We start from the raw sequence: 69,659 nt of genomic DNA on the forward strand, positions 1-69,659 counted from the left end.
TTTTGGAATAGAGAGATAATACATACCAATAAATCTTTAGGGTTAAAATAGCACGGTTTAGCCAATTTTCGGACTGGTCATTCAAAAATAGTCAGTGTTTGCTAAGTCATTGAAAAATAGCCACTATTTTGCTGCAACAGAGACCGGTCCAGCATAATATACTGGAGTTCGGTGCACCTGTGTATGAACTTCCAGCATATTATGCTGGACCGATATACTTTGCTGGCTCCAGTATAATATACTGAGACTGGAGCACCGATGCTCCAAACTCCAGTTTATTATGCTGGACCGGTATATTATACTGGAACTCCAGTATATTATGCTGGAGTATTTTTCCGGATTTTGAGCAGTGATTTCGTTCAGATTTATCTTTACATGAAAAGTGGCTAAATTTCGATTACTTTTGAAACATGACTATTTTTGAATGACCACCTGTAAATCTGACTATTTTTGAATTTCTCTCATCTTTAGGTGACCACGTTAAGTCAAGTTTTAATTAACGGCAAAGGGTCTGCTATGTCCCTCTACTATTAACAATTGTTTAAAAATGTCCTTCGTTATACTATTTGGCTGTTTAAGTCCCTACCGTTATACTATCACACAAATATACTCCTAATTTTAACGGAGTGCCAGGTGGCAGCTCAGGAACAAAAGGATCTACCCTCTATTTTAATAGCCTGATCCAATTAAAACCCACCCCTAATTTTTTGCCCATTACCGACCCGACCCTTTTGCATCAAATTCAATCCACAGTTCATGGCAAATTGGCCTAATACCGCCATTTTCATCTTCTTCATACCAACTTTTACCATTAAGCTTCATGTTTCACCACTTGATCGAATGAACAATCAGGAAAAAGAAGTAATTCCATGTGGTAGAACATTTTTAGTTTCCTTGTTTTTCAAAGAAAAGGAAATTTCTTCAATTTATTTCTCACTCTAACCGAAATGAAAAAATAATATCTCATGGTTAGAAATTAGGTTTGTGAGATTCCACATTTTTTCAATCAAGGTTTTCGAAAAATGCCATAAAAAGAAGAAAGAAAGATTAGAAAGCATAACTACTCTCGGTTCTTCACAATTTTCGGGTATAATTGTAAAAAAAATTTGAAAACTCATTTGCTTTGGAATTATAAATTTGTTGACAGATTCAAATCTGATGGGGCAATATTTGTTGAGCTTAAAATTGAAGATATCTATTAAATTTGAAGAGCAAAAATTAAATACACCATTGAGCTCTTTTGGGTATTGAATCATTAAATCTGAAATTTTTATATGATTTATTTGTTGGAGTTTTGGTGTTGTTTGAGTCGTGAAGTTGCAAATCACTTAACGAACTGATTTCAATATATTGTTGCTACATGATAAATTTAGAAACCTAATCATTAAGGATATGTATGAAGATGTTCTTTTGAATTTTTTTAAAAGAAAAAAACCCAAAGTTGAGCAAATTGGGTCGGGTAATGCATGGATGAAAAATTAGGGGTTGGTTTTAATTGGATCTTGCTTTTAAAACAAAGGGTGGGTCCTTTTGTTCCTGAGCCGCCACGTGGCACTCCGTTAAAATTAGGGGTATATTTGTGTGATAGTATAACGGTAGGGACTTAAACGGGCAAATAGTAACGAAGGACATTTTTAAACAATTGTTAATAGTAAAGGGACATATTAGACCCTTTACCGTTTAATTAATTTAACTTTTGAAAGCACACTAGTCACAAACTGATAGAGTAATTCTTCTAATTTAACTTGACTATGAATTCTTATAAAATGAAATTTAACATCTTTATTCTAATGTTTAAATTTTTGTTACACGTGTAATGCATTTATTGGTTTAATCACGATTCAGGGTAAAGCTTTCTCCTAAGTCACAAGTACCATATTTGGATAAAATATTTCCAACTAGCATGATCTCTTTACTTTCTTTGTCTTTTTGGCCTGCTCTTACTCCACATTCAACAGGAAAAAATTGCTACTAGTAATTCATGTTTTTTTCCCCCTCAATAAATGAAAGTGCAAATCTCTTGTGATAAAACACATCAAATTTATTCAGCAAAGCTATCATTCATTTTCAGCATCATTTCTACAAAGAACCTTTCATTTTTCTTCACTTACCATCTTTGCCTTCCAAAATAGGGCCTACCGGCTAGTATCGACCTGGTGGTGCAAAGGCATTTTCCACCTATACACCCTTACTAAATGCTTTCAAGGACCCCAACCCAAGCCCTCAAAATGTTCTTAACAATGAGCTGCAAAAGCAATTGGGATAGATTAAGCTTCAGGATAGCTGCAAAGGGAGCATATTTTTAAACGCCGTCTGCTATGGCTTGATTTCTGGCAAAGATACTTCATATATCCTGCTGTTATCCGCGTCTAGAACAGAATCCTATCTTGGTAAATGTCCAATGCCTGTATAACCTTCTCTATCAGTAATTTCCTATGTAACCTATACCTGCCAAATGAGAGCAATATGTTAAGTTCGTTCTGCTTGCTTTGAGGCAAGATACAATGATTCTGCATGCAATGACAACTTATTTGATATATTACGTACTTTATTGCTGCTTCAAGTGTTCTCCTGCAGTCGGGCATAGAATCTGTTCACAGTAAACCAAGAAAATGAATAAAAATGTTGGACAACTTTATGACATGAATAGTGATAACTGTTACAAAGGCAACCAATGAAATTACGGCAACTGTGTTAAATCATGGCAAAAACCAAGAATTTTAGTGTTCATGTGAATAGTCAGTCAGTACTGGATCGATGAAAATCAAATCTATCAAAGTAAATCCACATTCAAATCATCATAACTACCCGGATTTTTTTGTCTACAAAATACAGGTGACCACCAAAGCCAAAATTATTCTACCAGAAATTTGGTAGAAACAGCAATGACGCATAAAAAATGGGCTTATCTTTCTTCTTAACATGCATCGTTCCATAGAAGTGCACAATATAAGTTTACCTAGGATTTTCTGGTCTTCGTCAGAAGTTGTGGGGAATTCTGCAAGCATCTGGTGGCATTCTTCTTGCAGTTCTTTTACTGCTTTCCTCTCTAAACTTGGAATTGGAAGGAGATCTCCATCTGACCAAGTAGGCAACGTTCTTGCTGCTGCTATGATTGCTCCATCGACAAAACTATCTCCATCATTCGATAGCCTACCTGCTACAAGTTTTAAACAAGAATTCTGGACATTAATTGCACAGCTAGATTGGATAAGAGGAGCTAGTATATAAAAAAGATTCTGTACGACCCATACTGTTATGGTAATATTCTCCAGGGAGGCCAGATATGTTAAAGACCGATAAGAAAGTGTCTAGATGAATTTTGGCATCTCCAGTGAAATGAATGACATCCCAAGGGTTCTGCAATATCAAAGATATATAGTCAGTGTCAAAAAAAAAGAAGAGCAGTCACATCTAAATTCATTTCCATGTCATGGAGATGGCCTTGAAAACTAATTAAATCATAAGCTCTGTCAAGGTAATTCTTACACGATGCAATACGGATGACTATCTTTTCTCTTTCTTCCTCTGATTCAGTACAAATATCTAAATTCTTTGAGCGTCATCGAGCAAAACTAATTAAATTAAAACTCAAGCCTACTCAAAATTCTATGTTTAAATGCCCAAATTAGTCTATTCTCCATTTATAACACGCACCTCAGAAGCTGGAGACAAGGACAATAACTGGGGGGGGGGGGGAATTCCTTCACTCTAACCCTTTTCTCTTTCACTTTTTAGTTTATCTCATCTTCATTTTACTTTCATCTTCACTTGTCAGGGCTTAATGAGCTATCCATAATCTCCAATATTTATGGATAGTAGATATTAACTGTCCGTTTACAGCGGTTTCTTGTCATTCATTTACTGTTGCATTCTTCTAAAACAGATTATGGCGATGAATATCACTACACAAAGTCAGTAGTACAAGGGGCTTCGAGTTGGAATTTTTCATACTTTCAGCAGAAAAAGCACAACACAGCTACTTTTTCTCGGGAAGAGTTACGAAAGACTACATTACCACAGGTGATGAAAAACCATATCTCTGCATGAAAAAATTATTCTTCTGTCCAGCCATGTAATCAACAGTCATCTGCAAGAATTCATAAAGGCCATTTTAGGTCATATTAGCAAGTTATGCAATAGAATGTGAGAAAGCATGGGAGAAAATATTATTATTCACATGTCTTAACAATGATACAATGAGCCCTATATATATATATATAATACATGTCTTACTCCTAATACATATGGGATTAAGGTTATTTAATACTATTTAACTACCAAACTAACACTCCCCCTCAAGCTGGTGCATATAAATCATATGTACCGAGCTTGTTACATATATAACTAATACGAGGACCAGTGAGGGACTTGGTGAAAATATCAGCAAGCTGATCATTCGACTTCACAAATTTTGTAGCAATATCTCCTGAGAGTATCTTTTCTCTGATGAAGTGAAAATCAATCTCAATATGTTTAGTCCTCTCATGGAACACCGGATTTGATGCAATATGAAGGGCAACTTGATTATCGCACACAAGTTCCATCTGGGGATGTCACCAAATTTCAACTTCTTGAGCAATTGTTTGATCCAAATTAGCTCACATGTTGCCATAGTCATTGCTCGATATTCTGCTTCTGCACTAGATCGAGCAACTACATTTTGTTTCTTGCTCTTCCAAAACACCAAATTGCCTCCTACTAAAACACAATATCCAGACGTAGAACGTCTGTCACGCGCTCGCCGGAACCCTAGCTTCTGACAGCGCGTGTGGAGGGTTCTGCAGGAGATGTTCACTGGGGTTTGGTCGCCGGACGATGACGGATCTTGTGGTAGTGTTGGATTTTGCACAACACTGACGGGGAGAGAGATAACGCAAACAACTTTGAAAAAGTCGCCGGAAAATTGAGGCATGACGACTTCTGCTTTGTATTCTAGTTCCCGGATGTGTCTCACCACTACGACTTTGATACCATGTGAGAAAGCACGGGAGAAAATATTATTATTCACATGTCTTAACAATGATACAATGAGCCCTATATATATATATATATATATAAAATACATGTCCTACTCCTAATACATATGGGATTAAGGTTATTTAATACTATTTAACTACCAAACTAACAAGTAATAAAGATAAGCAGGGCCGCATATAATTCAGGTGGTGACATCCATCACAAATACATTACCAACTATCTAGAAATGATAATCCTTCATTAAGTACACATTATCAAAAAACTAAATAAGGTCAAAATAGGACAAACAAGAATCTCATTAACAATTTTCCTTTCAATTCACCATCCAAAGAAGAAATAATTTTAAAATTTCCTTTCTCATTCGTTCCCCCATCATGGAAAATCTTAAAAAGCAACACCAAGAAATAAAGCTAGAAGGAGACAAACGAGAATGCTATTTAAGAAGATCATTCACAAAAGAAATACTAGCAACTAATGCATGTAGAAGAGAGAGGACACAATTTTCATAATGCTTCTATTCTCATTAAAAACAGAGCAGCACAGTGAATTTAACCTTATAATCTGACAAGCTGTCACATTAGAAGGAAGCATAACGTGTAACAAAGATCATAATACCGCTTTAGCATCATTGCTACTTATATCCCATGCCTGTCACGTGTCACCAATGCAAAACTACCTCTTTCAGTGATCAATTATACAAGTTTCCCATCTTTCCTGCGTAATATAGCTTTAGCATCATCGCTACTTATATCCCGTGCCTGTCACCTTGACCTATGCAAAACTACCTAATTCGGTGATCAATTATACAGTTTCCCATTTTTTTCTTTTCTTTTTTCCTTGCTGCAAAAGGCGAGGCTTCACATGCTGTTGAACAGGAAAGGAAGTCAGTGGCATCAAATAGGCCATCCTTAAATATGCAAGATTGTGATGTAAGAAACGCCTTTGGGGCGTAGAATAAGCAAGGCTCTGATGTAAGAAATGCATCCTTAAAAATAAGATAGCCCTGCATATCATATATTATGACCTATGATAAGCAAGAAAATGGAGTACAAATATTTTCTGCACCATTTAATGTAAGAAATGCCTTTTGGGCAGAACATAAGCATGTGAGTCATGCATTTTCTCCCACTCCCCACATACCATCTTCTCCAAATGAATTATCCAAAATAAGTAGACTCATTGACAAAGCTAGTTACTTTTTTTGATTAGGCAAGGTAAACATTTACAAGGCTAGTTATTTTCTCTATGCAATAAGCTGCGCCTACTAATACACACACATCACAATTCAAATGAAGCCCTCACTAGATCTAGACCGCTAAGAAGATTTACCTCATCTCCTTTTCTAATTCTTTGTCCTGCATTTATCATCACCTCCAGCATGCGGTCCTTGAAGCGCCAATGGAAAAAGCAGTTTGGCTGGAAAGAATGATTCATCATATCTGGAGAAGAGATGAGTAAAATATTAGAAGGATTTTCTCTCAAAACAAAGTTTGATCTAAAATGCTAAGATAATTGCAAGCAGATCTTCCTTGAAAATAAGAAGAATCCCTGACTAATAAGTTTTTAGTTTTTGAGTTGTCTCTTAAACACCAGCCACATTGGGATTGAGACACAGTAGTAGTTCCTGCTGACGTTCTTTTGTTGTTGTAAGCTGTAATATTAGTTCAACACCTTTCAGGTTCCTGAACATCTACAGATTTGACTGGCTTTAATAGATTAAAGCACACTTTTATTATATCTATTTCTTTTTGTGGAAGTTTCTAAAATATGTGAATTACAAAAGAAGCCATAATTCGCAGTTCGCACAGCTACATCGCCAATCAACATCAAACTTTAGGGCTAGAAAGTCAAAGACTCAACGAGATAACAGTTACTTATCTTTGCTTAGCAATTAATGGAGAGAGAAGAAAAATAGCAATACCATTAACAAGTCTTTCACGTCATATCAAGTCAAAGGTACTGGCACTGTTAATAGATCTTAGTCACCAATTTTCCTCTCATAATCACCATTTTTCTTCCAGCTATCAGTGTCCTTCAGTAGCTCACAATGTTCCTTCGCATTTTCAAGAAATTTTCCATAAAAACGGAAGGGGGAAAAGAAAAGAAAGCAAGCACAATTTCTCGTCCTCAAATCGAATTTAGATAGAGCATTTGACCAGGACTAGATTTTCAATCAACAAGTCCAGTACTAGAGATGTCTCATCTTGCCTCTTCTAGTATGAGACACACAGATAGACAAAAACACACACACCAAGGCTGAAACCAAGGGAGGATAGGGAAGAATCTGAGTTTTTGGGTAGAGAGGGAATTCAAAAGCTGATATAGTATTTTATTTTCGAGGGACATGTTCTCTTTGATAGAAAAATAGTAAATGGAAATTTTGGAAAACAGATTTTCCTCCTGTAAAGTACTCTCTCTGTCCCATATGGCCTGGTATGGTTTACAATGTTGACTACTTGATTAACTGCAGTCTAACATCGGAAATTGAATAATTAAAATTTTGAGAATAAACATTATACATGAGACTACATAAAACCCACTATGAACCATGTATTTCTTATAAAATGTGATCAAAGAAATATTAATTATCATTAGGGTGGAAGAAGAATGTTGTTTTCCCAGTAATGGTAAGTAGGTATGACAGAGAGGCAAAAGCTCACAAGGAGGACTGCTATTTCCAAAATTTTGGACAAAATCTTTCACATAGTACAGACTATTCTCATTTGCATGGTTTCAGGAAACTGAAAATGAAAGATATTTCTCACTGCTTAACTTGTTATTGCAGTTACATATCTGCTCTTTTGATCCAGTTCATGTAAAGATAAAAGTACACATGAGCATCACCCAAGACCAATCAAAACGAAAAATAAATAAATGATGTCATTCAGACTAACTTAAAAATATCTAAGTGAGTTCAGTCTGTCAAAATAGGGTGCTGCATTGTGTAAACAAACTTAAAGCCAACTATTTCACTATTGGAGTTTGGAGAAGGACAGAAATACAACTCTTCTCACCAGCATAAGGTACCAACAAATTTGCATCTTGAACCAGTGCACCAATTCTCATTTGCAAGTTGATGCTTCGAGATTGTGCTATACACATTGCCCAAATAAATCTCTCAGGATCCCGAGCAAGACGCTTTATTTTGAGGGGTACTGCAGAATGCTAAACAAATAAAGAAAGTCAAAAGACAGTGTTAATAGACAGGAATTTGGAGGAAAGAGATTGAACAAGATTGTCTATACCCAATTTTTCTCCCAAAACTCAAGTGCCCGTTGTTGCTGTTCTCTCATAGTTGAAGCAAGCTTCTCGTCTTGCAACTCCAAAAGGTCCTCCTACATCACACAAACCATTAAGAAGCAAGAGCGTGTGCGTGTCAGGCACAAACAGCAAGTGCTCATTTATAACTCTGGAATTGACATTCTAGAAATTACTCTACCAAGTACATGCCCAGCTGACTAATAGAAAATGCAAATCACAGAAGTGAAGAAGCTTCAACCAGATATTGCTTTTCAGTTAGATAACCAAAATGGTTCTTCCGAATTAGACTTTTTGTGCTGTTTGCAACAAATCTTTCTGACCAAAACCAGCCCAGCTGACTTACGGAAATGTAAAGCACAGAAGTGAAGAAGCTTCAACCACATATTGGTATTTCTGAATTAGACCTTTGTTGCAGAAGAGTGGTTCAACGGTCATGCAACAGAACAAGACTCAGTAGAAGAAACTTATCTTACAAATTAGAACATCTTATTCCTAAGGCACCCACGAAGGTGTGCTTTTTTGCATGGCTAGCGGCGAGAGGAGTGATTTTGATTGCTGAAAATCTGCGAAAGAGAGGAATTACACTTGTTTAGTTGGTGCTACATGTGTAAAAGCTCAGGGGAAGAAGTTGATCATCCTTTGTTGCATTGCGCTGTGTCTTCGGCTTTATGGAGGGCAATCCTGAATCTTTTTGGTATTCAATGGGTGATGCCAAGCACGGTAAAGGAAATGTTATATAGCTGGGCCAGTTTCCGTAAAGGCGTGGAAGTTCGCCCCGTTAGCTCTCGTGTGGATAGTTTGGGGGGAGAGAAATAGGAGAGCTTTTGATGGGATTAAGTCTCCTTTTTCACATCTTAAGAATAGTCTTTTATCTTTGATCGTTTTTTGGTGCACTCATATAGCCCCTACTTGTATAGAAGATTGGGCGTCTTTTGTAGAGAATAATGTTCTGATGTAAATTCTCTACTTTTTGGTATACTTCCTGTATACGGGAGTTCTCTCCCTTTTGATTAATACAATTTACCTTATCAAAAAAAATGTCCTAAGGTCACATAACAGTGTGAATATCACAAAAGCTTTTTTCTTTTCACACATTTCAAGTTACTCCAACTTGAACCTCGGCAGCACCATAACAAAATGAGGATTAGTTTTGTGAATGCATAGCATTTCTGTAGAATCTTCTTGAAAATATTACATTAATTATAAGCATCAAAATTTGGATGATACTCATATTCAAACCTCGGTGGCTAGAAGGAAGCTAGTGCATTCATCATCACTAGGTAAGAAGTCTCCATAAAGCTGCCAAAAGTTGTCCTTGCAATCAAAAGCATATAAAAGAAGGCATGCCAACCTCAGATCCGAATCTGTCTGCCATAAAAAGGTAAACTATTAAAAAATAACAAGAGATCTTGGAATACCAAAATAAAAATGACAAAATCAAAGAATAAACAACTAAAAATGCTGATAAATATTGTCCCATGTGAACCATCAGAAAAGATTTAATAGGAAAAAATGCGTCTTTTTACCTCAGGATTAGTTGAATTGATAATGTCGAATATTGGATGTCCCACAGGTATGATATCTGGAAAAAACATCCAAGGAAGCTTTTTGCTTATGGTTAACATCAGTTCTAGAGGAATTTCCATTATTACCTGCATGACAAACAAACCTCCTCATTCATTGACCTGTAAAGATTTTAGTGATAACGAAAAGGTGTGAAGATAATCAATGACAAAAGAGGAATCAAAAGTCAAGCTAATGCCAAGTGAATTAGACACAGTCTAAAACTAAAGGCGAAGATAGAATACACTACAGCAGGAGAAGAATTAGAAGTGCCAAGACACTGGCCCTATATAACTTATCGTTGTTTTAAAGTAAATGAGTGAAATAAACTAAGGATACTCATCCCAGAAAGAAGGGAGGGAGAGTAGATTAAAGGGTATTATAATTTTTGCATGTCCTTTTTTCCACTCAGTCCAATTTTCGGTGGTAGATGAAGTTCATCGTTAGGTACAGCTAAACATTGATGGATCACCGAATTCGACACTGCTTCCAATGGTAAAGCTATATATTCCTTCAGGAGAATGAAAACTTTCCACATATAAACATAGTGTAAGGTAGTGCTCACCCTAGCTCGACGGAGAGGCTCCACATCTCTGGAAGCAAACACTCCATACCCATCCGGTCCCTCCCTGAATTCAATTCCGTAGGCTCGAAAACTTCTAACATATCCTATTTTATAGAAATCAGGATCTGCCAGTTCCAGCTGTTCATGAAGAAATATTATATCACCATAATCAACAGTAAGAACAAAAGAAAATAAGGATAATTTGAAATAACCAAATAGAACATATAGGAAAAATATATATATTCAACGGCTTCTCAAAAGAAAATCAAAGGACAAAGACAAAGAAAAGAGAGGGAATTTAACCATTACAGTAACTATGTAATAACGGAGATGAAATATCTATACATGAAATGTGAGAGTGAACATCTAACTGAAAATGTTAAGGCATATAGGAAAAAGTATGCAGTGCCGAAACTCTTACAGCAGAAAAGAGCACTTGAACAATGAGCTTACTATTGTTATATATAATATATAATTTATATAATTATCATTAATAAGAGATTTCAATGTTTTTTCTTTTTCCTTTTTTTGAATTTAGTTGAGGTTGTCTGGTTTCTTCTCTCTCGTTATTTAGTGCATTCACCCCGCTTCAATTTTGGTCTTTCCTCCTCTATATACATTCATTCTTTTTGCTGTTTCTGAAGATTTCACTTTCCAATTTCAACTCAGTTTTCTTGAATTAGTTATTTCTCTTTATAGAGCAACAAGTAAGTCATTATATCTCATTAGTATATAAATTTTATAAAAATAAATTTAAGGTATCTTATTATTGTTTGTTTTTAGGCCCCCAATTCTATTGAGCTGGCCCTGATGATTAACTAACAGGAACTTCAAGAACATGAAAAAGAAGAAAACTTTTGGAAAGTAAAAGGTACCTGAGAAGCAGGAGTATCATGGGGTTGAGAAGGGGGTGTAAAAAGAGGAAATGCAGAAGGAGTTGGAGAAGAATCATAACCCTCTAGAGTGGAAGAAGTTGCAGCGCCATTAGCACTTGCAGTAACTCTCAAGGGTCTGCTTCTTCCCTTGTTACTACTACATATAATAATGGGTTGCTTTTGCAACGGTGCAGCACATCCTTGTCTCCACAACTGGTTCAATCAAATATATAATCAACAACCAGAAATAAAGAAAAAAAAACATTGTTGGGTGTTTTGGATTTGTTACCTGATGCTGAAACTCTGGCTGGTGGAACAAGTTTGTTGGTTGTTGAATTAGAATGGTTGAAGAAACCATTTTTACAGCGCTGTATTGGGAATGAGCTGAAAATTTTAGTGGAATTTCAGTAAAGAGAATTGTTTCATAGATGTATTTTAGGTTCTTGGAACGTTATCCACTCTACTGTCAGCATAACAAACCCACAAGGGGTTTTTCCGGGGTTTTATTTTCTTTTTTTAAAAATTCAATGCTAGCGTGGAGTAAATAAATTTTATAAATAAATTCCTTGGTAAAAGTCGCCTGTCCCATCTGGGATAAAGAATAATTAACCACGTGAGTTTTAAAACTGTGCTCAGTTTTGATTTCATTTTATAAAATTTGAGATTTGGCAAAAGAAAAACAAAAGTAGTACAATCTATGATGCTAAGTCACATCCTCTTGTAGTATATATTGATGTGATCCTAAAATGACAGTTTAGTGGCAGTGTAACAAAACAATGCCCACTCAAGAACACCTTCATTCATACATAAAATGGTTAACATATAAATCCAATCGCGTCCTTCAAAAACTACCACATTGTTTTCATGAAAGTTTTACCACAACATTTCTCTAATAACTGATATGAATTGATTCAATTAAGTAGACATGATCAAGACCTATAATTTACCATTCTGTAATTTCATCATGTTGGCAGAATATTTACTATAGAAATATGCTAATACTTATAACACTCAGCATAAACAACTCACTTATACATGAAATTATCTTGCAATATTCTCTCAAATTACTATCAAAATTTTTAGTTAAGGATGACAGGAAAGTTCACATTTTAGGTATTTACTTATTTCTGATAGTTATTTATCAGACTTGGAAACTCTGCTTATGTAATTGTGTAAAGCATAGTCCGCCCGCCTAATATTATGATAAATCATCAGAATACTCGAGAGATCTGAATGAATCAAAGGATTGATACATATCATTCCAACTAATTTAGGACCAAGACTTAGTCCATTAATAAATATATCAATGTTGGACAGGGTTCATCCATTAGCTGTGATGAGGCAAATGCAATGAACTTCCGCGCCATCTCCCACTATTTTGAATAAACAATCTGGAATTCATATAATATTTGCAGTGGCCTGACTGAAGAACCTTTACCATCTCCACCGCCATCGGCTGCTTGGTCATATCAACCATATTTTCATGGTATGATATACAAAAGCTTAACCATGACATATTTCTGAGTCTCCAAAATGAATGGACAGTTCAAGATTGTAAGATGAAGGGAGCAATCTGGCTCTACAAGATCATTACCCAATAGGAATTTCACTGGTCACTTGTTACATGATCTCCTATATCCCACCAACAGTTCCAAGGTACTGGAACGAAAAGTTAACAGCACCAAAATGAAAATCCACAAATAGCCGGTTGTCTTTTGCTTCGAGATAAAGATGAAGTAGAGGAACAATTGAGAATGAATTGCAACAATGAACCAAGATGCTAGAGAGGAATATCAATACTGCAAGAAAAAAATAATAGTGCATCAGATCTGAAGCCAGGGAGCCATGTCAAATATCAGGAAAAACATTTAGATGTTCTACAACAAAAGCATCTTCAAACTTTCAACTAATCTAACCAAAGAATACGACAACAATTAAAGCCCAACAACATCACTATGCATAGGAATCAATTTTTATTTCATATTACAACCAATTAGATCTCATCTCCAGCTATGCATACACTAGAAGATCTTCAATGTAAAAGCGACTGAGTTATGATGTTCATGTCCCCAAGCAGGGCTGATTTAATGATGCCTAGATTCTATTGTCGGCAGCACTACTTGAACCCCAGACAAAGACAAAACAAGATATCACAAATTTGTGTCACTCTGTATTAAAGAGGTGATCGATGTCATCCCCTTAGGTTTTAACACATGGAGCACCAGACAGTATACAAAATCTCTTCTTGAAATGATTGATGCTTTCTTATCACTGAACTAGAATAATACACCTGGAATAGTTTCACCATTACAACCCTACTGGAATTAGTAATTAATATAACTTTTCTTTTATCTTTTCATGTTTCTTGTTATTGGATATTGCAAATAAGTCCAATAGGTGAAGAAGAATCCCAAATATGCACTATCGAGTTGCCTAAGAAACGAAAATGAGATCTGTCTGTTTACCTACTACTCCATCGAGGGCCAAAACATAAAATGAAATATTAGGGATGGATCACCCACAAGAAGCAAGAGGTATGAAGTATTCTGCATCCACAAATTGAGCTGCCAGGAAAAAAAATAGACAGCATAGCCAATGGTAACTCTTTTCCCTTTTAAAAAAATCATTTACCAGCTTTTCTTTATGAAACTTTTCCAGAGAGCTTGATCATGGTAACCATTCTGTTAAGTAATACAAAATGCTGATAATGTTGTATAGGAAGTTATTTGTCAAAGCTCTTCCTTTTTTCTTGGAACACCGTCATGGTGCATTCTTGATATCTAGAATAAAGGGATAAGAAATAGTAGAGTTATTAACAGTTTAACACTGAGAAGCTTAAACAACACAATATGCAACCTTAAACCCACTCTCCATATTAAACACGAAGCCTTCTCTCCCTGTCTATCTTTTTTTTTTTTTTTTTTTTGGATGACAGTGGAGTTAGGTCAAGAAGCTAAATACAGCAGGAACTGAAGCCCTGAATTAGAAATGCGCTTCTGTCCAAAGGTTGAATTACGTTGAATGAAGCTTGTCCTTTCCATCTTTTGCTTAATGCGCAACTGTTTACGAACGCAAAGATGCACGGAAACTAAGAGAAGGCTATATAAAGAAGGCAAGTCCTATCAAGTTCCAACCTTCCTGTACAACAAGCAAGGAGTCATAAGAAGCATACTCTTCTACTGGTTTTCCTGTAAATATTTTCAGTCTAGCTATGCATATTTCTGTGTTTTCCTGCATCTTTATGTGTTGCCCATTATCCACCTTTATCCACAATTTTCAAACCACGTTTCATTATCTTGAAACTTATGATTAAATAAGTTATTACAACTTAAACAATTAGAGACAATATGAAGACTTTTGCAGCATATTTCTTCTGTCTTGCGCTGCTGCTTAAAACATTCAGCAGTACTTACACCCCAGCCACCAACCATCCATGGATGTGAGAGAGACAGGATCTTGCGAGACAAACTTATTTTTAACCTCACATGCAACTTATAAGTGCATCTAATTAACAATAGAAATAAAAACTAGAAGAGTGGTGTGGGGACGGGATACTGAAGGTATATAAGTTATAACATATTCCAAGCTTGATGGTAAGTCAAACAGACATGTACCTTCCGAAGAAAAAGATTAAAGCATTTAAGCTTGTTAGACGCAGAAGTGCATTCTTATAAAGCTGACCGCTTTGACACTTCATTTTCCACAACGAGATATTTTGTGTTCTACCTTTGTCTGCTATTGCTGGTACAGAACATTGCATCTTAATAAGCATTTTTGGAAGTTTACACTTCTGATAAAAAGAAAGCAAAATTGAGCAAAATAGAGGAACAAATCAGTATGACAACTATCCCACGGAGAAATAACAAAGATATGTATAGTATTATGCAAGAACAAACTAAATTGATTATATGACCATTGTTAGAGCCACTGAGAATGGATCGAAGCTATAAACACTAGTTGATTAAACTACAAGTTGATATTTCCGCTATATAACGAAGTAAATCTGCACAAACTTAGCTGATATTCAAGGATGCATAGCCTTAGAACACAATTTGAGAACCAACTTGAGTGAAGCTCATAATTCAGAAGTGCAATCACAACCATTTTCATTTTAGTCTTCTCTTAAAGAAAAAAAGCAGCACAAGCACAAAGCATATTGTATAAAACCAAATAGCATTAGCCACCAATGGAGTCATCATTTTGCCAAATTAGTTACCTTATTCTCTCTATTCAATCCAATCTGAGATGACACTATCCAACAAAGCAACCACTTCCTCATTTCCCTTATCCCCATTCTCAGCACACTTCAAAGCTTCATTCAGTTCTTGTGCCTCCTTAATCCTAGCCTCCCTCAACAAACTTCTATACACACACATTCTCACCTCATCCCCAACCTTCAAATTCCCAACTACCATCATCCTCAAAACCTTCAATCCTTCCACAACCATACCATTCTTGCAAAACCCATTTACAAAAAGAGCACACAATCCATAATCTACAACACAAGGAAAATCAGGCCTTGACACCCAATGGAAAATCTTTAAAGCTTTCTTGGCCTGTCTGTCTCTAAAATACAAAGAAACTAACTTTTTACAAATGGGTATTAAAAAAGATTGAGTCTTTGGGGTATACTTGAGGCGGTTGAGGAAGTACATGGGTTGTGTAAGGTCAGGTTCAAGAGAGAGCCTGTGAATGAAAATGGAAAGGGAGAGTGATTCTAAAGATGGGTTTGTGAGAAAAGCTGTGGTTATGAGATTTGCAGCTTCTTTGAGGTGGTGTGAAGAGCATAAACGTGGAATTAAAAGATTGATTTGTGTAAGCTCTTCTTGGTTCAGAGAAGTGGTTGTATTTGTGCTTGTTGTGGTGGGTTCTGTTTGGGAAGATGATGTGAAAGGCAAAGAATTAGGAGTGAAACGCGAGACAAGGGATTGTGAAGAAAGGAAACGCAGTTTTAGAAATGATCTCATGGCTGTAGGGCTTGAGGGAACTATACTGAATTACTGATACTGAGCAGAACAGCCATTAAATGGTGTAGCCTGCAGGTCTAAAATAGATGCCTCTAAACGTTATTAGCCCATTAATTTTGTTAAGAATGAGCACTTTTGGTCTTATTACCGCCAGGGGGTTAAAAAAAAGAAAAAAAGCTACAAATATTGTAGCTGGTGGGGAATAGAACCAGTGACGGTTTTGAAATCTCTTAATCACTAATCTATGATTTTATGGAACCTATCATATGCTAGCTCGCCTAAACAAAATAAATACTGTGTCAATTACATCTTTTGCTCTAAATTAGCACAACTACGATTTGACCTTGCAAAAGATAATTATACTCCATTTAATCTCACTCCATGTAATTAGACACCAAATTTAATAGTTTTGATCTTTTTTAAATAATTAAACACTCAAGTTCAATTGATAATTATCACATCAAAGTTTTGAATTTAAGTTCTTAAAACTTGAGAAAATTGTATGAAATAAATCCAAATTTTAAATTTGAGGCCTAAGATTTATGCAGTTTCTATTAATAATGATTAGATTAGCTTTTAAATCAGAAATAGCACAAGTTTGTCATTTTTAGTCATATTATTTAAATTATAGTTATTTTTATAACATATTAAAAGCTTAGTCAGATTTAATAATTTTCAGACAATTATTTATTGGCACCGCAGGCTAAAAAAATTTTTGTCAATATTTTTTTTTTCAAAGTTAAAATGTATGGCTAAGCTTTTAGAAGGAAAAAAAATACTTTTGAGTAGAAGGAGAAGCAGTTTTGGAGAAGCAGAAAAATAGTTTCTTCCCAAAAAGAACTTTTCTAAAAAGTAGTTTTGAGAAAATACACTTAGAAGCAATTTTTAAAAGCTTCATTAAACACTAATTGCTGCTCAAAAGTGCTTTTTAATTTAATTAACCAAATGCAAATCACTTCTCACCAAAATAAGCTTGGCCAAACAGGCTATTATTCTTAAGGTCTGAAGTTTTGAACGTTCAGACTTAGCTAGCGTTTGGCCATAGATTCCCAAATTTATTTTGAAAAATCTGATTTGGGTGAAGTTTGGTTTGAAGATGAAAATGTGTTTGGACATGAGTTTTCAAAACATATTTCACTTTTTCTTTTTTGAAAAAATATGAAACATGACTTATATCCACAAGTTCTAAAAACTATCACAAATACCCAGCATTACTTTCATAAAAAAAGACAGTACCTTCATCGATAACATTCATTATATTATTGCAAACCATAGTCCTGAACATAAATAAACTTGGTACAAAATTATTATTTTTATAATGAACTACATAATATAGTATCAAATGACCGAGAAGAGGAAATAATATTATTACAAAATAATAAATTGTGGGCTCTTTTATAAAATACAAAGTTTGGGTTTTAGGAATTTGTTAAAATATGGATAAAATTTATGAACTATATTTACCAAAAAAAAATCCAAATATATTTTGACAAAATATATGGCCAAATGTGTCCTTAAAGTTTGATTCGAAGGCGATTAAATTTTAAATACTTTGTAAATTCTGGTCATGTTTTAAACAAAAGGGGTATATGTGCATATCGCCCCATAAACGGGCAGACTGCAACCCTACTTCTACGCCGACCCGATCCGTTTTCCATATTATGCTCACTGTCGCTTAAACCCCTACCGCCAATAGCCTTTCATGCTTTGAAGCAAAACCATAATCAGAAAAAAAAAAACGGCACCAATTCGTTAAAGGTTTTAGCTGTTTGCGTTGAATTTTGCTAGCAACAGAGCACAATGTAAGAATTATTGCCTTTTGTATTGAGATTTTGAGTTTCTGTTTATCTGTAAATGCAAACATTTGAATTATCTCGTTCAGGTTGTAAGAACTATTGCTTTTTCTGTTGGTTTATCTAATTTGAATAATTCCCAGGATGGAGTTTAGTCTTTCTGGTTGATTTGGGATGCAAAGATTTGATTTTTCTATGTGGAGTTGTAAGAATTATGCAGTATTTTTGTTTAAGTTTGAATTTAAGGAGTACCAGAATTCAGTTTTTGAGTTTCTGGTTGATTTTTAAATGCAAATAGTTGAATTATCTTGTGCAGGTTTTAAAATTATTGCTTTTTTCTTTTTGTTTATTCAATTTGAATAAACTCAAAATGGAGTTTTGTGTTTTTGGTTAATTTGGGATGCAAAGATTTGATTTTCTCTTGGTGGGGTTGTAAGAGTTATTGATTATGTTGGTGTACGTTTGATTAAAGAATACCCTGATTCAGTTTTGAGTTTTTGGTTGATTTAACTTTTGGAGTTGGTTCTTTTGGATAGTGTTAAAATGTTTAATATGTATTTTTTTGTATTGAAGGTCCCGAATATGTGTGAAGAATTTGCCGAAGTATGTAGCTGAGGACCGCCTCAGAGAATTCTTCTCCCAGAAGGGGGAAGTCACTGACGCCAAGCTCATGCGTACTCAGTTAAGTTTCTTTCCATTTTATTCTTCCTACTTTTCTGTTTGATAGTAATATGAGCTGTAGAGAATCCTAAATTTGTTGGACCGAAACGGGTCAAAATGCCGGGAGACTCATGCAGAGAGCCGTGACAGCCAACCACAACTAGTAAAAAACTTGTTATTTATGTAAAGTAACATTAAGGTTTTTCAGTTGTTTTTGATGTTTTCTACAAGAACTGACTTTTGGACTGGTATATATAAGCTGCTATTTGCTTGTATGGGGATCTTTGGGATATATTTCTGCCTTTGAATTATTTCATGTTCAAATGATTTTCATTTTTCACGTTAAGCAGAGATGGGAAGAGCAGGCAATTTGGATTTGTCGGATTTCGAACGGAGCAAGAAGCTGAGGAAGCTCTCAAGTATTTTGACAAGTCCTTCATGGATAGTAGCCGTATTATTTGTGAGGTATGTTTTTTCTGCTTCAATTACTCTGATATTCTGCATACATACTTAGTGCAGTAAGAAAATGCATATCTCTATTCCATATTCTGTAAAGACTTGTAGGTACGTATAATTCCATTGTAAAAGATGGCACCTTCATAGTTTTTTTTTTCAAGTAATCTAGAGAAAATCTCCTCATGGAAGTTGTTGTAAGCTCCGGAAGATCTTGTTGGGTGTTATTTATATTGCATTTCTATTTTTCATTGTGAAATATTTGAATCTATATTTTCGTAGGTTGTCAATAATTTAGTTTTCTTACCTTCATTAGGTAGGGGTAAGGTCTGTGTACACATTACCCTCCCCAGACCCCACTTGTGGGATTTCATTGGGCTTCTTGTTGTTTGTCGTCAATAATTTATTTTTTCTATAAGAGAGTAGTCATTTTCGGAGGTATGGGTAAATGATAACATAAGATGCATTTGCATATAGCCAGGTTGCTAGGAAAATTGGGGATCCAAATATCCCTCGTCCATGGAGCAGGCACACTTTGAAAAAAGAAGAGAAGCCAACAAAAGAGGATGAGAATGCAAAAGTAAAAAGAAGTTCTAAGTCTGCAGGTTTAAAAGGGGACAAAGTGAACAGTAAACAGGAGAGTAAAGATGAGGATCCTCATCTTCAAGAGTTCCTTGAAGTTATGCAGCCTCGGAGTAAGTCAAAGTTGTGGGCAAATGATACACTAACAGCTCCATCTCTTGCCCGAAGTAAAAAGGATGCCAATAAGCAATCCCAGAGAAAAGAGAAGAGCCAGGAAAAATTGGATGCTGATGACTCGGAGGTAGATGAAGTTGGCAAAAAAGAAGAATCTCTTTCAGATAGTGAAGAATCTGAGAAACCTGACGGCTCCTGTAATGATGAAGTTATGACTGATATGGATTATTTCAAAAGTAAAGTGAGGAAAGATTGGTCCGACTCAGAAAGTAGTGAAGACGATGACATTGATAACGAAAGTGACGCTGAAGGGGGCAAGAGTAGTGAAGATGCAAATGCTAGTAATATCCTTGAACCTGATGATAGAGAGGAAATGTTGAATGATGAGTTCTCCAGATTTAACAATGGATCACTTGACCCTGCTGACCCTTCATCAAGTATTAAGGATGAAAAAGAAGAAGATCTGGAGAGTGGACGATTATTTCTTCGTAATCTTCCATACACTACTACGTAATGCATCTTCTTTCTTTTTCCCTTTCATTTTTTGTGTGATTTGAATCACTATATGTTGTTGAGTGTTTAAAGATTTTAATGTGCCTAATATGTGTTCTTGTTAAAATAATTGGTTCTGTGACTCAGGGAAGAGGAGCTGGAAGAGCATTTTAGAAAATTTGGCAGTGTCTCACAGGTTCATATTGTTGTTGACAAAGATACAAAGCGGTCCAAGGGAATTGCATATGTTCTCTATTCATTACCAGAATCTGCTGCTAGGTACCTGTCAATCAGCATCCAAATTCTAAGCTACTGCAATTTTTTAAATCTATTACTTTACCTGCAAGAAGCACACTGATATTCATGCTATAAATTCCGTGTCCTATGTATATTAGTGCATGTATTGACTTTGCATGTTCTGGTGATTCCTCACATTGTACATTTATTGTTCTCCAGGGCATTAACAGAGCTGGACAGTTCAATTTTTCAAGGCCGATTACTTCATGTTATGCCAGCAAAGCAGAAAGTTCCTTCAGAGAAAACAGAGTAAGTGGTGTTTCCTCCTCTTGTCTATGTTCATAACTTCATACCCCTGAAGATTGTGTGCATATACATGTATGTTAAAAGAAGCCCTCTCCTTTTTCCGCCTTTCTTTATTAGGATCTACCTTTCTTGCTATAATTTGTTTATTAATCTGTAGGACAGTTGCCAACACCAAGCAATCTTCAAAAACATTTAAGCAGCAGAGACAAGAGGAAAAGAAGGCATCTGAAGCTAGTGGAAATACACGTTCATGGAATACTCTCTTCATGCGCCCAGACACTGTATGTACACAATCAGATATTATAAATTGAATTCCATCTTTTCCGTGAATGTTGGTGATCTTCTGTTTGCTAGAAACAATAAGATTGACTTGTGGTTTTATTATGCACACACGTCTGCATACGAGTCGGGATGCTCATTGATTTTTCTGGATTGTTGTCAACTCGTAACAAAACCAAATTTTTGAAGATGTTACTTGGGTATCATGATAAGTATGCTTTTTTACAAAGCAAGTTATTTCTTTGGAACAGAGAAAGGACTACACATCCAGTTATAATGTGCAACCATTGCAAAAAAAGCGGAAGACATCAATAAATTGGGATCATTTAGGGGAAGGTTAAAAAGATCTTTTTTGTAGCTTTACTAATGTAAAGCAATGTATATGCTTAATACTTCATGGACAAGCCCTCTTGAGTTTGCTTTATGGATGCTGGACTACCTGTGCAAGACCAAGGCTAAGAGCAGCCTTTGTGTAACTGCAATAACAAGAGCTAGGTGGAGAAATATAATCTTAGCAGAGATTCTTCATGAATGTCTACTTACAGATAATAATGGCAGGGTTACCCATAAAGGAAAGTGAGGATAATGCCATAATGGTGGCTGGGAGGTCACCATCTATATCTCGTTAAACAAATGTTAGGCTGTTAACTGGAATCTAAATGAATTAATCAGAGTTTGCAAGTTGACCTGGTCTTCCCTGCAACATGAAAACAACCTATTATTTTGAAGCACCATGCCATCCTTTCGATAGATTTCTTACGAACACAATCTTATATTAAGGTGTTTTTTACTTGTTTAAAATGTCCTAAACTAAGGTATGACTGCAATAGCCAACACACAGTTGGAGATTCATAGCAGTTCAGCCTGAACAGAGATATTATCAATTTGTGTTAGCTCTTTTTTAACATCTTCTTCCTCTATCTCTTGCTTTCTACTTTTTATCTGTCTATCTGTTAGTGTTTTTGGGGCGGGGGGGGGGGGGGGCTTGGGGACAGCAACTTCTACAGATTGGATATGTTTGCTTTAATTGACTGAGTATATGTTGATTCCTATGATCAGATTGGGGTTATTTTTGTTCCTGTTGGAGTATATTATTTTTCCTGTAAGATGATTCGGTTTTGTTCTCTTTTGGTTAAGCATGCATCATACTGTGTCAGTGTTTGGATGTGCTGTTGAATGGATCATGATCTCCTTCTGTCTTTGGAATATTTAGGTTGTCGAGAATATTGCAAGAAAATTTGGAGTGAGTAAAAGTGATCTTCTTGATAGAGAAGCTGATGATCTTGCAGTACGTATAGCATTGGGAGAGACTCAAGTGATAGCTGAGACCAAAAAGGCTCTTGCAAAATCTGGAGTTAATATTGCGTCATTGGAAGAATATGCTGCTGGGAAAACTGATGGAGCGAAACGAAGCAATCATGTTATTCTAGTCAAGAATTTGCCTTATGGTTCGTCAGAAGGTGAACTTGCAAATATGTTTGGAAAGTTTGGGAGCCTGGACAAGATTATTCTTCCTCCCACCAAAACCTTAGCTCTGGTAGGTGCTTTTAGCTTTGTAGCCTTTTGTTTGAAATTCTCTAAAAACTTTTGTTTAAAATGAAAATTCTTGATCTTAATGCTCTCTATCTGTTTTTCTTACTTTTTGGCAATAGTCTAATTATTAAGAAAAACAATATGCTAAGACATTATTACCTACGGAAACTTCTGGTTTGATATTAATAGATCAACATTCTGCTTGTGTGAGTATCTGGGAAATAGTTGGTCATAACTAGATTGTTGCTGTTTCTGTTATTAATAACAATCAGGTTGTCTTCCTAGAACCGGCAGAAGCACGTGCAGCTTTCCGGGGTCTAGCATACAAACGTTACAAGTAAGTGTATACATTCATTTCTTGCCTTTAATACAAAGGTGATTTTCTTAGTTTAACAAGTAGCAGTATATGTGAACGGTATTTTCATGTCATGATTGACAACAAAGCAAGATTAGGATAGCTTAAGTATTTTGAGCGTTGCCATGTGGTGGCCATGTCTTGATTGTTTGAGCTCTTGCTTTCAAATAACCTTCAGTTTCTTTTGACTAAAGGTTGAACTATTTCTTTAAAAAATATAGTCCATGCTCTGCAATCGTCTTATGTAATAGTTGCAGTTGTGGGCTTACGATTTTTATGTTGTATAAGCAATCAAATTGAGTGGTAAAGTCAATAATGGGGTCTTGGGAAATTTCCACCAAAAGAACCCCTCTTGAGTTGCAGATTATTTTTTTTGGCTTCAAAAAATTGGCGAAGTTGGTAACTCATATGGGACACATGATCTTTTCAAGCTTGACGAAACTTGCCGTCTATTTCCTGCTTACCTTAGAAAATACCTTTCGATTTTTGATTTTGCAAGATTGAGATTTCTCCTAGCTAACCTTTTGTTGTTCTAGCATTATATCACCTTTGCTGCATTTAGTTTTTTACATATGTTGATTGAATCTTGATAGTCTGGAATTATGAAGTAACAATTGTCCCTTTGTCCTAATGCAGGGACACTCCCCTTTATTTGGAGTGGGCTCCTGGAAATATTCTTGATCAAACAAGTGATTCAAAAAATACTCTTATCGTCGGTGAAGATGACGCAAAGAGAGTGCTGCTAGAGCAACAAGTGGAAGGAATAACAGATCCAGATGTTGATCCTGATAGAGTTGAGGTATATGAACTGTAAAACCAATGTTTCCCATGTTTATTTATAGAAAGTACTTTGTCGATAAGTCCAACGCTTGTAAGAGTTTACTTGCTAGTGGTTTATTCTATTTGTATAGCAAATAAAGCTTTGTGGATCCTAGCACTTCTATTTGATGAATGATCTGTTGTTATGCACTTTCTTGTCGCCCGGGCATCCGTTGCACCATATGCCATGACATTTTACTTGATGAATGCCATTTTACAACAATGATTTAATAGGAATTTAATCTCATCTCTCCCTGGTAACTACGAGCCCCCTCCCCCCCCCACCCCCCAGGGGAGAAAAAAACTGGTATCAGACAGCTACACACAACTTCAAGAGAGCAGCATCTGTGTAACATTTTAAAGGAGTTTGTACCGTCAACATCATTCTTAATTTCGTTCAATTTTGTCTGTTTACACACATGGAATAGATCTAGCAGAGAAGTAGGGGACAATGGAAGAAAAAGATCTATATAAGCAATACCAATTAGTTGGATTAAGTCTTAGTCATGTTAGTATGTTTACTTTATGTCCAATGATTTTAGGAATTTTTAGTTTCGTAGGAATTTAAAAAAAAAAGAAGAAATTTTAAATAACTTATAGAGAGACTATGTCTTTATAAGGTTGCACTAAGACAGGCTTAAATAGAGCAACATGAATAGTGAGGCTTCATATAGTTGAACCCAGCTTGCTTGGGACCGAGTGCAGTTGTTTTTGTCATACAAAAAAATATGTAATATATTACACTTTCTTAAACTTAGTCTTTACATATTCATCTAATTTTTGTTTTTATTGGTAATGAACTATGGCCTGCCACATGAATCGAAGTGGTTTTGATGGATTATGGCATATAGTCTGCAAATCAAGGATTGGAAGGAGATAGGTTCGCTGTAAATCATCAGAAATAAATAATTCATAGATATGGGCTTTACTCTAGGTATCAGCAGACTGTTTAATTCTCATGGATGCTGATTCAACTGCTCTGCTATTACCAAAGATTCATGCTATTCCGAATAACTGCAAAAAAGTACAGTTACAGGAAACAAGTAACAGGGAAGAGCATTGCAGTTTTAGAAATCCCTTGTTGCCTCTTTGTTTGTTCTTCTAGCTGCCTTGACTTTCCAGGTTTCTTTTCATGTTTCAGTAACCAAATAACGTTTTTGCTTTCCACCTTTCCAGTCACGATCACTGTATGTCAAGAACCTAAATTTCAAGACGTCTGATGAGAGTTTAAAAGAGCATTTCACTCAACACATAAAGGATGGACGAATATTAAGTGCGAGAGTAAGTTCTTTTGGCTCTTTTTTATGCTGAGACTTTTACTATCTTAGAAGAATATTTCCTTCTCTCACTGCCTGAGAAAATGACTCATCTTCCTCCGGCACCTGTTAATATTATTCTGTGAAGGTGAAGAAGCATGTAAAGAATGGAAAGAATGTCTCAATGGGTTTTGGATTCATTGAGTTTGATTCTGTTGATACAGCAATCAATGTTTGCAAGGATTTGCAGGTAATCTTTCTGAATTTTTTTAACAATCCATACATTTGGGGCACTTACAACCAATTTTTCAACTTCCCCATCTCTTGTCATTCAGGGCACTGTTTTGGATGGTCATGCACTTATATTGCAACTTTGTCACACTAAGAAGGATGGTCAACTTCCAAAGAAAACTGAGAATGACAAGAGCTCGACTAAGTTGCTTGTTAGGAATGTTGCTTTTGAGGCAACTGAAAAGGATCTCAGGCAACTATTCAGTCCATTTGGGCAGGTAATTCCTCTAAATGTTGGTATCTTATGGTGATACTATGTAGTAAAAAGGTGATACTAGGTCTTTTGGTGTTAAAATCGCCAAAGCTAGATGTTGATTGAGGAAAAATATGGCTGTGAGACACGAGGATGTATTATATCCGAAGCGTTTTTATTTCGAGTCCGCGTGAGAGAAGCTTCATGTCTTGAACTCATAGAATTTCCCTGATGCTGATCTTTTGGTCTGAGTCCTCAAAAGTGAGTTTTACTGAATTAATTATATTAATTTTTTTCTTCTAAGATTATCGAGATCAAGGGTTTGTAGTATCTCTTTTTCAATTTGGTCTGAATCCTTAAAACTGACGTTTACCGATTAATTATATTAATTTGTTTCTTATAAGATAATCAAGATCAAGGGTTTGTAGTGTCTCTGTTGCAATGTGCTTTTACTTATGTAACAGTGTCTTGCTCTCACAATTTTCAATTTGGCTGGTTTAGACCACGATATAAAGCAGGTTAAACGAAATAAAAGTGTAGGATTTATGTATTTAATACCTAGAAATTGTTAATTTTTAATGAAAGATCTATTCTGGTTATTTAATTAGCATTCTTATCGTCTGATATTCAAGTTAGAATTTAGTCAATTGTATAATTAGGAACTAATAATCAATGAAAAATCAATTGTGACTATCAAATAAAAGCTACTTAACCGTTTTGATATTCAAGTGGAGAAGGATAGAAGGATGGGCACATTATCCTTGGCTCTTAATCATTCTAAAATCCGTTGAGTACTACATATTCTTTTTGCTGTGATGTATATAACTTTGATTGGAACAACAAAAACAGATCAAACTATAGGGTCCCATACTTCAACTTGCCTGGTAGCCTGTTTTATGCAGGTTTAAATGAGCATCCGGATTCCCTCTGCTTTGTAATCTTTTTGGTCAAGCGTCGTGGGTAACAGAATTAGTTATGGAAATCATGAGTCTGAAAAATGTTAATTTAGACAGAATGATGCATGGTAGGTGATCTAGCTACTAGGGGCTAGGGCAAGGAAAAACCATTCCAAGCGATGCTTTGATTCCGTGAAAGTCTGACATGTATGCTATTTTTGTTTTGCATTCATCATCATTATTTCGTAGCTGCTTAACAATGTTTTTTTTCTTCCTTTTGACATCAAATTAAATTCATCCTACAGATAAAGAGCTTAAGGCTGCCGATGAGATTTGGGAACCATAGAGGTTTTGCATTTGTAGAGTTTGTTACGAAACAAGAGGCAAAGAATGCCATTGAAGCTCTATCCAATACTCACTTGTATGGGCGCCATCTGGTATGTCATCTTACAATTCTCAGACATTGTGTATATCTACCTAAATATCACCGAATAATATGTTGTGTATGTGTATGTTCCATCTCAGGTTCTGGAGAGAGCCAAGGAAGGTGAGAGCTTAGAGGAATTACGAGCTCGCACAGCAGCTCAATTTAGTACTGAGCAAAATGGGTTTCAAACTGCTAAATTATCCAAGAAGAGAAAGCACATGGCTGTATTGGACGAAGGGAGTCTTAAATTTGAGCGAATTGCTGATTAATACTTCACAACTCTATATGTAACACAAGGATGGGTTTTTTTCTTTCCCTTTTATCCCGAATCAGTTGTCTTGTATAGGTTAAAGCTACAAATTTTGGCAGTCCTAATGGCAAATGGTACTAAGACCAGAGGTTGTTCAATCGTGTTCACTGAGTAAAAGAGTCAATCTCGTTAGAATGTGGGTGGCACTTGAGAGTTATCTTGGTTTACAAAATTAACCATTTGTTGTTTGGGACAAGATCCACTCAGAACTTGAGTTTTCCAGCTTTGTTCATTAATGTAATGTTTTGATATCGTTCTCAGTTTGTATTTTAGCTCATGAAAAATTTCCACAGGCTCTGCTGCAAAGTTAATCTGTAATTCTTATGCTTGTCAGTTTGTGATGAAATGATCAAAGTAGGTAAACAAAGTTGGATCCTTTTGACTTTTCGTCTGAATAACAGGGGGTTAATAAAAGATTGTGTTTACTATACACCATATAAACATACAGGCCCGACTGATGTCAAAAACTAAATGCACAAAACGAAAGAATAGATGAATAATATTACTCCTACAGTCCTACTAAATAGACTCACTTGCGGTTTCATACTCATGTTCTTCTAACATTTTTTTTCTCGTATAGTTACTCCTCTAATGTAATTCTGCTAAACCATTCTCTTTCTCTCCTAAGTTTCTCCAAATATAGGAGAGCAGAAATTGGGTATTTGTTCAATAAAGCTTCAAGACACAAGATAGAGGTAAAGAAGATTTTTCACCAGCGGCAACCATACAGGGTGGAAACTTGCCAACCACAACCCTCTGAAACTCTCGAGTGTAGTGATCATAAGAATAAATAGGGGTGAAATCAGAATCATCATTAGCTTTAGGATTAGTCAGCAGTATCTCACCTGTTGGAAGGTTACCAACACTGCACCAGCTCTCTCTATTACAACTCACTATTTCTTCAGGTAAGGTTATGGAATGTTGAAACCAGCAACGCCGGCTATTCCATTCCCAGAAATTCAATGTAACTGCATCCGCCCTAGCATTCTCCAGGCATCCCACCGCCAAACATCCGTTGAAGTTCACAATTCTGGCTGTTGATAAATCTGTAAGTTGATCAAAACCTGTAAGATGTTTAGGGAGGGGGATATCATATAAATGATGTGCGGTAAGGTTAAATGCCAGTATTTTCCGGGTATTGTCCTTGCATTCAACCAACCAATACAGAAATTGGTTAATGCAAACACTTGGTGTGGACAACACATCTATCCCTGGTAGAAAACCAACAGGGCACATTTTTATCCAAGTACCGACAGTGATGTCCTCCTCGTCGTTCACTCCTCCTAGGGTAAGAATCTCTCGGTAAATAAGAACATCATGATCGCGAAGGCAACCAAGGCTAAGCAGCTTGTAGGAGCCAGTCAAGGGATCAAATCCTAAATAGAATTGACTTTTATGTGTCCAGCGGTAAAACCTAGGGAGCGGGAGCTTCCTTGTTTCAAAAGTGTAGTAATTGCAGAGAGTAAGATCACCAGCTGGGGCTGGAGTGTAGAAACATAAGAGGCCATTGATAACTTGTGTGAATCCAATTTCTGCAGAATCATACTCACCACCACCCAACTGTTGCTTGATAAAAGGAGGGGGAGGAGGAGGGATAGTAAGACCGAGCCTCGATTGGAACAAGGAACTCCAAGTTGAACAACCGAAATTGGAGATGACGATGCTTAAGTTGTGAACGATATGCAGTTTATTAATTCCAGAGATGATTGAGCACCAGGTCTTTGAGACACACATGTATCTGCAGAGACACTTCAATGGCAGCCGCAACAGACCCTCCATTACCATAGCTTCAGGTAACTCCATTTCACCAGCAGACTATTGCTTTCACTAGGGTTTTTTCTGCAGAATGTACAATGCCAATTTTCGCGTACTTCTCTATTTTTTTTATTTTGGCTTTTTGATTGTATTAAAGTTTCAATTCTTCTCCTATTTCTTTAGCTTTTAAGTCACTTGGTTCATAAATTCTAGTTAAAATATTTGAGTTCTACTCTAAATAAAAAATTTCTCACCTATAAAGTAAAAATATAAAAATACAAAATTCAAATTCTAAACAAATAATAGAACGATTGTACAATAGAAAGACAGAAAAAAATTCAATTTAATTTATTCAATGACTTTCATCTCTTTATTTGAGAGAATAGATAGCTTAGTAGGAACTATTATTAAATAATTTTTGAAAGAAAGTTTTTCATAGTATTTATTATAAATAAAAAAGTATTGCCTCAAAAAATGGGTGTCTAATGGCTTCTCCCTTCACCTAGTACTATTTATTCACAATCTAATAAATATCAACGTATCTATCAATGTCCTCCACACCTCTCCAACAAGAAAATGCCTGACAACATCTATAATGATTTGTATTAGTATGAAATTATAACAGCCCAATCTCACTTTTTAAGCATTTCTCTTTCGTTGCTTGATTTTAGGCTTTAAATAAGTTTATATCATGTATTATGATTTGTGATTATAAGTGCGTTTAGGTTGTGAAAGGCTTGGAACTATAATAAGCTATTTTAAAGATACAGAAATTAAAAATAACAACTATGCCCCTTGATTTGCATAATATCACTTTGATTAATATTACGAAACTTCAAATAGGTTCATATGGTGTTATAAGACTTGCTCGGTTTAGAACCTGGGAGGTTCAGGACATTTTCGGCACTATTGCATGAAAGTTGGAGTTTTAAGGTTCTTTAAGGGAACTTAAGATTTTGTTTTGAGTTTGTGGCACTTCGCTATGTGCTTTGAGCCCTTTGATAAGTCCATATACGAATTTGGATAGTCGAGATAGTTTGGAGGATCTCATGAGGCTCGGGTGAAATTCGAAGAAAAAAGATCAGCAAAACCGGCTGAGTTGCTCATGCTAGGTCACCTATTAGCCCAATTTTGCCTTAAATAGCCCTATTTCGTAGATTCATTGTTCATCTGAGTTTCAAAGTTGGAAACGATAACTTTTTTGTTTATCACGAAAGGGGCAACAAATGGTTCATTTAAATCGGGTCAATGACACATTCGTTTAAAAGTGACTCTCACTAGACTTTTGGACATAAAAATTATAATTTTAGAAAAAAAACCTAATATTTAAAGTTAAGTTGAAAAATGATATTTGAAATTTGAAATTATGTTTGTACATGAATTTACTTGAATTTTTTTTATAATTTTGTGAGTGGAGAAAAATGTTTTTCGGAAAAACTTGAATTTTTTTGGTTTATGAAATACTTATTTTCGAAAAATCTTTAATAACTTACAAATTTTCATGAACAGATAAATTTTGAAAAAAAAAAATCCAGAAAAAAAACTATAGACAAACGGTGTCTCAATGTGGGAACATGTACAATTTGTTAATTTGACGTCAAAATTCTTGGTTCATTAAAGTCTATCAAAGACTATCAGAAAAATGGAAGGAAATAAAGAAAAATAACAAAGGTGTTGAGTGCTTGTTTGAGTGCCTTTGGAAACAACTTGGTTTGCATACACATTAATCTCCCTAAACACTACTTATAAAAATATATATGAGTATGTTGTTGTTGCCCCACAAAAAGGTGTTGAAACTTCGAAATTGAATGGTCTTTTTTTTCTTTATCGACTAGTGGTTTCTTCTCGCAATTATAAAAAAAAAAAAAAAAAAGAACAAAGTGAGCTGGTAATAATGCGATTGCAATAGTTTATTTATTTACTAGTAAATTACCCGCGCTTCACGCGATGGTAATAGAATTTTGTTGAATTTATGATGCAATCTTCTCCTAACACATAAATATAAAAAATGGTACTCCTTCCGATTCATGTAATTGTTTTTTTTGTTTTGTTTTTTTAACACATTTTAAGAAATTTAACTTTTAGCATTAATTAACAATAAAATTTACTATATTAACCTTAATTTATTCATTGAAAATATAACAAATACTTCTAGGTTCTTTATTCCGATGGTAACTTTAGAAAAAATAAGTTAATTTCTTCTTGATATCTGAAAAAATCAAATATTTTGGACCACAAAAAAAAAAGTCAAAAAATCATTAAAATGGACCGGAGGGAGCAATACTTATGTTTTGGGGAAACTAAAGATAACACTATAGTTGTAGCGTAGAATACTTCATAATATCTTACCAAATCTATTCAACCGTAATTGAAAACAAACTATTCTTATTTTGAAGCACCAGCGACACTCAATACTACCAATTTTCTCCCATCACAAGAGCTTAATTTTCCAATGATTATACAACCAATTTTCACCTATTTCAAGAGCTTAATCTCGTAACAATTTCTTTAGCTTCGGTTATAATAGTTTTTACGCTATTTGCAGTTTTCCAAGTCAAATCAATAAGTGATATATTAAAGTGCTTATCTAAACCTCTGAATTGTTCTAATACAATCTAGTTCGAAAAGTAAATTCTGACCTTAAAAAAAGCTATAGCTACATGTCAGCAAAATCAAAATTCAAACCACACTTTAACTTTGATCCAACCTGCAAGTCTAAGATCTGTTTAAGTAAAAACAACCATGTATAAAACAATATGGTCAATCAGTTGAAACCAGTTCTACAAAACTCAAAAAAAGGAAAAATCTGCGATGACTCTTCATTTATCTAAAAGTATTCATTCCTTTTGGGTAGTCTTGGCAACAACTAAAACAACTCGAAAGCAAATATAGTAGATTCGAAAAAAATATGCTAGAAATAGTAAAAATAGACGGAATACTTCAATTGATGAAGCAAAACACATATGATACGGAGATATATTACGTATGAAATAAAATCAAAAAATATACCACACGTGTAATGCCTCTCAAAGGCTGACTTATTTTTTATTCATAAAATTGAAACTTACCATAAGCCTACCTTCCCAAGTTCTACATAGGATCTTATAGTAAAATATGTTAAATTATCTCAACACACATCACTTCAAAGTAAAAGTCATCGAACATTTGAACCATATTGTTGGAGCTCTAGCTAAAAATTTCTTCAGGATCATGCTCATGACCCATCGCCATATGATACCTCCAAAACCACGCTAAAGAAAACACCTTACGAAGATTCAGATAAATGTAAAAGATAATATTTCCTAGTTATATTAAAGTTGATGCACAAACACTCTTGAAATGTCATAATAACCTTAAGCATAGAGAAATCACTAACCTTGTCATCCATATTAGCAAGTAGTAACTTTCAGCTTCAAATCCTTTGTCTTTTTCTTCATTTTACATAATCTACAAACCAAAACAATAACAACTATAAAGAAGCTCCAAATAGGACTAATCCCTAAAACATAAGACTTCAAGAAACCTTCCACCATACTATTCCCTTCTTCTGCTCACATTCTTTCCTCATTTCTACTTCAATAACTTCATCTTTCTTCTCACCTTCAACAATTTCACACCAACACTCTTCCAAAACTTTCTCCTTTACACTTTCCATTTCTTCAATTTCTCCAAAACCCACATGTAATTTTAATTTTTCCATCTTAAACCAAATTGTTGCCTTCTTTCCCGTTGGTAGTTATCACATCAAACAACTTCTCGACTTCACGATCAAGAATTCCGAATACTAAGATACATGAAACGCCAATAAAACTAAAAGAGATAAGCAAATCACAAAATTAGGGGGGAAAAAGGAGATTTACCTTTGGCGTTTAGCATGGCTAAAGTTCCAGCTATGGTACATTACTTACTAACCTTCATAAAATCAAACAACTTCAGTTTAATTAGATCTAGCTCGTTGAACTCAAAAAATTAAACAAAATAAATATGTTCTATGTCACAACCAATCAGATCCATCCATAAATACTACATGTTTATCAAAGGACTGTTACTTGGTCAAGAAAAAAAAGCAAAACACAACCATATGAGTCTATCAATTGCATATACTGACTTTAATACTCCATGTGATGTCAAATGTTACAGAAATATCAGATTCAGACCAAGTTGACACACCGATAATCAGTGAATAAATCTAAGAAATAATTGGCATACACAATTTTGAAATAGATGGAGTCTTGAAGGTTTAAACAGCGAACCAGATAGGATACCATCAGATGCATGCCAAGTAGAAGGTTCTTTATACCACAACAACAAATATTACAGTGGAAGTTAGAAAAATTTCACTAAATAAGAGTGTGATAGTTGGATGTTTACCTCAAAAATAGACTATCTTCAATATGTGGATGGACTTCATAAATATGGGGTGCAACAATGTGGGTGTTAAAACCAAAAGATCTGAAGATCAGATATATTTTGTTAGCGAGATGGACATCAAGTTTATTTTTTTTAAAATATTGTGTCGTAAAAGAATAGTTACTTTTGGGAGACATTGGTTTGATAAGCCTTGTCGATTTTCCAGCCCAATTCCATCAAAACTTCAAAATCAATTTCAATTGCATAAGGTAAATTAAAACCTTGTTAAAGTTTTCCCTGCCTAATTCCATCAAAATATAAAACCAATCTCTTAATTGAATAATAAAATCTTGTTAAAGTTTGACTTTTCTGCAATATTTGACATAACCTCTTTTGGCCGAGTAATATAGGCAACATTTGTTATCTGTACATAATTTTTTTTTTGTTTCGCCTACTTCATGTGCTTCTTTTCGTTTTTACTTTTCCAGGGCCCTACCGCACCATTAAAAATATAATAATAAAAAAAAGGAAAAACAAAAAGTTAGATAATGATCAGAAGGTGAAAATTCGGCCATCTTTATGTATGAGCATGTAATGGACTTGTAAAATTGAAACACCAAATTACAAGAACAACACGGAATCGAGTAACAATGGTTTTATTGATCGAATTCGAGCTTAACTACATTGAACAATTACAACTTGAAAGATAAATACAAATTGTAACTCCAGGATTAAGCCCAAACCTGAAATTGGAATGAATGGGAAGTTAGAAGAAGAAGAAAGAGATTGAAGAAGGAAGAATAGAAAATATTGAGAGAGAGGGAATTACCGGTCCAAAACTGATCTCCCTGGCCCAACTGAATTGGTTATAACAGCCCAACTTCCACTATTCTAATTATTTCCACCGTTGGATTGATTTGATCTGGGCCGTTGAAGTGAGCTTCCTTCCGCCATTGGATTTTATTCCATGATCCTTCTGATTTTGCCACGTGTCTTTATTTATTTCCTAACTAATATACGTTTATCTCCACTTATCCCCTTCAGACATAACATTTCCCAAACCCTAACAATACCACCTCGTTCAAATCGACCTTGTCCTCAAGGTCGAAACTGAGCAGCAAACGCCGGAAACTGACCTTTTATGTAACCCCAATCCTCCCACGTAGCTTCTTCTTCGCTTAAATTGGTCCATTGCACCAAAACCTTCACTGTTGCAGCATTATTGAACTTGACCATTCTCCTCTTCAAGATCGCTAATGGCTGAACCAAGACGCGTCCATCACTGTCACATACCAGGGGCTGTTGATTTGGAACGATGGCTGGACCCATGCGCCGTTTCAGCTGGGAGATATGAAATACATGGTGGATTTGAGACCCCTGTGGTAGATCTAACTGGTAAGCTACTAAACCCACCTTCTTTAATACAGTATATGGTCCATAGTATTTAGCACAAAGTTTTAGATTCTTCCTCATAGCCACCGATGCTTGTCTGTAAGGTTGTAGTTTCAGATAGACCAAATCCCCTTCGTTTAAGGACCTATTAGTCCTGTTTTGGTCTGCATAGAACTTCATACGAGCTTGAGCTTGTACCAAATTATCCTTGAGGTTCTGTAGCATCTGTTGTCTTTGTGCGATGCATGCTCCCACCTGTGAGTGTGTTGAGTGAGGCAGGGACCCCAGTGGTATCTGTGGAGGACTAAATCCATAGAGTGCCTGAAAAGGTGTCACCTTGAGTGAGCTATAATGGTTGGTGTTCTACCACCATTCTGCCAATGGTAACCACTTAACCCATTGTTTGGGGTCTGAAAACACCATAGATCTTAGATAGGACTCCAGGCATCTGTTGAGTCTCTCAGTCTGACCATCTGTTTGAGGATGGTAAGATGTAGACATGGTGAGTCGTGTACCCATAGTTTTGAACAGCTGCTGCCAAAATTGGCTGGTAAAGATGAGGTCTCTGTCGGATACAATAGTTTTAGGTAACCCATGTAGTTTATAAATCTCTCTCAAGAAAAGATTAGCAACATCCACTGCTGTGTAAGAGTGCTTTAGGGCCAAAAAATGACCATATTTGGTCAGTCTATCAATCACCACCAGAATAGCATTTTTCTGATTAGAAGAGGGTAGGCCTTCAATGAAGTCCATGGCTATATCTTGCCATGGCAAGTCTGGGATAGGTAAAGGCTGCAGAAGTTCAGGAGGATGGACATATACTGTTTGGACTCTTTGACAAGTGTCACACTTAGAAACCCACTTGTTTATGGTAGCCTTCATGCTTGGCCAATAGAATATAGAACTGACCCTCTTATAAGTGCCCTGCTGACCAGAATGGCCTCCCAAAGGTGATAGATGTAAGGCTTCAAATATTTTAAGCCTTAGGTTAGTTCCCCTGCCTACATAGATCTTGTCTTCAAACCTCATGACCCCTTGAGTCAAGGTGAGCTTAGGTTTAGCCCCCGGAGTTGTAATCAACTCAATTAAGAGTTGTAATGCTATTGGATCATGCTCATATGACATCTCTATCTCCTTCATCCATGTAGGTTCTACTGCAGAAATGGCATTTAGTGTAGGCTCTTCCTCCATTCTTCTAGATAGGGCATCTGCCACTCTGTTTTCAGCCCCTTTTTTGTACTGAACTTCATAGTTCAATCCCAAAAGCTTAGTCAAACCCTTCTGTTGTAGTGCAGTAGTTACCCTCTGCTCTAGTAGAAATTTCAAACTATGATGATCAGTTCTAATAATGAAATGGTTGCCTTGTAAGTAGTGTCTCCATCTATCCACAGCAGATAGTACATCCATATATTCCTTTTCATAAGTTGACAGTCCCAAATGTCTAGGAGCTAATGCTTGGCTGAAAAAAGCAATAGGCCTGCCTTCTTGCATTAACACTGCTCCCATACCTTTTGCACAAGCATCAATTTCTATGACAAAAGGTTTGGTAAAGTCTGTTAGGGCCAATACAGGGGCAGTAGTCATGGCTTCTTTAAGCTGGACAAAGGCATGTTCAGCTTCTTGACTCCAGTGAAAAGCATTCTTTCTCAGTAGATTAGTTAGAGGTTTACTGATAATACCATATGATCTAATGAACCTTCTGTAGTATCCTGTCAGCCCCAAAAAACCTCTTAGAGCTTTAATAGATTTTGGCACAGGCCAAGTAGACATAGCCTCAATTTTAGAAGGGCCAGTAGCCACTCCTTCCCCAGATATGATATGGCCTAGATAATCCACCTTGGTTTGCCCAAATGAACACTTTGACATCTTGGCATAAAGCCTTTCTGATCTCAGCACTTCTAATACTTTTCTGAGATGATCTACATGAACAGTAATAGAAGGACTGTACACTAAAATGTCATCAAAGAATACCAAAACAAATTTCCTCAAGTAGGGTTTAAAAACATGATTCATTAAGGATTGGAAGGTGACTGGGGCATTAGTTAAGCCAAAAGGCATAACTCTGAACTCATAATGCCCTAAAGGGGTTCTGAATGCTGTTTTATATATATCCCCTTCCCCCATTCTGATTTGATGATATCCTGCTCTCAAATCAATTTTAGAATATATGCTAGACCCACACAGCTCATCTATGAGATCATCCACTAAAGGAATTGGGAACTTATCTTTTGTAGTCATGTTATTCAGCTCTCTATAATCAATACAAAACCTCCAACTTCCATCTTTCTTTTTAACTAAAAACACTGGAGAAGAGAAGGGAGAGTGACTGGGCTATATAAGTCCATTTTGTAGCATGTCATTAATCTGTTTCTCTATTTCATTTTTCTGAAAGAAGCTGTACTTGTAAGGCCTGATACTGACTGGATTGGCTTCTGCTTTTAGGGGAATGTGGTGGTCATGCTGCCTCTGTGGTGGCAGAGTTTTAGGCTCAGCAAAGACATCTGAAAATTGCTGAATGACTACATTGATAGCTGCAGGTATACTTCCTTCACTCTGAACTTCTGTAGCTGATATAGTGAACAAATGAGCCCAAGCTGATTTCCCTTTCTTAATAAGCTGTTTAACCCCATAAGCAGACATACTCCTCAACTCCCCTTGGCTATAGATGCCCTTTAGTTATACCCTTTTCCCTTTATGAGTGACTTCCACCTTATACTCCACAAAGTCTAGAAGCACAGGATTGTGTTTCTTCATCCAGTCTCCCCCTAGGATCATCTCATTTCCCCTAACCTTAGGAGTCTCACAGAATCTTCAAACTCTACTCCTTGAATCTTCCATTTGAAACTAGGACAAGTGTGATAGCTCATTACATGATTCCCATTAGCCACAGTGACCCTCATGGGAGATGTATCCTTGACCACACATACCATTTTTTTAGCAGTCTCTATATCTAGGAAGCTGTGAGTGCTTCCTGAATCCAATAGAATGGACATACTTTTTGGATTCTCTTCTCAATCTGATAGTGTTAGGGACTTCAGTTCCTGACAAGGCATTCAGACTAACAGCCTCATCTACCACTTCCTCCTGTAGCTCTAAACTGACTCCTTCATGCTCCATTCCTGACTGTTCTTCTCCTTCCTATTCAGTAGTTGCAGAAATAACATTCAGCTGTTTTTGTTTACACTGGTGGCATGGGACATACTTATCCCCATATTTATAACACAACCATTGGGCCCTTCTGCTCTCAAGGACTTTATTTGCTTGATTACCCATTGAGTTGTTTGTAAACCTACTATTTTGGTTTACTAGACCTGTACTCACACCCCTGTTTCTCTGAAATTTGTCCTTGCTCAATGATTCCAATAAGTTTTCTTGGTGTCTAGCCTTTTCCACAACCTTACTAAAGGAGTAGGGATCCAACATTTTAACTGAATGCCTAATTTCCTCCTTTAGCCCTTCAATAAAGAATTCCAAGAAAAACTCTTCTGGTATAGTAGGGTTCCTAATCAAAACCCATGCCTTTAATTCTTCAAATTCTTCCAAATACTTTTCCACAGTTCCCTTTTGTTCAATGTTTTTGAACTCACCAATTAAATTCAATTTACTATTATTACTTGCTCCTTGAAATCTATTACAAATTTCTGTGGCAAAATCTGCCCATCTAACGATGCCTTTGCTGACATGATAGGAGAAAAACCAAGATTCAGCCTTACCAGTTAGATGAAGAACAACCTCCTCCAGTTTCTGTTGTGGATCTGTGATGCGATTATACTGAAAGTATCTCTCGTACTTGCGCAACCAAGCATGTGGGTCTTCCCATCAAAGTGAGGAATTTCCCACCTAGAATGAGAGAAGTTCATTGGTGCTCGACCCACTGAAGATTCCCTATGCTCTCCAACTCGTGTGCGAGTACCAGACCCCATCAATTGGAGTCCTTCAACTGGTGCACTCCCCAGGATGCCTTCACGTGGAGAACTCACTTTCTCCAACAATTTGTCAATTTTATTACCTAATTCTTCCATTTTTGAATCGTTTGACAGTATGTAATTTTGTAATTGAGCTTCCAGTTTCTTAACTGACTCGTCTGTAGCCTTCGATCTGGTTTCTGCTCCTGTCATAGTGAATCTGGCCAGGAAATTGCTCTGATACCAATTGTAATGAACTTGTAAAATTGAAACACCAAATTACTAGAACAACACGGAATCGAGTAACAATGGTTTTATTGATCGAATTCGAGCTTAACTACATTGAACAATTACAACTTGAAAGAGAAATACAAATTGTAACTCCAGGATTAAGCCCAAACCTGAAATTGGAATGAATGGGAAGTTAAAAGAAGAAGAAAGAGATTGTAGAAAGAAGAATAGAAAATATTGAGAGAGAGGGAATTACCGGTCCAAAACTGATCTCCCTGACCCAACTGAATTGGTTATAACAGCCCAACTTCCACTATTCTAATTATTTCCACCGTTGGATTGATTTGATCTGGGCCGTTGAAGTGAGCTTCCTTCCGCCATTGGATTTTATTCCATGATCCTTCTGATTTTGCCACATGTCTTTATTTATTTCCTAACTAATATACGTTTATCTCCACTTATCCCCTTCAGACATAACATTTCCCAAACCCTAACAGAGCATGCAAATGAATGGGTCGATAAGAAAACATTGGTCTCGGACGGAGAAGATGATTGACTTTTGCGACGTAGTTTTAGGGACCAAAACTTGGTTTAGAGGAAGCTTTTGTTTAGCAAAAAATATTACCGTAAGTTATCAAAAAAGAAAAAAGAAAAGGGATTTTAAACTAAACGAAATTGAGGAAGAAAATTCTTTAGAGAACTAAAATTGATATTAAGAAAACGCAAAGGGAATAAATTAGGGTTTTACCTGCTGAAGTTGTTCTTTGCAAGCAGAGAGAGGCAAAGGCAACTGTTCAATGCTAACTACAATGTAGCTACTTACGATTCTATAAAACTAATCAAATATTTCAGGATTTCCGGTGACGAATTCGATTTCCATGTGTGCGCCGGAGAGAGAAGAAGAGATTGTCGTAGTTGGGGTAAAAAATCTAGATAGTGACTTTTTCAGTAGAGAAAGTGACGGTTCAGTAGCGAAAGCAACTTTTAACTTTTTAAAACGATTAATAATAACTAAATCTAAATGTTTAAAAGGCAGATAAATGAGAAAATAGATAAATAGTCCTTCCAATGTAATAGAGTGTCACATCACCTTCCTTAGGTCCCTCAGTAATATATTATATATATAGAGAGAGATTTATTTCTTCCTTGGCTATTAGAGTATAGAGAGGCAGATATTTGTCATTATTTTGAATTAAGTTTTAAAATCGATTTTCCTTCACGACTTTACGGTAAGATTATATCTTTCCTTACTTATCATTTACTTTATTTCTTTGGGTTGGTAGCATAATGTTTTACCACCAAAAATATTCTCCTTTTTATCCTTAGTTAAACTAATTTTCACCTTCTCCGAATCTCCGAATCGGCGAGTTCTTTCCAATCTAAGTGAGTTGTAGCCTAAGCTATTTCTTGGCCAAATTTTTTCAAGAAAAATTGTTCCCCATTTCCCCAAAAACCTCTTCTTTAACCCCTTTTGTCCCCCTCTTTATATTTCTGCTACTGTTTGGAGGACGATTCATTTGTTCACTATTTCCCTAAATTGGGTTGCATTTCAAGTCCTTGTGTCTTGTTTGCCTCTTTCCTCAACTGGGTATGCCTTAAATTTTTTGCTTATTCTGTGAATTCTTTAGGGTTTCAATTTTTTTCCTGAAATTATTGAGTTCCATGATTCTTTTTTGTGCATTTACTTTAGTGTATTTCTCTTCATTATTGCTTATTCTGCACGAGATCCCAATTTATCTTTAGTGGGGTTTTAGTATTTGATATTTTACTTTACTTTTAAGTGATATTTTTTGTGGCTTTTCTTTAATGTTTATGTTCTTTAATTCTGCTTATAATGTACCATTGAGATGTTCACTGTTACTGGTTTTTGGTTGGACTTAGCATTTGGGATTTGGCTTTACTGTTAGTAGGCTAGATTGAGTATAAAAGTTGGTGCGGATTTCCAGGGTCATTTGTGATTCTATTTATTTTGGTGATTTTTTGATTTATTGTTGTGTTTGTTCGAACCTTGATAGAGGCAATGTCGCAAGGCTACGCCATTGAGCTCTACTTTGATCCTGCATTGGAAAACCAGGTCCTGAAGGCTTGGAATGTATTGGCTCGGCGCCAGATTAGCACTCAGCTTATTGAGATTGAGTCTAGACCTCACATTACCCTCTTCTCGAGTCCCTATATTGATCCATTGAAGCTTGAGAACGTTGTAAAGAGTTTTTCGTCCAAGCAAGAATCTTTGCCTCTGTCCTTTGGTTCAATTGGAAGCCTCCCAAATGACGACAACGTTCTGTTTCTTGCTCCAACTCCAACTTTGTCTCTCCTTCAGTTCCACTCACAGTTGTTTGAAGCAATGAAAAAGGAGGGAATTGAAATTGGGGAGGAGCATCGTCCTGATACATGGATTCCTTATTGCCCTGTAGCTGAAGAAGTTCCTAAAACACGTATGGGCGAGGCATTCACTGTTTTGAGGGATCTGAAATTACCTGTTGCTGGATATGCGATGGAGATTGCACTTGTCGAGTATCCTCCAGTACGTGAAGTGTTTTCTTTTGTGCTTGGTAATACAGTTGAACCATGAGGCTTCAGACATGTTATTCTGTTGATTTTAGCTTAGGTTTGTATCTTTTGTTTCCTATATAGTTGCTTTTTAGAAACTCATATAGATGGTTAAGAGTGCTATGACAGTTGCTAAATGATCATTTGCTTTGCTGAAATATTAGTAATTCTAGTTCTTTTCTTTTGTACTTGCAAATGAGATTTTGATCTCTTATGTTAGTATTTGTGATAACAAGCTTATTTTCCCCCCCTATCAATGGCAATCCTCTGCACGATGCTGGATCTCTATTACTATAGGGACATCATTTGCTTATGTGTTTTAGTATGTAAGTCTTGAACGTGGTTTTTGCCTGTGTGTTCTACTTTCTAAGTCTTGAATAAGGTTTTCATTATTAAAATCCTTATACTTTAGTGCTTGTTATGGTTAGCAAGCTTGAATCATGTGAGGTAAATTTGCTTGTATTATATAATGTTGACTTCAACATTAATTGCGTAGGCCTTCTAATTTGCTAGTCTCAAATATGATCTTCTTTCATTAGATCATAAGATATTCTGGTGCTTTTTGAATTTAAAATGATTGAATCATGTGAGGGAAGTACAGAAGCTACCAGCTTGGTATTGTTGGTAAAGCAAATGAAATTTGGAGAGACATGAGGCTTAGTTGGTTGACAGGAGTTGAGTAAACTCCTATGAAAATGCTGTAGGTATGACTTTGGAACCATGCTTTGGAAATACTGGATTGATCACAGAGTAGAGAACTTCCAGATTAATATCTGTAGCATAGATTAACTTTTGCGTTAAACAAACACATTAGGAACTTGGTCACAGTACTCTTGAAATATAAGGCCCACTGTCTTGTTAAAATAGCACTAGAGTTGCTACAGCCTCTTTAAGTAGGTCCACTTAAGTATAATAAAATGAGTATGGTGTTCTATACTTAGAGATACTCTAACGTCGTAGCTGTCAAGAACTATTGATATTTGAAGTTTAGCTTGTTATACTGGTGTATTTAGATGTAAAAGATCTTAAAAGAATGGTATAGGATCCATACCAGTGTTATCAGATGTCTGTTAAGGATTGGATATAGTATAAAATCGTGTTGTCTAGCCGATTTCTGCTAATCTCAATCAAACTTTGGGGGACAACAATCGTCGCTTTTCTTATGCTGGGGGTAGTTTCTTTTTTTATTTTTTATTTTTAAAGTAGTTGCTGTCTTGCTGATGCATGGTGATTGATATATGTGTCAATAGCAATGGATGAGAGCAAGTTATTTAGCTTATACATTAGAATCACAAAGTGTTTTAATAAATTTTAATTTTAGAAGTGATTCCTGGTTTGAGAAGGCGGTAGATGGTAAACTTTTGGAGTAGCAAAGTTGTGGATATCCTCTAAGGATTCAGGCTGCCATGCTTTGAATTTCAGATGCATTTTGCTGTTTGGAAATACTTAACTACATGGTTGTCTTTGCTGTGCATAAACTGAATCTCTGGTAATGTTATTGTTAGGCCTTTTTGCTTATCTTGTTCAAAACACTAAATCTCTTGAGGTTGCGATTCCTTGTATTTGCAGCACGAAAGCATGACTTGCATCAAATTTTCTATGAAATGTCCTAAAAGTTAAGTTTTGATCTAAACAGATATGCGATTTGCATGACCAGATTTGCTAGAAGTTTGCTGGAACTACCTAAGTAGTCCCTGACTTTCCTCATTCTAATTTCTTGTTTGATCTTTCGTTACATGTCTCACATGCTTGAACAGCCTGTGAAACCTCACTTTGGTTATCCTTGGGGGGAAACTAGGTGTATCTGGCAGAAAAATATTCCAGGTTTTACAAGGATACTCGTTTGATCGTTCATTGATATTCTCCAAAATGCTGTCATGTTTGAATTTCCGAGTTATTGGTGCATCCAGACATTTGCCAATATCTGATAATATCTTCTTCAATAGATGAAAGCACATTTTGTTTGCCAATATCTAATCCAACCTGTGTTCACATTTTGTTTGCCAATATCTAATCCAACCTGTGTTCCTATATGTTTTTGGAATGCCATTGTTGTATCAGGTTACACACTTTTGACCTGTAGATAGCAAGAAATCCTAAGGAATGCAGGATTTTATCATATAAATTTTACATTTTGTGATCAGAATATTAAACTTCCTCATTTGTATAAGTTGCACCACTTTTAAGAGTAAATTCATTTAACTATACAAGTTTAAACTTTCATGTGATATTTTCAATAGTACTAAATTAGTTTGCACCACTATCAGTATGATACAAATAAAATCAACATCAAGGCGTGTTAGCGGTTCGATAAGAGCTTTCTCTCTAGTATCTACTCTTTGGGTTGTTTGTCATTGAAATTGTATGTAGTGACTAGTGACTAATATGGTTAAAGTAGTACGGTCTAGTCAGTTTTCGGACTGGTCATTCAAAAATAGCCAGCGTTTGTCAAGTCATTGAAAAATAACCACTATTTTGCTGCAATAGAGACCGGTCTAGCATAATATACTGGAGTTCGGTGCACCTGTGTATGAACTTCCAGCATATTATACTGGACCGATATACTTTACTAGCTCCAGTATAATATACTGGAGACTGAAGCACCGATGCTCCAAACTCCAGTATATTATGCTGGACCGTTATATTATACTGGAACTCCAGTCTAATCCAGTATATTAAACTGGAGTTCCAATATAATATACTGGAACTCCAGTATTATGCTGGAGTATTTTTTCGGATTTTGAATAGTGTTTACGTTCAGATTTATCTGCTAAATTTCGATTACTTTTAAAATTGTGGCTATTTTTGAATTTCTCCTGCTAATATGCGGTATACTAGTTTGACTTAATCCTTTTTCGTGACATATGAAAACTTACAAGTTCTCTTATTTTACTATTCAATAAAGGAAGAAGATCTGCCCTATAAAGTTCCTCTGTTCCCTCGCCGTAATTTCGGTATATGAGTTTTATATTTACTCTGGAAGCTCAGATAAAGGAAGAAGATCTGCCCTGTAAAGGATTGTAATTTACTTTTTATTTCTATGTTTAGTCACTTGTTTTAAATAAAGTGTACTGTTTTAGCCACCACTTGTCGTGTCGTGACGTCCTCCCTTAGCCAGAGGTCTTGTGTTCGAGTCTTGGGTATGGAAAAATCCTTGGCAAGGAGCGCTATCCTCCGAATGGGGCCCTATTCGGCACGAATCCGGATATAGTCGGGCTCCAATGCGAGTACCGGACACCGGGGAAACCAAAACAATAAAGTGTACTGTTGATGACATCGAATTGGAGGAATGTATTGTAATTTACTTTTTATTCTAGGTTAGTCAATTATTTTCTAAATAAAATTATACATCCTTAAAAAAAGTATTTGTAACATTCCTTACAAAATAAGAAAAGGTAAAAATAAAATATTCCTAGAGTTCTTAACACAATCATATTGTCGGATTATTTTGTGTATGATCATTTAATATTTAAAGATTTTATTATACTGCCTAATGAAGAGAAATTCAAATTTAAGGAATTTATTACACATTGAAGGTCCTAAATAGTAGGACAAGTATATTAATGAGAGTTAATTTTAAAGTCCTTAATGATAGGAAAGTGTTTGATTCAAAAGATATTGGAACCTTTTTGAATAAATCAATCAAAGAAAATGAAGGGATAAATCTTAGCTAAGTATAATAATCTCTAGAACATAAGATATACAAGGTGAATACAGAGGGTAATATTTCTTGACCTTATCAAGATGACTGACCGAACAATGATGATATTAATCGTTTATGTAAGCAAGTGTTACCGCGAGTGTTCTTAGTTTCAAAAGCAGAAGAAGGAGAGCATTTACAAGGTTGCTGTTACGCTATATATAAGGGACAAACCCTTTCTAAGCCCTAAAAGACAAATCATAAAGAATATTCGAAAGAATATTCCTAATGCCCCCTAATGGACCTACACTACTGTAAAAGTCGTACAGTCTCTTGTTCGCCTGTCTATCGTCCCCTGCAGGACGTCGAGCTACGAGGATCTCGTCGCTTGTCATACTCATCAACGGTCGTGGTCGCCCAAATTTGGACCCATACAGTTAGTTCCTCCGCTTGTCGAGGTTGCAACTTAGTGCGTCCTCGATAAGCGGACACCACTCGCTCTTATGGAGAAATTTGGTCTTGCGAAGCGTTACGGCTTGTCCAATAATGGAAGGTCAGCGTGCTCAACAAGACACCTGATATTGTATTTTATTGGGAAATGACGTCATCTCCACGTGCGTCATCATTATGCGTGTTTTCGAGACAGGGGTTGAGGGCTTGTCGCTTCGATTTCGGTGCCATTCTGCAATTTTTCGCTTCAATTCTGGTGCCACCCAATCCTATAAATAGGTGGAGGGTTTGTTTTTTTCAAAAACACTTGGCCATTTCATTTTTGGTTATTCTTTCTCATCCCTCCCGAGTTTGTTCTAACAACTTTCTGCTTCTTCTCCTCCCATTTTCGTTCACAACCTTCTCTGCTGTTTTAACATCTTTCCCATCGAAGAAATGCCTAGAACACATCGATCTCATGAGAGAGTTTTTGAGGCCGCCTCGTTGTCCGTGGCGCTCCCCTCCGACGGTGAGGATATGATGGTGGAAGGGGGGGATAGTTTTCCCACCGTGAAGGAGTTGCTGCCGAGACACCCCATGTCTCGAAGCGACTTCCTCAAGGATCCTCCTCCTACTCTTACCCCCGTGCTTTCTGAAAAGGAGCAAGTTCATATTGATGCTCTCCGTACAAAGTATAGCATCCCCGCTCACGTTGATATGGTTCTAGCGGGAAGGGACTTCGTGGAAGTTCATAGGCCTGGGTACTGCGCTTTTTACAAGTACCCCTTCGTGATCGGTCATTCTTTTCCCTCCTTCCGTTAGCGGAAGAGTTCTGTAGATTCTATCAAGTTTTCCCGGCACTACTTTAACCATACACGCTTAAGATACTTCTGCTGTTGACAAAGTATGCGGAGTTGGCAGGGTGTGAGGTTACCATCCACCACCTCTTGCACCTGTTCTCGCCCAGCTTTAAGAGGGACACTATGGTGCATTTGAGGCACCATGGAATAAAAGGGCTAATGGTCGGGACCGACGACCGTGCAAGTCGCAAGTTTTGGCATAAGTACTTTTTGGTCAAAACCGAACACATTGTTTCTGACCCCGCTAGGTTTCCGGAGCGGTGGAATGAGAATCGTAAGTGTCACCACTTTTTTTACTCTCTATTTTCCTCTTTATTCATTATAGGGTTTGTTTATTTCTCGTTTGCAGCTATGGGGCGTCCACCCCGCCTTATTACGGGTATTAGGGATTGGGTAGCCCGTCTATTGCCCCATGCACCGGAGACCCGAGATTGGCTCACCTTCGAGAAACGTTATGGAATGAGAGTTTCATCTGGTAAATGTCTTCCCCTATATCACTTCGTTGGTCACACACCATTATCTATTGATACGACTCTTCGTGATGACAGGTCGAGGAGCTTCTAGGCAGAGGGCCCTGGTCCCTGCATTCCAACAGGCTGTCACTGCTACAGAAATGCAGTTTACTTTGACTGAATCCGTTCGAGGGGGTCGTACTCAACCGATTCAAATGGAAGCTCCCTCTCGAGATATGGTCGTGAGGGAAGAGGTCTGTTCCGTACCGACCCCTCACCTTTTGGACGAATCCTCTAACGGGGATGAGTCGCTATTGAGAAAAGGAGGAGAGTGGAGCTTGGGAAGGATGTGGTCATGGACACTAGTAGAAGGAGGGTGGGTGCGTCGCAGACTGCACCTGTGACTACATTTATGGACGACGCCATCTTAGCGGGGAGGTCTCCCCAAACGGAAGGGGTTTCCCCAGGAGCTCCGTATGCTTCGTTGAGGGCGGCGTGTCATCCAATGTTGGAGGGGACCTGTGCGTCGAGGGCGAAGGCTCGGGTTCAGATGTCGACCCGGAAGACGTTTGTGAGTTTTTAGAGCGCCATACTCACGTGGAGGTCAGAGCGGAAGGTTCTAATCGGCATATAGTTGTCCCAGAGGACTACAACTTGTTGTCGAACTGTGATCAGGTGGTGTATGCTTTAGCCCCTTTATGTGCTACCCCCGAGAGCGAGGTGCTTAGAGCGATGAACGACATGGAGTTGTCTCGGAATGCTGTCGGCATGGCCTTGTGGGTAGATGTCTTTCTTTTTCTTTTTCGTCGTTGGGTTTGCATTTTTATTGTCGACTTGTCTTTTTATTTTAACTTCTTTCTTGTTGTGCTAGACCCTTATCATCGAGACCGAGCGCGAGCGCCGAGAAAAGAAGAGGATGGCCATCTACGGGAAGGTGTCTTCCAAATATAAAAAATATCGCACTAAGCATCGTGCGATGGCCGACATCTATAATCAGGACCCTAATTTTCAACTGTTCCACGAGGGGCTTAAACAGACGGAGGACTAACTTGTGTGCAAGGTTGAGGAGCTGAGGGAGCGAGACAAGGATCTTATGAAGGTCGTCGCCCGCAACAGTGAACATCAGACATCCCTTAAGGTGAAGGAAGATGAGCTCGAGTTGAGTATATGGGTGATGGCCAAGAATGCCGACTTGCAAGCAAAGGTGGCTAGTTTGACTGTTGAATTAGGTACGAAGGCGGCGGAGATTGATGGTCTTAAGAGTGAGTTGAATGTCAGTGCTGATAAGCTGGCGACTGCTATTTCTGAAATGGCAGCCTTGGAAAATACCCTCCATGCCTGTAGGTCAGAGCTGACCAAGGAAAAGAAGGCATCCGAGCTTAAGGTAGCGGGGCTTGAAGGGCGTGTTAAGAAGTTGGAGGTGGGGCTATCCGCATTGACCGAATAAGTGGCATCGTTGAGAACAGAGGACGCGAGTCGACGCTCACAACATTCTACGTCTCGTGCCTCGACCGACCCTGTCATGACTCATCGTTTATACGAGTTGTGGGTTCATGTTGAGGCCTGGCTCGATGTGTACAAGGCTTTTCATGCTGAGGGAGGGCATCTGAAGTAGAACTTCAGGGTGTGCGTGCAGAAGCTCGTGCAGCTCGTGAGGCATGCAGATATGACCCTCTTGTGCTTGACGGGGATGATATCAACTCTGATGATGCGAACTGTCTTGCCTCTGACTCTTGGTATGAAGATGCGTATCCTACCGGGGATAATGTGTAATTTTTGGTTTGTACTTACTTTTTGCTTTGGGATTTTTGTAAGGGCATGTTTGACCCCGTTGTAAAGATAGGTGCTAGTAATATTTTCTTGTAATGAAGAAATCGTTTTGTCAATTTGGTGATGATCTTTGTAATATTTATGATATCCCGGGCACTTGTCGAATTGTTAAGCTGATTTTGCTTCGGGTGAGATCGGGCCCTTTTCTTTAAGTGATGGCCATAACCTTTGGGATGGTACTCTCGAGCTAGCGTCGAGGTAGTATCCCTTCGTAGTTCGAGGGAAGTCAAACTCATGCTTTCGTCGATGGCCTTAGCCATTGGGATGTTACCTTTGAACTGGCATCGAAGTAGGATCACGTCGCAGTTCGAGATAAGTCGGACTCATTTTTCGTCGATGGCCTTAGCCATTGGGATGTTACTTTTGAACCGGCATCGAAGTAGGATCCCATCGTAGTTCGAGTGAAGTCGAACTCGTTTCTCGTCGATGGCCTTAGCCATTGGGATGTTACCTTCGAACTAGCATCGAAGTAGGATCTCGTCATAGTTCAAGTGAAGTCGAACTCATTTTTCATCGATGGCCTTAGCCATTGGGATGTTACCTTTGAACTAGCATCGAAGTAGGATCCTGTCGCAGTTCGAGTGAAGTCAAACTCATTTTTCGTCGTTGGCCTTAGCTATTGGGATGTTACCTTCGAACTGGCATCAAAGTAGGATCTCGTCATAGTTCAAGTGAATTCAAACTCGTTTTTCGTTGATGGCCTTAGCCATTGTGATGTTACCTTAGAACTGGCGTCGAAGTAGGATCCCGTCGTAGTTCGAGTGAAGTCGAACTCGTTTCTCGTCGATGGCCTTAGCCATTGGGATGTTACCTTCGAACTGGCATCAAAGTAGGATCTCGTCATAGTTCAAGTGAATTCAAACTCGTTTTTCGTTGATGGCCTTAGCCATTGTGATGTTACCTTAGAACTGGCGTCGAAGTAGGATCTCGTCGTAGTTCAAGTGAAGTCGAACTCATTTTTCGTCGATGGCCTTAGCCATTGGGATGTTACCTTTGAACTAGCATCGAAGTAGGATCCTGTCGCAGTTCGAGTGAAGTTAAACTCATTTTTCGTCGTTGGCCTTAGCCATTGGGATGTTACCATCGAACTGGCATCAAAGTAGGATCTCGTCGTAGTTCAAGTGAATTCAAACTCGTTTTTCGTCAATGGCCTTAGCCATTGGGATGTTACCTTCGAACTGGCGTCGAAGTAGGATCCCGTAGTAGTTCGAGTGAAGTCGAACTTGTTTTTCGTTGATGGCCTTAGCCATTGGGATGTTACCTTCGAACTGGCGTCGAAGTAGGATCTCGTCATAGTTCGAGTGAAGTCGAACTCATTTTTCATCGATGGCCTTAGCCATTGGGATGTTACCTTCGAACTGGCGTCGAAGTAGGATCCCTTCGTAGTTCGAGTGAAGTCGAACTCATTTTTCGTTGATGGCCTTAGCCATTGGGATGTTACCTTCGAAAGTCGAAGTAGGATCCTGTCGTAGTTCGAGTGAAGTTGAACTCATTTTTCGTCGATGGCCTTAGCCATTGGGATGTTACCTTCTAACTAGCGTCGAAGTAGGATCCTGTCGTAGTTCGAGTGAAGTTGAACTCATTTTTTGTCGATGGCCTTAGCCATTGGGATGTTACCTTCGAACTGGCATCGAAGTAGGATCCTGTCATAGTTCGAGTGAAGTCAAACTCATTTTTCATCGATGGCCTTAGCCATTGTGATGTTACCTTCGAACTAGCGTCGAAGTAGGATCCGGTCGTAGTTTGAGTGAAGTCAAACTCATTTTTCGTCGATGGTTTTAGCCATTGGGAAGTTACCTTTGAACTGGCGTCGAAGTAGGATCTCGTCGTAGTTCAAGTGAAGTCGAACTCATTTTTCGTTGATGGACCTTAGCCATTGGGTTGTTACCTTTGAACTAGCGTCGAAGTAGGATCCCATCGTAGTTCGAGTGAAGTCGAACTCATTTTTCGTCGATGTCCTTAGCCATTTGAATGTTCATTCATACATTGGAGATTTGATTATATTCATGTAGGAAATATATGTTGACTTTGTACATCCAATGGAGATTTGTCTATCTATACCTAGTCCCTTCATTACTCGGCCTGGAGATTACATCGACGGACGAGGTGATGAACAATACTTCGGACCTCGAGACGTCCCCCTTGCCGCCTCATTAAGAAGCTCACCGAGAAAACCCGATTGGGACAAAACCCGGATGAGGGAAAAAGAGTACGACTTAGGTGGCGCCTCTTTTCAGAAGTGGAAGTATTTGAGATGGGCGACATTCCAATTGTTTTGGAGTAGTTTTCCTTCCATTGTCTCTAACTGGAATGCTCCTTTGTTTGCTGCCGCCGTGATTTTGTATGGCCCGTCCCAGTTTATTCCCAGTTTTCCCTCATTTGGGTCTTTCGCTGCTGCAGTTTTAGCTTTAAGAACGTAGTCTCCGACCTTGAGTGGTCGTACTTTGACCTTCTTGCTATAGTACCTTTCTGCTTGTTGCTTTTGGGCTACCATTCTTACTTGAGCCATATCTCTTCGTTCTTCGACTTCATCCAGGTCTTGTAGCCTACTTTCATCATTACTTGGCCCGCTCTTGTTGGAGTATCTCAGGCTAGGCTCTCCGACTTCAACGGGTATAATCACGTCAGTCCCGTAGACTAGTGAATATGGCGTCGCGCCTGTGCTAGTTTTTGGCCTGGTGCGGTATGCCCATAGTACTTCTGGCAGTAGTTTAGGCCATAGCCCCTTGGCGTCCTCAAGCTTCTTTTTCAATATATTCAATATCATTTTATTGGAGGACTCAGCTTGGCAGTTACCAGCAGGATGATATGGCGTGGAGAGTATTTGCTTGATGTACCATTTTTTGAAAAACTCGGTTGTTTTCTTCCCAACGAACTGGGGTATATTGTCACAACTAATTTCTTTGGGGACGCCAAAGCGGCATATTATATTTTTCCATATGAACGCGATAACTTCTTGCTCACGTATTTGAGTGTATGCACCTGCTTCTACCCATTTAGAAAAATAGTCAGTTAAAATCAAAAGGAAGCGTACCTTACCTCATCCTGGTGGGAGGGGTCCGACAATATCCATTCCCCACTTTATGAATGGCCACAGTGAAGTGATAGAATGTAGGAGTTCTCCTACTTAGTGAATCATAGGGGCGTATTTTTGGCACTGTTCACACTTCCTGACGTAATTTGCGGCCTCTTTTTTCATGGTAGGCCAGTAGTATCCTGCGCGGATGAGGCATCTGATGAGGGCACCGTTTCCCGTATGAGCGCCATAATGCCCCTTCATGTACTTATTCTAGTACTCGCCTTGTTTGATTTGGCCCAAGACATTTGGCCAGGGGGCCGCCGAACGTCCTTTTGTAAAGGTCATAGTTTACGAGGCTGTATCTGGACGCCTGCATTCGAAGGTTTTTGGCTTCTTTCTTATCTTGCGGGAGCGTCCTCTCCTGCAAATATGTTAAGATACGGTTGCGCCAGTACCAAGTTAGGTTTATAGAATGTACCTTGACCTGGTCTATTGCGGAATGGAGAAGGGTGACCACGTTCTCCTTGTTGATATTTTCAGTGGCTGCTGCTAGCTTGGAGAGACCGCCCGCTTCGATATTCTGCGCCCTAGGTATCTAGTCGAGGCGACATTCATCGAATTCCGGTAGCAGTTTGTGGATTTTTGATTGGTACTTTTGTAGTCTCTATTCTTTGATTTGGAAAGTCCCAGTGACTTGGTTCACCACGAGTTGAGAGTCGCAATGGAGGACGAGTCATTGAGCGCCATATTTTGTGGGCTAATTTCATTCCTGCAACCACAACTTCATACTCGACCTCGTTATTAGTCATTATGGAGAATCGTATGGACTGGCGAATTACTTCGCCCATAGGAACCTCGAGGATGAGTCCCAGTCCCGATACCAATACATTAGATACGCTATCGGTGTAGAGGACCCAAAGGTCGGAATGTGCAGAAGCGCAGAGCGCCCTCGCTCTACTTCAGGCAATACTTTCGCGCTGAAATCAGCGATGAAATCGGCGAGCACCTGCGACTTTATAACAGTTCGCGGTTGGTATGTTCTATCGTGCTCGCTTAATTCTATAGCCCATTTGGCCAACCTACCCGATAGCTCGGGTTTGTGTAGGATGCCCCTGAGGGGGAAGGTTGTCACCACCTTTATGGGGTAATATTGAAAATATGGTCTAAGCTTTCGTGAAGCTACAACTAATGCTAGAGCTAATTTCTCAAGGTGGGGGTACCTTGTTTCGACATCAATTAAGGTTTTGCCGATATAATAAATCGGAGATTGCTTACCTTTGTTTTCGCGGACCAAAACTGCATTTACCGCTACTTCAGAGACTGCTAGGTACATCAGGAGGCATTCGCCTGGGTCTACCTTGATGAGTAGTGGCGGCGAGGACAAATACGCTTTCAGTTTTCTCAAGGCATCGACGCATTCTAAATTCCACTGTAGCCCGTGGTCCTTCCTTAGTACATTAAAAAATTTATGGCATCTGTCTGACGATTGTGAGATCAACCTCGATAGGGCAGCTATTCGTCTTGTTAATTTCTGTACCTGCTTCTTGGTGGTCAATATCTTCGGTATTCCTTCGATGGCCCTGATCCGATCCAGGTTGACCTCGATACCCCTTTAAGACACTAAAAACGAAGGAACTTTCTTGAGGTTACACCAAAGGCGCATTTTTCGGGATTCAGCTTCATTCCGTATCACCTCAATATTTCGAAGGCTTCCTTCTATGACCAATATGATCATCCTTCCTTTTCGACTTCACTAGCATGTCATCGATGTACACTTCTATGGTCTTTCCGAGTTGTTCCTTGAACATCTTAGAGACTAGCCTTTGGTACATCACCCCTGCATTCTTGAGTCTGAACGACATGACTCTGTAGCAGTGCGTTCCTTGGTGGGTGATGAAGGTGGTCTTTTATTGGTCTTCTTCTGCCATTAAAATTTGGTTGTAACCAGAATAAACATCTAAGAAGCTTAATAATTCGTGTCCCGCCATCACATCGATAAGCTAGTCGATATGTGGTAACAGAAAGGAGTCTTTTGGGCATGCTTTGTTTAGGTCGGTGAAGTCGACACACATCCGCCATTTTCCGTTCTTCTTTTTTACCATGACCACATTGGCGACCCACTGAGAATACTTTGATTCTAGGACGGAACCATTAGCGAGCAACTTATCGACTTCTTGCTTGACTACCTCGTTGATTGCCAATATGGCTGATTGCTATTCTTCCGCACTTGCCCCTTTTCGTTGTTGGGTATATGTGCAATCTTGGGCGATTCGGTAGCACTCTTGGGCGGTTCATTGCTCGCCTCGAATGCTAAACATTCCTTATGAGGTAGGAAACTTGATTACTTGATAGAAACTTGACGAGACAGCTCGCATAGCGTGTATCCATGACGCCCTATAATGGCATTGTAGGCTATTTCCTGGTTCATGATGTGAAATGTCATTTCCAGAGTGATTTCTCCTGCCAAAACGAGTAACACTATCTCTCCAGAGGTTCGTTCCACTGCATTATTAAAACCCGTTAGTGTTATGCAATGTGGTACTATCTTATCCTCTAGTCTCATCTGTATGAGGATTCGTTGATGGATAATACACGTGCTGCTTTCGTCATCCACCATTGTTCTTTTTACATCGGTATCCGCGATACGTAAAGTTATAACCAAAGCATCATAGTGAGGGAAAGACAAACTGTTGGTATCTGACTTATCGAAGATGATACTATCTTCGAGGTCGTCGTACCGTTCGTGAGCGACTGTCCGCTTGAGTTTGTATGTGGTGGTGAATTTCATGTGGTTGATTACTGTATCATTGCTGCCGCCAATGATAATTTGTATGGTACGAGCTGGTGAAGGTGGTTTTGGGGGTCCTTGAGGTTGATCGCATCCTCGAGCGAAGTTAACCCGTCCTCGATCACTCAGCAGTTCTTTCAGATATCCCTGATTTAGCATTCTTACCACTTCCTGTCGCAGACCTATGCAGTTTTCGGTCTTGTGCCCTCTTTCCTGGTGGAATTCACATAGAACGTTCGATCTCCGGGTGCTCGGATCTGACTTCATCTTTTGCAGCCATTGCACCTTTGTGCCGAGCTTTTCTACTGCATACACTATTTCTGAAGGAGAAACACAAAAGTTATGAGCAGATAACAGTGGAGGCATACCTCTTTCGTTTTGATGTGGCGCGGTGTGTCGAGGTGAGGTGTCTGCAGGTCGTAGATGAGGTGGGATGGATGTCCGGATGTAGGGTTGATGCCTTTCTCGATTGAAACGGGATAGTTGGTCCCTTCGACCATCGTTGCAGCGATCTATCCTTGTTTCGATTTGGACCAATGTTAGCCGTTGGATCGGACCATTTAGGTCATCCTCGTCTGCCCTTACTTAGGCGCAATAAGCATTATGGATTTCTTCCCACGTGGTGGGAGGGTACTTCATGAGTCTACTTAGCAGCTTCTTGGTTGCCTTTGACCCGTTTCTATTTAACATATTTTGGAAGGCTGCTACTATCATCCCTTCTGATATGTTTGGTAGGCTCATTCTTACTCTGTTGAATCGGGCTAGGAAATCCTGAAGCCCTTCGCCTATCGCCTGCCTGACGGTGAAGATGTCATTTACCCTGGCCTCTACCTTTTTCGCTCCCGCGTGAGCAGTGACGAATTTATCTGCTATTTCTTCGAATGTTGATATTGATCGTGGTGGTAGTTGGGAATACCATGTCAACGCTCCCTCTGTCAGAGTTTTGCCTAACTTTTTCAACAGCACCGATGGCTCCTATTCTTTTGACAGATCGTTGCCTTTTACTGTAGTAACGTAATGAATTATGTGATCTTCCGGGTCCGTGGTACCATCATATATTTTCAAGTATGGCGACATTTTGAAGGTTTTCGGAATAGAGTGAGGAGCCTCCCCTTCACTGTATGGTTGTTCGACGAATCGGCCTACGTCACGTTTTGGTAGCAACTTCGAAACGCCCGGTATTTTATCGACTCTTTTCTGATGCTCCTTCATCTGATCGCGGAGCTTTTTGTTCTCATTTTCTATCTCTTCCATTTTCTTTAAAATGGCCACAAGTGCCTCGTTACCTGCATCAATGACAGTATGAGTGTTACCTATGCATGGAGTTTCTGGCTCATCGGCGGCAGTTGCGATTTCTGCGGGTATTGTGCCTCCGGTATCCCTTTGAACGGGTTTGTCGAGTATGATGCTTAAGGTGTTTGTCAACCACTCTTCTAGTAGCCTTTTCACAGTTGGTGGTACTTCTCCTACTAAGGATTTTGAGGTTTCCCTCTCACGCGAGATAGTCACACTTTTGTGTGCGGGGGGAGGGGGGGTTGAGGCATCTCCCTCGGGTGTAACGCTTGGCGTTACGTTTTCGTTGTCTTCCCTGTCGGCTTTGTTGATGGAATCCAGAAAGTTGTTCGTGACACCTACTGTTGCCTTTAATCTTGCTTCTCCCTTTCCTGTCATTGTTGGTCTTTTCGAGGCTAGGAAGAGGTGATTATCCCTTTCAAAAATCTAGACGAAACTAAAATCTCAGCTATAGAAATCCCCACAGACGGCGCCAAATTGTTTGACTCAAAAGATATTGGAACCTTTTTGAATAAATCAATCAAAGAAAATGAAGGGGTAAATCTTAGCTAATTATAATAATCTCTAGAACAGAAGGTATACAAGGTGAATACAGATGGTAATATTTCTTGACTTTATCAAGTTGACTGATCGAACAATGATGATATTAATCGTTTATGTAAGCAAGTGTTACAGCGAGTGTTCTTAGTTTCAAAAGCAGAAGAAGGAGAGCCTTTACAAGGTTGCTGTTACGCTATATATAAGGGACAAACCCTTTCTAAGCTCTAAAAGACAAATCATAGAGAATATTCGAAAGAATATTCCTAATGCCCCCTAATGGAGCTACACTACTGTAAAAGTCGTACAGTCTCTTGTTCGTCTGTCTGTCGTCCCCTGTAGGATGTCGAGTTACGAGGATCTCGTCGCTTGTCGTATTCATCAACGGTCGTGGTTGCCCAAATTTGGACCCATACAGAAAGTAATTTAGATTATAATTTTGTCCAATATAACTCTTTTTTTTAAAAGGTAAAAAGGACGAACAATATTTCAATAGGGCCTTCGTGCTTTTAATATAGTATAGATATATTTACGGGGTGAAAATCATTTACACTCCTCGAGTTTGCTTTAAAAATCAAACTCATCCCCCAACTTTGAACAATAGTCATTCTCATCCTTCTATCATACCATAATATCTATTTACCCTTGATATTTTTAATATTTCATATATGTAATAACTTTTTTTATTATATATGATTTTTTTAGTTCGTTGACATTATAAGTAGAATAAGCATATTATAATTTTTATAAAATCTATTATTACTTTTTATGATTATTATTTTAATATTACATGTATTAAGTATGCATCTAATGTATATTTGTGGTAAAAATTGCATGGGACGTCCTATTTGGTCGCCCCCATTTAATCTATACCCATATTTTAAAATTATTTAACCTATACCCTAATTTTTACAACTTCAGGCGCCTCATTCTTCCTGCTACCTGTGCGCTCCTTTCTTTGTTAGTCTCTTAGAACATCTTGTTTTTAATAATGTGATACTTCACTTCATCCTTTGTATTTGTGCAGATGCTTACATCACAATGCTTGGGGTGAACTGCTTTTCTCAGTGCTTTTCACGTTTATTGTTTTCAAAATTTATGATTTAGATACTGTTGGCAATCTGATTATTTTATAGTAGTAATACATTATGAAAAAATAAGGTGGTTATTTATCTAGTATGTTAGAAAGCTTTTTCAAAAGCTTCAGCTTATATAGTGCTGAAGTTTTTACAAATGAACTAAATAACTTCAGCATGTTCTGCTGAAGTTTTTGAAAAAGCTTTATGAAAAAAAACAATGAATCCAGGACAAAACTTCAGCTAAAACATGCTGAAGTTCAGCAAATAGAGAACAAAACTTCAGCTAGTAAACTGCTTAAATTCAGCAATTACAAACAATTTCAGGCCCGTCTCCTAGAATGCTGAAGTTTGCGTGATTGCCTTTGCTACTTCAGGCCCATATGCCTGAAGTTTACGCGAAAAGTGAGTACGTTTGCAATTGTTTTTGCAAAGCGGGTATAAGTTAAAACGTGACCCAAAAAGCGGGTACAGATACAAATCTATTTGTGTGTGCGTGACACTTTAAGTTCCTTTTTTTCTCTTATTCTCAACCGCGTATATATATTTTTGAGTTTTAATTATTATTAATAAAAAGATTCCTAAATTGTAAAATAAAATTCATGCGACGTATAAATAGATAGCATTTACAAATTTGTTAAAAAATTTAAGCATGGACTAATTTATAGAATTTTCTCTTTATTTTATGTTTAATTTTACAAATAGATTGAATTTTGATTGTTATTAAGAAAATTATTGATGCGGGCAAATTATTTATTATACTTTTTTTTTTTCTCATTTTCTTATTATTGAATGTCATTATGTTTGATATTGCTTCTTACTCATATTTCAAATATAATGTTTATTTTCTATAGATAAGTTCATAACATAGATTAAAGCAAAAAAAATATTCAAAAAAGAGATGAACGTTGTAGAGGATAAAAGAGGCATTTTAAAAAATTAACTTTTATATAAGGATGAGAATGAGTAGTGTTCAAAGTTGGAGCTCCTTCTCTCTCACGCTTCTCCGCAAAAACTCTTATCGCGGCTATCTTCGACGGTAAATTCACACACCGGAAGGAATTTCTATCAGCTTATTTGATCAAGTAAGTATCTTTTTATTTGTTTCCTGTAATATGTAATTAAGTATTCTTTTCGTCCTATTTTATGTAATACACTTTAATTTAGAACGGAATTTAAGAAAGAAACTTTTGAAAGTTTTAGTGTCATAGATACTTATATGATTATTCATATTTTTTTGGAACGAATTAAAAGATCAAGTGCATCACATAAACGGAAATGAAGAGAGTACTATTTTTTGCATTAGTATTATTACTATTATTTTGTATTTTGTTTGTTCTATAATATATTGCTTTGTATTGTATGTAATATATTATTTTTATAAATATAATGTTTGAACAGATGGTATGTTTTCTGTTGTTTTATCAGCAATCTGAAAAATTATCTTATAATATTACATTATAAAAGGAAAGGTAAAGCGTAAAATAAGATTATTAAAATAAGGGCAATGGAAAAATAAAATAAAATAAGGTAACCATGTAGGGCCGGCTCTAGCATTGTTCCAAGTAAGGCTCTTGGTTTATAGATATTTATAAAAATAATATTTAGTACTTTTCATATAAAAGTACAGTTTTTCTATAACAGTTGCCTCAAAGAAAAGAAGTTTTTCAAGTTATATTAAAAGGAATTATTAGAGGAAATCGATTATAAAAAAATTATTAACAACTTTGCATCTAGAAAAGATAGAAAAATAGACTTCAATAAAAAAAATAATATATATCATAACTTTCTTTTAAAAATTTAGGCCTCACATTAAACTTTGGCTTAGCCACACATGTGTTTGAGCCGCCCTTGTAACCATGCAATTACACTAACTCCGCTACATTAAATAAAATTTAAGTAACAACTAAAACAAATATTAACACAGTACAATAGGAAACACCCATCCAAACAAGCTGAGCTGTTTATATTCAAATTCAAATGAGAAATTCCTAGGAACTAAGAAAATAACCCTGGAATCGTTTTATTTGCCTGAAGTAAAACAAATGAAGATAGAAGCATATTTTTGGGCTTTCTTCTTAAATGCTTGTGTTTTTTTCTAATGGAATTTGCTGCAACATCCAAGAACAAGGTTCCAACATCTGTCGCAACAAATACGAGTACCACCGGTATCGTTTATCCGCCTCCAGATGTTAAGCACATTATATTGTTGACAAGACTGCACAGTTTGTGGGGAAGAATGGTTCGGAATTTGAGACTGGGAGGTTTGATTTCTTGAATGCTTCGGATCCTTACCATGCCTATTATCAGCACCTTTTGGCTCAAGTTCGCGCACTGAACCTGGCTTTCGGACAGCAGAAGATTCTTGAGTAGCTTAATTTGCCACTTTTAACACTTTTCTTATACTATCTCATCTGGCTTAAATTCAATTTTTTTTGAGAAAGTGTTGAATTGACGACTGAAAACTTGCAAGTTTGCAGCTGACAGAATAAGGTAAAGCTATATTATTAGCATAAAGGATGGATTGAGCCAGGGTCTATTAGAAACAAGTAAGGGTCTACGTATACATTATCCTCCCTAGACCCCACGTGTGTTATTACACTGGTTTTTGTTGTTGATGATGAATTTCGGCTAAATTCAGCGCCCCTTGATGAGTTTTGGGCAGAAAACCTCTTAAATTTCATCCTTTACATATTGTTGCAAACAAAAACGATCCTTAAAGTATGACTAAATGAGCAGAGCACATCTAACTGTTAGCTTTCCATCGGGAAGCAGCCCAAGCCTCTTCTACCCTTACACGATTTTGCAAGTTCAAGAACTGGAAAAGATTTATATATTACACACACATATTTTTGACATTTTAATAAATCTCAAACTCCCATCTTCCCCAATGGTCTGTTCCTTACAAACCTATTAATTTAATACATCTGAGTTTTCTCAGCAACAATCGAAAAGGATATACATATATCTGGATCATATGATAAATCTTAGAAGTCAAAAAGAATGTAGGAACATAAGCTGGCACATTTTTTTTTGAGCTTTTCTGAACCAAAATCTAGAAGGGCGTTTGTATATCAGGATTGCGTAACAAATTTTAATCTCAAAATGGATATATATGTCTGTAGAATTGGTTGATCAGGTTATATATATATACTAGTTAGTTCCTCGGCACGTGCGTTGCACGTGGATGTCGAGCCAAGTAGTATATTATTCTGTAAAATAACATCAATATTACTAAAAAGCTTTGAGTAAATAATAATTATACTTCTAAGAATAAAATGCATAGTTTATGTGGATGATCAATGATTGCTCGACTCATCTAAATTAGTGAAAATATCCAATTGATGTCGGAAGCAATACTTTGTGACCGGATTTATCTGTTGTATATTCTTCAGTTATAATACTTTGTGCGTTTATCTTTTCAGGTTAATTACTTTTTTCTGAAATATTTAAATATGTTTTTTCTGTTGATATATATATCAAGCGCATAATCTTGAGAATCATGTGATACACAAACAAGTTAAAGATATTTATATAGTAAGCATTATTTTAAGTAAGAAAAATATTAGTGGCTTAAACTACTTGTAATAGTTTACCCTAATTCTCACTGTGAAAAAAAGCGTTGGTGGATTTTAATGTTTGAGTTTTTTTTTGGGTGCAAATTTTAATGTTTGAGTTGCATGTTAGTAATTTTCTTGATTTATATATATAAATAAAATTAAGTAAGGAATAAATAAATTAACGATATTAAGTATTAGATGGTGGTATGTACCTTGTGCCATTTGCCTTAGTTCGACCATATCCGTATGAACATGACATTGTTATAAACCAATAATTTTTAAAAATATCAAATATAAAAATTTTCAAATTTTTTTAGTCTGATCATATTAAGTTGAAATTAAAACAGAATTAACTTCATGATTCTTTAATATCTCATATTAAATTTTTTTGAAGACTTGGCTTTGTAAGAAACATTTCATTTTAGTTATCAAATAACCCATTTAAGTCATTATATATTAACTTGAATAAGAAAGATTAATGTGTAATAAAAAAATTATTATTCCAACTTAAAATTAATGTGTAAGCTATTTTGAAAGCGCTTTTCTCTCTCTTCACTCCAGCTTCTCTCTAAGCGCAGGTTAGACTAATGTGCGCCCTGGAGGTCCATGGGAAAGGGACGAGGTCGGGGAAGGGGACGACCTAAGAAGAGTTACAAATAGCTTTTGGAAGTGTCGTGCATGTTCAAACTAAGTCGATTGCTTCAACATCAAAGCAACCAATTGCAAAAATACCAATGGAACAGTACCCAGATCTGGAACCTTCATCGAGCTCAGCTGTTAAGGGAACTATAGCGGAGATGGTGGATGAAGCAAAAACTCCAGTACTAGTGATTTCACAACTGGAGAATGAAAATCAATTGAAACAAAGTGAAGAGCCAGCCCAAAAAGTAACTACTCCTGCTCAAGTGGAGGAGGTTCAAACAACAGACAAATGTGCAAATCAGGAGGCAAATAAGGAAACAAATGAAGGAAAGGATGAGGATGTGAAGACAAAGTGGAACATCTTGTTTGCTGGAAACAGAGCTGCAGAGAATGATATGACCCTAAGCTACTTTCCACCTCAAATTGTTAATAGGGAGACTATAGTCCAGCTTGAGAAGAGTGATGTGGAAAAAGAAGCGGAGAAGTGAAAAAATACCCTCATTGTCTATGTGATGGGGGAAACACCAGGATATTCAGTCATGCATAGGTACATTTCTCAAATGTGGAACTCTATAACTATGCCAGATCTGTTTTTGCATGGGGAGGGGTATTATGTGGTTCGATTTCATAATACAAAAGATATGAATGAAATTCTATTTTCTGGGCCGTACTCTATTAGAAATCGACCAATTATCTTGAAACCATGGACTCCTGCATTTGATTTCAGTCAAGAGTTTATGACAGAGATTCCATTGTGGGTGAAATTTCCCAAATTACCTATGAGTTGTTGGGGTTGTGGATCACTGGGCAGAATAGCAAGTGCATTGGGGAAGCCATTATTTGCTGATGAGTGTACGACTAAACAAACAAGGATTTCATATGCTAGAATGTTAATTGAAGTTAATGTATCAAAGCCACTCCCTGACACAATTGTGGTTATGGAGCCAAATGGAAAGAAATTTCAGCAGGAGGTGGTATTTGAATGGAAACCTCAATTCTGCACTCAATGTCTAACTATAAGGCACATTTGCAATAAGCAACCTGAGCAGCAAGGAAGACCAATACAGAATAGAAGAAGAGGAGAGCAGAAGAAAGTGGTCCAGGAATGGAAGCCCAAAGATGTTTCATCTACGAGCCAACTGGCAGATACAAAGCAACTAGTCCATGTTGAAGTCACTCAACCTAAAGCTAATGAAGGTATGAAAATGCTGCAACAACAGGACAATGGAGCACACAGCAAAGTAACAACACCAGTTGAAGTGTCAAAGAATACCTCTAAAGGTAAGGAGCAGGTTCCTAGCCCAGAGCTGAATTTGATCAATTCCCACAATTGAGTGTTGTTATGTTGAGTAAAGCAAAGAATGAGAATGTAGGGACAAAAACAAAGAGAGGTGCTGAGAACAAAACAAGTAGAACCACCAGAACCAGGTGGATTGATCACTGCTCAATGACTTGGCTTATATGGAATATTAGGGGTGTGAATAAAGTGTATAAACAAAAAGAGCTAAAGAAGTATATAAGGATAAAAAATATCAAACTCCTGGGCCTGCTGGAAACCAGGGTTAAGCAACATAGAAGTTTAAAAATAGCTACAAATATTGCTTCAAACTGGGGGATAGTAAATAACTACTCTGCTGCAGTAAATGGAAAAATCTGGTTGATGTGGGATCAATGTGAATATACTATAAATGCCCTGAAGGTGGAAGCTCAGTTAATACATTGTGAAGTTAGAGACACCTCTAATAAACTACAATGTGTTCTGACTATTGTTTATGGCTTTAACACTGTGGAAGAAATGAGAAGTTTGTGGACCAGTTTGCAAGATATATCAAATAGTACTAACTGTCCATGGTTAGTCTGTGGAGATTTTAATGCAATCCTAACAACTGGAGATAGAAGGAGCTACCATCATGTGACTTTTAATGAGGTTAAAGAGTTTACAGACCGTATTAATTACACCTTACTAAGTGAACTACAATGGAAAGGTGACTACTATACCTGGTCAAATAAGCAGCAAGGAGTTGAGAGAGTAAGTAGTAAAATAGACAGGGCTTTTGGTAATCATGACTGGGTGATGAACTGAGGTCATATTGTGTTAGAATATGATCTACCTAACATATCTGATCATGCACTTATGCTGTTGACTTTACACACTGTGAACCAAAAAATCAAAGCTCCTTTCAGGTTCTTCAATATATGGGGAGAACATGCACAATTTTTGGAGATAGTGGAGGCACACTGGAAGAAGAAATTGGATAGTGACCTTATGCAGAATGTTTGGAATAAGTTGAAGGCAATGAGATCAGCCTTCAGACAACTGAACCAAAGAGAATTTCAGGCAACTACAGAGAAGATTGACAGGGCAAGAGAGGACCTTTAAAAAATTCAGGCATCAATGGGAGCAAACTATGATGATACTCTTGTGATAAAGGAGAAAGAAACTCTAATGCAGTTAGAGAAATGGAGCCTGATTGAAGAAAGCATACTAAGGCAAAAATCTAGAGCACAATGGATACAATTAGGTGATTCAAACTCTAATTACTTTGCTGCAGCCATGAAAGAAAGATGTCACAGGAAACAAATCAAGGATCTCAAGTCCCTACAAGGTGGTCAGCTGCTATCTGATACAAATGGACTAAAAGAGGAAATTGTGTCATTTTATAAAGGACTGATGGGGACCTCTAATAGTACCCTCAAAGCTGTCAACAAGATTACAATGAGTAAGAGACCTAAACTTAATCATGAGCAACAAATTTTGCTGTGTGCTCCAGTTACTGATCAAGAGATAGCTGAAGGATTAGAAGCAATTGGAAATGATAAGTCCCCTGGGTTGGATGGGTATAATGCCTACTTTTACAAAGGCATGGAAAACTGTTGGTCCTGAGATCATAAAAGTAGTAAAGAAATTCTTTGAAAGCAGCAAGATGAATAGATCCATCAACTGTACTTCTGTCACTTTAATTCCTAAGAATGATCATCCAGCAACTGTGAAGGTGTACAGGCCAATTGCTTGCTGTACAATGCTCTACAAAATCATCTCTAAAGTTCTTGTATCAAGACTCCAAAAAGTCATTGCATTAGTTGTGTGTGAGGCTCAAACTGGATTCATTCCAGGAAGGAAGATATCTGATAACATATTTCTTGCTCAAGAGCTGGTGAAGTCCTATACAAGGAAAAATGTGTCTCCTAGGTGCATGATAAAAATAGACCTCCAAAAGGCCTATGACTTAGTGGAATGGGTGTATCTGGAGCAAGTCCTAGATGAGCTAGGTTTTCCTAGGAAGTTTACTAAATGGATCATGGAGTGTGTTAAGACAGTGAACTATTCTATTATGGTGAATGGAGAACCTACAACTCCCTTTAATGCAGCTAAGGGACTCAGGCAGGGAGACCCAATCTCCCCATTTCTCTTTGCAATTGCCATGGAATATCTTAGTAGGAACCTCAATGCTGTGAAAGGAAGCAAAGAATTCAAGTACCACCCAAAATGTTCTAAACTAGCTCTGACTCACTTGTCTTTTGCAGATGACTTATTACTATCCTCTAGAGGAGATGCTGAATCTGTGGCTACTCTACATAGATGTTTCAAAGAATTCTCAGAAGCATCAGGTCTTCAAGCCAACAAAGAAAAGAGCTCCATTTATTTTGGAGGGGTGGCTCAAGGTGTGCAGGATCAAATCCTAAAGTTTTTAGGATTCCTCAAAGGAGAACTCCCCTTCAGATATCTGGGAATACCTTTAGCTACAAAAAAGATCGCATTAATCCAGTGGTAACCATTAATTAACAAGATGGTGGCTAGAATCACCTCTTGGACTGCCAAGAAGCTGTCATATGCAGGTAGAGCTCAACTAATTCAAACTGTTCTCTTTAGTATCCAAGCCTACTGGTCCCAATTGTTTGCTATCCCCTCAAAAGTGCTAAATACAATTGAGGCCTATTGTCGAAGCTATCTGTGGTCGGGCACAAACACAATCACTAGAAAAGCTCTACTAGCTTGGGAGAAGGTTTGCACACCAAAGTCAGTGGGTGGTCTAGGCTTGATAAACATGCGATTATGGAATAGAGCTGCAATAACTAAAGCTAGTTGGGATATTGAACATAAGTGTGATAGACTATGGATCAGATGGCTGCATGCATACTATATCAAGAATCAACAATTTTGTCTAATGGCTATTCCTCAACAGGCTGGATGGATGGTAAGGAAATTGTTCGAGGCAAGAGATACATTGCCACTGATTCAATACAACACTGTTGGTAGTTTGATTAAGCAGATATATCTTCAGTTAATGGGGAACAATGAGAAAATTTCATGGAAAACATTGAGATTTGGAAATAATGCTCGGCCAAAAGCGCAATTTATAGTATGGCTACAGATGCAGGGCAGACTTCTGACTGTGGATAGAATTGCTTCCTGGGCTGTAAATGTGGATCATGAATGCAAGCTGTGCAATAGTCAAGGTGAAACGAGAAATCATATCTTCATGGAGTGTCCTTATTCTGTCAAAGTCTGGGAAGGGGTACTAAAATGGATGAAGGTTCCTAGCTTCAGAACAACAAAATGGGAACAACTGGAGAAATGGATCATTCAAAAAACAAAGGGTAAATCACAGAAAGCTCAGGTATTCAAGATGACATATACAGAATGGGTGCATACAATATGGATCGAAAGGAATCAACACAGATTTGAAGAGAGATCAAGGAGTGCAGAACAATTGGTGAGGGAAATTGCATATGTGTGTCATATCCGTGCACCTACTAGAATTAAAGAAATGGTTCGGCAGTTTGTAGTTAGTTAGTTCTAGTAGAAAGTATTTTTTTTGTAGTTGCATAGTTAGATAGCAGACTGTGATGTAGTCGTGCTATGGTTCATTACTTGTAAATATTTTGGTGATTAATAAAAAATTTAATTACCAAAAAAAAAAGAATAAGAAAGATAGAAGATAAAAAAATTTATGAAAAAGTAAAAAAAAATGCAATGTGAAAATCTGGGGAATGTAAGCTTGAGAGTTGAGATGTTATCTGCTTTTTTCATCTTCCTCCATTAGATCATTAACCTCTAATGAAGCTACCCATATAAATTATTAGTTCAATCCACAATAAAATGAGGTTAACTGGATTAGAAAATGTTTAACATTATTCAATTATTTTCATCGCCACTATTAATCTCAAAATCCTAGTTTAATTATTTTGATTCTCTATGTGAGATAACTTCTTAAGAAAATTAATATATTGTTAACTCGACATATATATGGGATACTTGCAAGTAGTTGTTGAAAGTAAAGTGAATATGTTATAATCATAGCACCAATTTAAGTCCAGTTAGATTGAGATAAAATCAACTTTTTTATTATTTTAACATCGTGTGAAAACATTTATGGATTTGTGAAAAATATTCCACTTTAAACATAAAGTAACTCATTTAACTCAATAATATCTAAACTTAAATAAAATATCTATTAAAATGATTAACTTTTTGCTAGAAAGAAAATGCTTCTTTTGGACGTATAAAAGTAATCAATTCAAATATTGATCAAATTATAAATATAGATAGATCTCATTCATATATCAAATTATCATCACACTAAAGATATTAAGAAGCATAGAATTTTTAAACGGTAGGAAATTAAATATTATTATTATTTTTTTAAAAAAACTTACATGTTGTTTGTTTAGGTCACAAAAACCTATAATAAAAATTAGAATAAATAGCTTTGTACCAAATCATTTTATTAGAACAACTGAATAGCCAATAGTTGCATTGAATATAATTGTTACAAAGCAAATACTATGAATGTATATGTTTTAACTGAAAATAAGCAACTCAAAGAAAGGAAAAAAGAAAGCAAAATACTCTATCAATCGACTATGAGGGAAATGGAAAAAATAAAAAGCAGTGTCGCTCACTACTGAAGTCCAAATATAAAAAAATCAAAATTATCGAGTAGAACAACCATAATTCAAGATGACTTAATGTGCATAAAGATAAAATAATAAATCCATCACTTGTGTGTTTGATATGTCATAGTTAATTACTTTTTATGAAAGATATTATTGTAAAAAATATTTCTTAATATTTGATTGATGAGTGGAATAAAAGATTGGTCATCAGAAGAAGAATCAAATCTACTTAAGTGCACATATATATACATCAAAATTGGAGGAGGAAATAGAAGATAATAAAAATGGGAGTATTTAAAGATATGATGAGAGGCAGTAAACCCAAATGAGAATATTAAAAAAATGTAAGAGGCATTGTTGTATGAATGTATTAGCAAATGGAGAATTTTAGATTTTGATATAATGTAACCGTTCGTTTCTTTAGACTTTAATTTAATAATGACTTTTAGCTAGGATTAATGGGGTGACTTTGAGTAAATAGTTATAAGGAAAAAAATTACATTGGATAAATATTAAATCAAATTTTGATAAATTATTGAGAATATTAGAGATGGTTAAATTAAGAAGAACGTCTGATAAACAAATAAGGCATGCTAACTATAGCTTGAACTCAAGACTCTCTAGTTAACAATAGAGTTGTGCATACCGCTCTAACACTACCTTTGGTGGTTAACTGGTGCTAAAGTAAGCCAAGTTTAGTCTCTGAAATATCAATAGACATTGCCATCTAATTCCATCTCCAGTAATGCAGAGGCCAAGTGACACTTGTTTTATTTGGGTTTTTTTTCATAGTATGAAGAAAAGAATTAAAAGATCAAAGAATAAAAATATGAAAGGAGAACATATGTTTGAAACATTAGTACCACAACCCCATAAACCTGGGGGAGTTTGCTTCTTCATAGTCAACTTGGCAAATATACTAACGACGCATGATCGACATGACATTTTGCAAAACCATTAGTAAAATGAGTCTGGAACTTCAGTCCAATAAATAAGGTATGTGCATTCCTTTGTCTCGACATCACGAGCCTTCACTTCATAAGAATGGGAATTCACACATTATTCTTTAATAAAATTTGACATGAGCCAAAAGAACAACTTCATTTGTTTTATAATCTAGAACAAAAGAAAAACTCATAAGCTTACGGATCACTTCACTATATAAGTTTTGTGGCTTTTATAATATAATTTTTTCAATTAGAAGTGGAACAATCTGAATGGGTGCGGATAGTTGAATGCACCCTAAGTGAGGTAGTTAGGTTTTTTCTAGAGACAATGGTTGAACAAAACCTTTTGAAATCCAATGGTTAAAACTATTTTTGAAAGAAAGCTTAGTTGTTAATAAGAATAAACACAACTTTTAGAAAAGCCACTTTAATCAAAACGTTTTTTTTTTTAAAATATTTTTAGAAGTAGAATATTTAGGCAAATAAGAAGGGCATTTTAGTAATTCAACTTTTAACTTAAGAGGTTCATGCTTTTAATATATATATATATATATATATATATATATATATATATATATATATATATATATACACATACATACATACGTACTTACGTACGTACATACATACATACTTGCGCGAAACAAACTATTGGAAGGAGACGTCTGGTCATTATGGCCCTTATGCCTAGAGCGGAACCGATGCAAAATGCATCAGATTTCTAATTTATAACCAAGATGGATTCAGCATTTCAGCTGCTGGATACTTATGTTCCTTCTAGCGACACCATATAGGCAGAATTACTAAATGGTATAGCAATTACTAGGTACAAGACATAAATAGTATACTCTGGACAATGTAAAAGGCCTTGTGTTCCTTTTTGCAAGTGTATGTCGTTCTATGTATCCTTTTGCACAGATGAAGCCTCCATTTACATCTCAGAACTCTATATACAGAAAGGGAAACCACGTTACCCATAAAAGAAAAAGAAAGAGGGAAACCAATTTTATGGACTCAAACAGTTGGCAAACGAGCATCTCGTTGTAGTTTTTTTCTAAATGTGACTCTTTGTGCTCCTGCTTCTTCAAGATCCATGATTTCAAAAAGGGTCCCAAGAGAAGAACTGAAAATCATACGTTTGCACTAGTCGACATTCTTCATACTGAGCTCTGTCGCAGAGGTTCAGTTTCGTGATGGACAACAACCTGATTCTGATGGTTGTTATCAAGAGGCATGTACTGTGACATAATAGCCATAATCTCCGAGTCCATGTATGACTAGATAAATTTAAGAATAGT

General features: G+C 37.0%; 8 protein-coding genes and 1 long non-coding RNA gene across 18 annotated transcripts in view; 4 read left to right on the forward strand and 5 right to left on the reverse strand.

Annotated features, from left to right (window-relative positions):
• Positions 1-2,020: 2,020 nt before the first annotated feature.
• LOC104222966 (protein PLASTID TRANSCRIPTIONALLY ACTIVE 14) lies at positions 2,021-11,726 on the reverse strand. Of its 2 annotated transcripts, none has more exons than XM_009774309.2 (13): positions 11,534-11,726; positions 11,245-11,457; positions 10,370-10,507; positions 9,768-9,893; positions 9,481-9,609; positions 8,226-8,315; positions 7,995-8,145; positions 6,310-6,419; positions 4,019-4,090; positions 3,255-3,360; positions 2,960-3,157; positions 2,548-2,590; positions 2,021-2,448 (listed from the first exon to the last, which is right to left on the reverse strand). In XM_009774309.2, the coding sequence occupies exons 1-13, from the start codon at positions 11,600-11,602 to the stop codon at positions 2,370-2,372; spliced, it is 1,524 nt and encodes a 507-aa protein (XP_009772611.1). In that variant the 5' UTR covers positions 11,603-11,726; the 3' UTR covers positions 2,021-2,369. The 2 variants fall into 2 exon arrangements, with proteins under 2 accessions (XP_009772611.1, XP_009772610.1); XM_009774308.2 differs by having other exon boundaries at positions 2,960-3,160; positions 11,534-11,725.
• A 748-nt stretch (positions 11,727-12,474) lies between these two features.
• LOC104222965 (uncharacterized) lies at positions 12,475-16,326 on the reverse strand. 6 transcript variants are annotated; one of them, XR_011405475.1, is made up of 4 exons: positions 15,461-16,319; positions 14,859-14,979; positions 13,876-14,024; positions 12,475-13,043 (listed from the first exon to the last, which is right to left on the reverse strand). XR_011405475.1 is itself a non-coding variant. In XM_009774307.2 (3 exons), the coding sequence occupies exons 1-3, from the start codon at positions 15,536-15,538 to the stop codon at positions 13,025-13,027; spliced, it is 273 nt and encodes a 90-aa protein (XP_009772609.1). In that variant the 5' UTR covers positions 15,539-16,318; the 3' UTR covers positions 12,475-13,024. The 6 variants fall into 6 exon arrangements, 1 of the variants encoding a protein (XP_009772609.1); XR_710023.2 differs by having other exon boundaries at positions 14,859-14,985; XR_011405473.1 differs by having other exon boundaries at positions 14,859-15,034.
• Positions 16,327-17,783: 1,457 nt separating this feature from the next.
• On the forward strand, positions 17,784-27,499 carry LOC104222962 (multiple RNA-binding domain-containing protein 1). Its single transcript, XM_009774302.2, has 15 exons — positions 17,784-18,013; positions 18,578-18,685; positions 19,015-19,129; positions 19,599-20,323; positions 20,453-20,584; positions 20,762-20,851; positions 21,006-21,129; positions 22,341-22,664; positions 22,933-22,997; positions 23,652-23,814; positions 25,011-25,115; positions 25,239-25,340; positions 25,426-25,599; positions 26,776-26,907; positions 26,996-27,499. Coding segments are annotated over exons 1-15 (2,532 nt in total). The 5' UTR covers positions 17,784-18,011; the 3' UTR covers positions 27,167-27,499.
• Positions 21,148-29,199, reverse strand: LOC104222964 (putative F-box protein At4g38870). The gene is made up of 2 exons (XM_009774304.2): positions 28,053-29,199; positions 21,148-21,824 (listed from the first exon to the last, which is right to left on the reverse strand). Exons 1-2 carry the CDS (start codon positions 29,008-29,010, stop codon positions 21,796-21,798), a joined length of 987 nt encoding a protein of 328 aa, XP_009772606.1. The 5' UTR covers positions 29,011-29,199; the 3' UTR covers positions 21,148-21,795.
• Positions 29,200-31,982: 2,783 nt separating this feature from the next.
• Positions 31,983-33,490, reverse strand: LOC104222961 (uncharacterized). Of its 2 annotated transcripts, XR_710022.2 has the most exons (4): positions 33,334-33,490; positions 32,823-32,874; positions 32,339-32,409; positions 31,983-32,213 (listed from the first exon to the last, which is right to left on the reverse strand). It is a non-coding gene; the product is annotated as an uncharacterized lncRNA (long non-coding RNA). The 2 variants fall into 2 exon arrangements; XR_011405097.1 differs by lacking the exon at positions 33,334-33,490 and having other exon boundaries at positions 32,339-33,183.
• Positions 33,491-39,988: 6,498 nt separating this feature from the next.
• Positions 39,989-41,586, forward strand: LOC104241697 (uncharacterized). 3 transcript variants are annotated; one of them, XM_009796636.2, is made up of 2 exons: positions 39,989-40,428; positions 40,856-41,586. In XM_009796636.2, exon 2 carries the CDS (start codon positions 40,861-40,863, stop codon positions 41,410-41,412), a length of 552 nt encoding a protein of 183 aa, XP_009794938.1. In that variant the 5' UTR covers positions 39,989-40,428; positions 40,856-40,860; the 3' UTR covers positions 41,413-41,586. The 3 variants fall into 3 exon arrangements, with proteins under 3 accessions (XP_009794938.1, XP_009794939.1, XP_070024276.1); XM_009796637.2 differs by having other exon boundaries at positions 39,995-40,069; XM_070168175.1 differs by having other exon boundaries at positions 40,109-40,223.
• A 20,442-nt stretch (positions 41,587-62,028) lies between these two features.
• Positions 62,029-63,896, forward strand: LOC104241223 (uncharacterized). The gene is made up of 3 exons (XM_009796143.2): positions 62,029-62,797; positions 62,890-63,573; positions 63,616-63,896. Exons 1-3 carry the CDS (start codon positions 62,029-62,031, stop codon positions 63,894-63,896), a joined length of 1,734 nt encoding a protein of 577 aa, XP_009794445.2.
• Positions 63,897-65,304: 1,408 nt separating this feature from the next.
• On the forward strand, positions 65,305-66,312 carry LOC104241224 (uncharacterized). The gene has a single exon (XM_009796144.1). It carries the CDS (start codon positions 65,305-65,307, stop codon positions 66,310-66,312), a length of 1,008 nt encoding a protein of 335 aa, XP_009794446.1.
• Positions 66,313-69,132: 2,820 nt separating this feature from the next.
• Positions 69,133-69,659, reverse strand: part of LOC104241222 (vacuolar-sorting receptor 6-like) — a 5,158-nt gene continuing 4,631 nt past the window's right edge. The window contains exon 12 of the mRNA XM_009796142.2: positions 69,133-69,638. Within this exon, the coding sequence (XP_009794444.1) occupies positions 69,519-69,638 (120 nt within the window). The 3' untranslated portion in view covers positions 69,133-69,518. The remainder of the gene's footprint in view (positions 69,639-69,659) is intronic.

Source organism: Nicotiana sylvestris, chromosome 2 (genome assembly GCF_000393655.2).
Source record: "Nicotiana sylvestris chromosome 2, ASM39365v2, whole genome shotgun sequence".
NCBI classification, from domain to species: Eukaryota; Viridiplantae; Streptophyta; class Magnoliopsida; order Solanales; family Solanaceae; genus Nicotiana; species Nicotiana sylvestris.

Excerpts from the sequence above, each read along its gene's own strand:
- LOC104222966 (XM_009774308.2), bottom strand. The coding sequence starts at position 11,602 with ATGGTTTCTTCAACCATTCTAATTCAACAACCAACAAACTTGTTCCAC. Across the intron at positions 11,458-11,533 it reads AGCCAGAGTTTCAGCATCAG|TTGTGGAGACAAGGATGTGC; the intron begins GTAACAAATCCA and ends TGATTGAACCAG. Across the intron at positions 3,361-4,018 it reads ATGGTTTTTCATCACCTGTG|AACCCTTGGGATGTCATTCA; the intron begins GTAATGTAGTCT and ends TTGATATTGCAG.
- LOC104222965 (XM_009774307.2), bottom strand. The coding sequence starts at position 15,538 with ATGGGGATAAGGGAAATGAGGAAGTGGTTGCTTTGTTGGATAGTGTCA. Across the intron at positions 15,035-15,460 it reads GATTGAATAGAGAGAATAAG|AAGTGTAAACTTCCAAAAAT; the intron begins GTAACTAATTTG and ends TCTTTTTATCAG.
- LOC104222962 (XM_009774302.2), top strand. Across the intron at positions 20,324-20,452 it reads AATCTTCCATACACTACTAC|GGAAGAGGAGCTGGAAGAGC; the intron begins GTAATGCATCTT and ends TCTGTGACTCAG. Across the intron at positions 20,852-21,005 it reads GTTCCTTCAGAGAAAACAGA|GACAGTTGCCAACACCAAGC; the intron begins GTAAGTGGTGTT and ends ATTAATCTGTAG.
- LOC104222964 (XM_009774304.2), bottom strand. The coding sequence starts at position 29,010 with ATGGAGTTACCTGAAGCTATGGTAATGGAGGGTCTGTTGCGGCTGCCA. Across the intron at positions 21,825-28,052 it reads TGTTGGTAACCTTCCAACAG|GGAAGACCAGGTCAACTTGC; the intron begins GTGAGATACTGC and ends TTCATGTTGCAG.
- LOC104241697 (XM_009796636.2), top strand. The coding sequence starts at position 40,861 with ATGTCGCAAGGCTACGCCATTGAGCTCTACTTTGATCCTGCATTGGAA.
- LOC104241223 (XM_009796143.2), top strand. The coding sequence starts at position 62,029 with ATGGGGGAAACACCAGGATATTCAGTCATGCATAGGTACATTTCTCAA. Across the intron at positions 62,798-62,889 it reads GTCAAAGAATACCTCTAAAG|GGACAAAAACAAAGAGAGGT; the intron begins GTAAGGAGCAGG and ends ATGAGAATGTAG. Across the intron at positions 63,574-63,615 it reads TAAAATAGACAGGGCTTTTG|AATATGATCTACCTAACATA; the intron begins GTAATCATGACT and ends ATATTGTGTTAG.
- LOC104241224 (XM_009796144.1), top strand. The coding sequence starts at position 65,305 with ATGGTGGCTAGAATCACCTCTTGGACTGCCAAGAAGCTGTCATATGCA.